Source organism: Phacochoerus africanus, chromosome 4 (genome assembly GCF_016906955.1).
Source record: "Phacochoerus africanus isolate WHEZ1 chromosome 4, ROS_Pafr_v1, whole genome shotgun sequence".
Lineage (NCBI taxonomy): Eukaryota > Metazoa > Chordata > Mammalia > Artiodactyla > Suidae > Phacochoerus > Phacochoerus africanus.
The window spans coordinates 67,729,867-67,801,955 of record NC_062547.1 but is presented as its reverse complement, the minus strand read 5'-3'; the positions used below and the strand labels follow the sequence as shown (position 1 = coordinate 67,801,955).

Genomic DNA, 72,089 nt, shown 5'->3' with positions numbered 1-72,089 from the left:
AAAAGTCAGACTTCAAAGAACACAGCAGCCAAGATGACCACTTGGATTTGGAGCCCATATTCATACTCACCTAGAAGCTTCAGCCGGAGGAATTTACTCTAAAGTGGTCCTGGATGAATAGTACTCGAGGCCCCAGGAAGAAGCAAGCACATCTTCTCTGGAAGATGCTTTCATCTGATTTTTGCCTCAATGTCCATAAGGGAGATTGTTCGGCAATTGTTTTGGTTTTTTTAACACCCTTTCCATGCTTGCCTGTCCATCATATTTCTCTCAACCTCCCAGTCTTATTAAACACCACATGAGAATTTCACTCTCAAAACTCCAATATGTTTGCCTTCTTCAGAGTCCTAAAAATGCTAGGATTCTTTTCTCAGGCATGCCTGTGCAAGTACTGCCTCCCTGCAGGCATCTTCCTCTGTGCTTGAGATCCCCTGATAGCTCCTGTCCTTATGTCTCAATAGAAACATCACTTCCTGGAGTTCCCATCGTGGCGCAGTGGTTAATGAATCCGACTAGGAACCATGAGGTTCCAGGTTCGGTCCCTGCACTTGCTCAGTGGGTTAATGATCCGGCGTTGCCATGAGCTGTGGTGTAGGTTGCAGACGCGGCTCGGATCCTGCGTTGCTGTGGCTCTGGCGTAGGCTGGGGGCTACAGCTCCGATTCGACCCCTAGCCTGGGAACCTCCATATGCCGTGGGAGCGGCCCAAAGAAATAGCAAAAAGACAAAAAAAAAAGAAAAAAGAAACATCACTTCCTTAGAAAAGCCTTCCCTGAACCCTCCCTGCACACCAAGTGCTGTCTCCCTGAGGTAGGAAGTAGCTGGGCCCCTGGGCTGAGAACAGCTGGAACTTACTCGGCTGAGTAAATGGGCCTTGTTTCTCTTTGATACCTCAAGGAGAAAGTTAATGGCAAGAGCTGAGCTCTGCTGGAATAAAAGATAAGATGACCACCTCAATCAATCCAGAGGTCAAGAAGACCTCAACAATTACACATGCGCAGAAAGACTCCTAGAGGTCAAAAAGGGTGGGGGAGGGCGCAAGGTCATAATAAGTCCCGATACTGTCTCATAACACTTTGCTCTGGAATCCACCTTGGCCAAAACATGTGCACACATATCAGCGCTGGGTCCAGTCCACTGTGAGAAATAAAACAAGATAACTGACCAAAGGAAAACAAAGACCGAGAAGAATTGTCCTGTATAAGTGATTTAAATCACCTCTCTGGAGTGCATTCAGGGAGACACCCATGCACTCACTCCCTTGGGTGTGTGTTACTGCTTTGTTTCTGCCTTAAATAAACCACTTCTCTGTGTGTTCTCCCACATATTGTACTGTATCTCTAACAATAAACTTTGTACCTGTTTTTATAGTCTTTGCCTCCATGAAACATTCTTGCTTTCAACATGGGGCAAGAATGAGGGAAATTCTTCTTTTAGCCTCTAGCTGGTCTAGTGACTAGAGTTCCTGATCTTCACCCAGGCTGCCCAGGTTCAATTCCTGAACAGGGAACAAAGGTCTTTTCCAAGCCATCATTCACTGCTGTCTCTTGGAGATCATCCCTAATCCATGCCTTTATAGCCCCCTATATTTTTCTTCATTGCACAAATCATTCTTACATGTTTGCATTTACTTATAGAATTAATTGATCTATCCCCCAACCACTAAATCATAACCACACGAGTGCAGATCACACATGATAAAATTTACTTATTTTCATATTCCCAGTGCTTTGTTCTCAAAGAAAATAGAAATTTGAAAGAAGGTTGAAACCAATAATAATCATATATAACAGAAACAAGAAAATCTACAAGTTAATTTCACATTGACTATAGATAAACCAACCTGGAAAAAGAGTAGGATGAAGTCACCTGTTTGATAAAATAACCATTGATTAATGTCCATCTGAAGAGCACAAAAAAAATATTTAATTTTAGAAGGTGACTAGGATGGACTATGCATTTGGAGTTAGTAGATGCAAACTGCTACTTTTAGAATGGATAAATGGGACTTCCCGTTGTGGCTCAGTGGTTAACAAACCTGACTGACATCCATGAGGACGTGAGTTTGATCCCTCACTCAGGGGGTTAAGGATCCGGCATTGCCCTGAGCTGTGGTGTATGTTGCAGATGTGGCTCAGATCTGTCATTGCTGTGGCTCTAGTGTAGGTCAGCAGCTACAGCTCTGATTCAACCCCTAGCCTGGGAACCTCCATATGCATATGCCGCAGGTGTGGCCCTAAAGAAACAAAAAGACACAAAAAATAAAAAAATAATAAAAAGAATGGATACACAATGAGGTCCTGCTCTATAGCACAGGAAATTACATGCAGTCTCTTGGGATAGACAATGATGGAAAATAATATAAGAAAAGGAATGTATATATATGTACTATGCTGTACAGCAGAAATTCACACATTGTAAATCAACTATAATTTAAAAAAACATATGCCATAAATTTTTAAAAGAGAGAAAACAAAGTATTTACATGAATAGGTCAATGCAGAAAATAATGGTAGTTTCACCATAAACAAAAATGCATTTAATAGAATGTTAACAGTCATTAATGAGAAGGGAATAGAATAAAATTTCAGTCACATTACACAGAAGGATACTGCCAAAATGTGGTACAGAACAGCTATGTTAAAAACCAAGATTTATCGTTAAACCTTAAACAAAACAAAACAAAAGGCAGAAAGGGGAAATTATGCCTTCTGTGATAACTATTTAACATTGTTTATAATAATTCAAAAAAAACACCATAAGACCAGAAAAGTAAATGAGATATGATATTGGGAGATCAAAACCAAAATTGGTCACTTACCAGCTACATATGATTGCCTGCTTGGAACATGAAAGAAGGTCAATTTAAATGTAATTGGGATTAATCAGTGTCATTAGCTTTCTTAGGTATATGCAAGCAATTTTTAGGAAAGATAAGAGGGAAAAAGTACATCCACAATTGCAATGATTACACAGACATCTCTGGCACAGAGGAGGTATTTACTATATGTGTTGAATCAAAGAGTGTGTACAACCTAATAGAAACCAAGGGGGTGGAGTGGAGAAGCAGGTACTTGGCTGAAGCAGATGTTGTCCCATTCACACCTGCATCAAAATCCCCTGAAGGGCTTGTTAAACCAGATTGCTAGGTCCCATCCCATGAGTTCCCGGCAGCATTAGTGGGCGGAGCCTGAGAATCTGCATTTCTAACAGGCTGTCAGAGATACTACTGCTGCTCCAGAAACTTCATTTGAGAACTACTACACCAGGAGAGAACAAGGGAGTGTTAACAGGTGGATAGAAAACACTTAAGATTACAATTGAGAGAGTGCCAATTCCTACTGATACAGAGAAAGTCACCAGATTCCAGAATGAGAAGCTGAAGATGACAGAAAACAGCTCTAATGGAATCTAAAAAGATATAAATAGCCAGGGAAATAAATTTCAGAAATTTAACAAAATTACCATGGATCATTATCAATTGTTACCTCTGTCCGGGAACCACCACTTTTTCAATCCTCTTTTTTATGTGTAGTACTCTCTAGGACAGTGTGACTCGCTCAGCTGGCATTGCTTCAAGAAATATTTGTGTAACCTCTCTCCTCTCTGACTCTTGGATGCTGAAGACAGATTTTCCCAGGGAATGACCAGGAGATGGAACCTGTCACAAAGCCATACCTGTGGGTGGCACCAGTGTGGACTCCTCCTGGTCAAGCATCACTAAACTATAGATGAGGATTCTGGGGAAGAATTTACAGTTTTTCAAGCCTCAGAGGGATGGCTTCTCATTGCTCCTCATTAAATAAATTGTTCCTCTGATGCTCTGCTCTTCAAATCATTAAGCTCCCTTCGGATAGAAAGCAAATGGAAGAAGGGAGCCGTATGTGCTAATTCTGTTTCCAGGAAGGGAGTTTGGGAGCCAGCTGGATCTCTCCCACCACAGCCCTCTTCCTTCTTGGAAGAGCTTTCGTCACCAATGATCTGGCTTTGAAGTAAAAAGGTTCCCCCTCAGGAATGTGTCTCTGATGCAAAGACCAATCTCCCACAGTGCTTAGGGTCTCAAAGTAACACAGAAGAAAACAGAGTCACATCTGTCTCAGTGAATCCTTTGTGACTGGATAGGCTACAGTGTTGAACTTGATGTGTAGATAGGGTCAGGTTTCAAGAGAGGGGAGTCAATCCTGTTAAACAACATTTACAAAGTCAAGTAATACAGTCTGAACACTGGCCCTTGGGTTTAGTGACATGGAAAACACTTTGGAAAGAACAATTTTGGTAGAGTGATGGAGGCACTCTATTTGTAGTGGGCTTTGGAGTGACATGAGAGTGAGGAAACTGACCTCATGAGTAAAGAACTTTCTGTCAAGAACTTTGGTTGTGAAGAGAAAGAGAGAGAGAGGGTAGTACCTTTGAGCCAGGAGAGAGACGGGTTCCAGGATAGGCATTTACAACTAGCCTCATATTTATACCTCTTGAGGCAGAAGATAGGTGGGATCCAGGATCGACATTTACAACCAACCATCTATCTATACTTCAGAATAGAAATAACAATAGGTACAAGGCACATAACTGGAATTTGTCTTCTGTGAGCTCATTAAATAATAGTAATGGCTAGAGCAGAGAGGGACTAACCCCTGCTTGGGCAAAAGATGAAGAAGTCACATACTTCCTAATTTCTCGGTCAAGGAGACCCTAACTCCACATGTCCAGAAAGACCCTTCTGGTTCAGAAAGAGAGGGGGTTCTGGGCCATAATAAGTCCTGATACCATCCCAAAACCCTTTGCTCTGGAATCCATCTTGGTCAAAAGATGCACACGAATATCAGGGAGGGTCCCAGGTCTGGTCAGGTGTGAGAAATAAAACAAGATAATTGGACAAAGGAAAAGCAAGTCTTGGAAGAACTGTCCTATATAAGTGATTTAAATCACCACTCTGGCTCATCCTCATTCAGGGGGACACCTCACCTGTTCTCCTCCCTTAGGTGTGTTATTACTGCTTTGCTTCTGCCTTAGATAAATACACTACTTCTCTATGTGCTCTCTCACATGTTGTACTATGTCTCAATAATAAACTGCACCTGCTTTTTTTTTTATCTTTTTTGCCTTTTCTAGGGCCGCTCCCTCGGCATGTGGAGGTTCACAGGCTAGGGGTCGAATCTTGGAGCTGTAGCCACCGGCCTACGCCACAGCCACAGCAACACCAGATCCAAGCCGCGTCTGTGACACACACCACAGCTCACAGCCACGCCGGATCCTTAACCCACTGAGAGGCCAGGGATCGAACCCTCAACCTCCTGGTTCCTAGTTGGATTCGTTAACCACTGCGCCACGACGAGAACTCCAAACTGCACCTGCTTTTACAGTCTTTGCCTCCATGAAATATTCTTGTTTTCAATGGGGCCAATAATAAGAGCAATTCTGCTTTTAGCCTCTAGCTGCTCTAGTGGCTAGAACTCCTGCTTTTCACCCAGGCTGCCCAAGTTCAATTCCTAAGCAGAGAATGAAGATCTTGCTCCATCCAAGTCATCATTCACTGCTGTCTCTCTGAAAGCACCATTAAGTTTTTTTTTTTTCACTTTGGACATGAGAAAATATTTAAATTGTGAAGGAATTGCCCCAGTTGGTTGTAGGAAATTAAATTGGTACTGTATGATTTACTATAAAAATTGGAGTTCTGCAATATGTTTTTAAATGAATAAATCAGTTATTATATAAATTATTTATTCTTAACTCTAAGTAAAATATATCCTCTTTAATTAGTTGAGTAGATTAGAACAAGAGCAGTAAAATCAAAGAAAGATGTGTTAACACTGTACATCAACTATACTCCAATATAAAATTTTAAAAAATTTAAAAAGTCCCCTGGGAAAAAAAAGGCAAGTTATTAACACAAGATCAGTAGGTAAAAGTAATTCCTATCACCGAGTACAACATCATTAAGTGAGCAGTTTTGTACCATATATATGTCACTTAGCAATGTATGTAAACTCAATGGTATAATCCAACAGCCTCTGGAACTATAAATACAACACTTAAAATATTATGTAGGGATTTCTTTATTCCTTTTAGTAAATAGTCTAAGCAACACCTCCATTATGGCAATATTCAAAAAATCTATACCATGAATTCATATTTTTAGGCTATGAGTTGAACACATTTCCTATTAAATTTGAAAAATTATTGCAACAAAGTGCAACAAAACATCCATTGGATAGGATTTTTTATACTGCCACCTTCCATTATAGCACAGGATCTATGTTAAATATCCAGTGATAAGCCATAATGGAGAAGAATGAGAAAAAGAATATATACATATAAATGAGTCACTTTGCTGCATAGCAGAAATTAACACAACATTGTAAATCAACTAAACTTTAATAAAAAGTAAAAAAAAAATGAAATTAAATAAAAGAGAGTACTTGTGCTTTTTTTTCTGGTTTATAGGGCTACACTCACAGCATATGGGAGTTTCCAGGCTAGGAGTCAAATCAGAGCTACAGATGCCTGCACACCACAGCCACAATGAAGACTCCAAGCCATGTGTGCAGCCTATACCACAGCTTGCAGCAATGTCAGATCCTTGACCCACTGAGCAAGTCCAGGGATCAAGCCTGCTTCCTCATGAATACTAGTTAGATTTGTTTCTGTTGTGGCATAGCGGGAACTCCCTACTTGTGTATTTTCAGGGTACGAATCAATTGTTTTCTGATATTATAAGGAAGATTTTTATTCTATAGGCAATTGTTCAGTGGCTTAACTGAAGATCTTTCATATCTAAAAAAAGGTCCTTTTCAGTTTTTTTCCTGATAATCTCTGAATGAAATTTCCATAACTGAAAAAAAATGATTTATCACTGAATGAAAGTGTTATTCATAATTTTATGGGCAAGAATCCAAGTCATTTTAGAGCTGACCAAAGTTACAAATGAAAATCTGTTTGTTTTTTTTTATAGGGCCACAGGTGTGGCATATGGAAGTTCCCAGGCTAAGGACTGGATTGGAGCTGCTGGCTTAAGCCACAGCAATGGTGGAGGCCAGGGATTGAAACTGAATCCTCATGGATACTAGTCAGGTTCATTTCACCTGAGCCACAACAGAAACTCCTGAAAGCTTGCTTTTAAAATGATGCTTTTAAAACTCCTCCTGGTGGTTGTACACTCATGTTAATAGCAACATTATTCACAAGACCCAAAAGGTGCAAGTAACTTGACTATCCGTCAATATATAAATGGATAAAAAGAATCTGTTATGTACATACAGTGGGATCATATTCAGTCTTAAAAAGTCAGTAATTTCGACATGGAGACTAAACAATATGCTACTAAAAAAGCCAATGGGTCAATGAGAAATTTAAAAATACTTCAAGAAAAATGGTAATGAAAACACAACCATTCAAAATCTATGGGATGACACAAAAGCAGTACTTAGAGGGAAGTTCATAGCAATACAGGCCTTCCTCAGAAAAAAAGAAAAATCTCAAATCAACAACTTAACCTACCACCTAAAAGAATTAGAAAAAGAAGAACAAACAATACCCAAAGTCAGAAGAAAGAAGGAAATCCTAAAGGTCAGAGAGGAACTCAATAAAATAGAGATTCAAAATAAAAAAAAAATAAAAATAAAAACTCCAATAAAACCAAGAGCTGGTTGTTTTAAAGCATAAAAAAAAGTTGACAAACCTCTGGCCAGACTCACCAAGAAAAGTACAGGAAAAAACCAAATAAACTAAATAAGAAATGAAAAAAGAAAAATCTAAATGGATACCACAGAAATAGAAAAAAAAAATAAGAGGCACTATGAAAAATTATGTGCCAACAAATCTGACAACCTAGGAGAAATGGACAATTTTCTAGAAACATACAGCCCACCAAAAAAGAATCAAGAAGAAATAGATAAATTGAACAGACCAATCCTTAGAAATGAAAGTGAATATGTAATAAAAACACTCCCAACAAACAAAAGTCCAGGACCAGATGGCTTCACAGGTAAATTCTACTAAACATACAAAGAAGAATTTATATCCATCCTCCTTAAACTTTTCCAAAATGTTGAAGAAGAAGGAACACTCCCAAAGACATTCTATGATGCTACCATCACCCTAATACCAAAACCAGACAAAGATACCACCAAAAAAGAAAATTACTGGGAGTTCCTGTCGTGACTCAGTGGCTAACGAATCCGACTGGAAATCATGAGGTTGCAGGTTCGATCCCTGTCCTTGCTCAGTGGGTTGAGGATCTGGCGTTGCTGTGAGCTGTGGCTGTGAGCCGTGGCGTAGGTCGCAGATGCGGCTCAGATCCCACGTTGCTGTGGCTCTGGTGTAGCTCCAATTCAGCTCCAATTCAACCCCTAGCCTGGGAACCTCCATATGCCAAGAAAAATGGCAAAAAAAAAAAAAGACCAGAAAAAAATTATGGGCCAATATCTTTGATGAATATAGATGCAAAAATTCTCAACAGAATTTTTTATCCAAATGAATCCGACAAAATATAAAAAGGATCTTACACTACGACCAAGTGGGAATCATCCCAGATTCACAAGAATGGTTCAACATATGTAAATAAATCAATGTCATATACCACATTAACAAAAGAAAAGTCAAAAACCACATGATCATCTCATCAGATGCAGAAAAAGCATTTGACAAAGTCCAACATCCATTCATGATAAAAACTTCTACTGAAGTGGGTATAGGGGGAACATAGCTTAATATAATCAAGCCACTTATAACAAACCCATAGCAAATATAACACTCAATGGAGAAAAGCTAAAAGCCTTCCAGCTAAAATATGGAACAAGACAAGGATGCCCACTCTCATCAATTTCTTCAACATAATATTTGAAGTCCTAGCCACAGCAATCTGACAAACAAACAAAAAAAAAAGTATCCAAATTGTAAAAGAGGTAAAATTGTCACTGTATGCAGATGACATGGTACTATATATAAAACCCTAAGGACTGCACACAAAAACTACAGGAAATGATCAATGAACCCAGCAACATAGCAGGATTCAAGACTAACATTCAGAAATCAGTTTCACTTCTGTATACCAACAATGAAATATTAGAAAAGGAATATAAAAATATAATACCTTTTAAAATTGTACCCCCAAAAATTAAACACTTAGGAATAAATCTGACCTATGAGCTGAAAGACTTATATGCTGAGAACTATAAAACATTAATCAAGGAAATTAAAGAGGATTCAAAGCAATGGAAAAATATTCCATGCTCCTGGATTGGAAGAATTAATATTGTTTAAATGGCCAATGCTACCCAAAGCAGTCTACAGACTCAATGCAATCCCTATCAAATTACCCATGGCATTTTTCACAGAACTAGAACAAACAATGCAAAAATTTATGTGGAACCATAAAAGACCCAGAATTGCCAAAGCAATCCTGAAGAACAAAAGCCAACCAGGAGGCATAATTCTCCCATACTTCAAACAATATTATAAAGCTACGGTAATCAGGAGTTCCCGTCGTGGCGCAGTGGTTGACGAATCCGACTAGGAACCATGAGGTTGCGGGTTCGGTCCCTGCCCTTGCTCAGTGGGTTAACGATCCGGTGTTGCCGTGAGCTGTGGTGTAGGTTGCAGACGCGGCTCGGATCCTGCATTGCTGTGGCTCTAGCGTAGGCCAGTGGCTACAGCTCCGATTGGGCCCCTAGCCTGGGAACCTCCATATGCCGCAGGAGCGGCCCAAGAAATAGCAAAAAGACAAATAAATAAATAAATAAATAAAGCTACGGTAATCAAGACAGTGTGGTACTGGCACTAAAACAGACAGACAGACCAATGGAACAGAATAGAGAATCCAGAAATAAACAAAGACACCTAGAGTCAATTAATCTTCAACAAAGTAGCCAAGAATATAAAATGGGAAAGACAGTCTTTTCAGCAAGTGGTTCTGGGAAAACTGGACAGTGGCATGTAAATCAATGAAACCAGAACACACCTTCACACTATGCACAAAATAAACTCAAAGTGGCTTAAAGACGTAAACGTAAGACAAGACACCATCAAACTCCTACAAGAGAACATAGGCAAAACATTCTCTGATATCAACCTTACAAAAGTTTTCTTAGTTCAATCTCCGAAGGCAACAGAAATAAAAGCAAAAATAAACCAATGGGACCTAATCAAACTGAAAAGCTTTTGCACAGCAAAGAAAACCATATAAAATACAAAAAGACAACTTACAGAATGAGAGAAAATAGTTCAAAATTACGCCACTGACAAGGGCTTAATCTCTAAAATATACAAACAACTTCTAAAACTCAACAGGAAAAAACAAAGAGCCCAACTGAAAAATGAGCAAAAGACCTGAATAGCCATTTTGCCAAAGATGATATACAGATGGTCAAAACAAGCACATGAAAAAATGCTCCACATCACTGATTATTAGAGAAATGCAAATCAAAAGTTCTATGAGGTACCAGCTCACAGCAGTCAGAATGGCCATCATTAATAAGTCCACAAATAACAAATGCTGGAGAGGGTGTGGAGAAGATAGAACCCTCCTATGCTGTTGGTGGGAATACAAATTAGTCCAACCACTATAGAAAACAGTATGGAGGGTACCTCAGAAAACTAAATACTAAATACCATATGGCCCAGCAATCCCACTCTTGGGCATATATCTGGACAAAAGTTTCCTTGAAAAAGATAACATGCACCCACACATTCATTGCAGCACTATTCACAATAGCCAAGACATGGGAACAACCTAAATGTCCATCGACAGATGGATGGATTAAGAAGATGTGGTATAGGAGTTCCTGTCGTGGTACAGTGGAAACGAATCCAACTAGGAACCATTAGGTTGTGGGTTTGATCCCTGGCCTTGCTCAGTGAGTTAAGGATCCAGTGTTGCCATGAGCTGTGGTGCAGGTTGCAAACGTGGCTCAGATCTGGTGTTGCTGTGGCTGTGGCATAGGCCAGCAGCTGTAGCTCTGATTTTACCCCTAGCCTGCGAACCTCCATATGCTGCAAGTGTGTCCCTAAAAAGAAAAAAAAAAAAGATGTGGTATATATACACAATGGAATACTACTCAGCCATAAAAAAGAACAAAATAATGCCATGTGCAGCAACATGGATGGAACTAGAGACTCTCATACTAAGTGAAGTAAGTCAAAAACAGAAAGACAAATACCATATGATATCACTTATATCTGGAATCTAATATACGGCACAAATGAACCTTTCCACAGAAAACAAACTCATGGACTTGGAGAACAAACTTTTGGTTGCCAAGGGGCAGTGGTAGGGAGTGGGATATACTAGGTGTTTGGGGTTAGTAGATGCAAACTATTGCATTTGGAGTGGATAAGCAAGAGATCCAGCTGTATAGCATAGAGAACTATATCTAGTCACTTGTGATGGAACATGATGGAGGATAAGGTGAGAAAAAGAATGTATAAATGCATGTGTGACTGGGTACTCTGTTGTACAGTAGAAATTGACAGAACACTGTAAATCAACTATAAAGAAAAAATTAAAATCTTTTTTTTAAAAAAAAGGTTTTTCCATACCCATAAAAAAAGGTTAAATTTTGACACTTGCTTCAACATGGATGAACTTTGAAGACATTATGTGAAGAATATTTTTTTTTGTCTTTTGCCATTTCTTGGGCCACTCCCGTGGCACATGGAGGTTCCCAGGCTAGGGGTCAAACCGGAGCTGTAGCCACCGGCCTACACCAGAGCCACAGCAATGAGGGATCCGAGCCACGTCTGCAACCTACACCACAGCTCATGGCAACGCCCAATCCTTAACCCACTGAGCAAGGCCAGGGACCGAACCCGCAACCTATGGTTCCTAGTCGGATTCGTTAACCACTGTGCCATGATGGGAACTCCATGAAGAATATTTTTTAAGGAATGTGTATTTTATATATATGTGCATATATATATATATGCATATATGTATATAAAACTGAATCATTTTGCTGTACAACAGAAATTGACACAACATTATAAGTAAACTATACTTCAATTAAAAAAAAACACTTCAGGGGTTCCCATTGTGGTGCACTGGAAACAAATCCAACTAGGAACCACGAGGTTGTGAGTTCGATCCCTGGCCTTGCTCAGTGGGTTAAGGATCCGGCGTGGCCGTGAGCTGTGGTCTAGGTCACAGATGTGTCTCGGATCTGGCCTTATTGTGGCTGTGGTGTTGGCCAGCAGCTGTAGCTCTGATTACACCCCTAGCCTGGGAACCTCCATATGCTGCAGGAGTGGCCCTGAAAAGACAAAAGCCAAAAAAAAAAAAAAAACACAACATTCAAACTAAATGAAACCATTGTACTAACTAGATGATCTGCAAGACACACTACAATACAACCCACTATAAAAGTGAAATGGAATCACAAGAAAATAAAATTTTATTTTGTGTGTGTGTGCGCACGCACCTGTGTCTGCGTCTGTGTGTGTGGAAGCACTGGACAATTTTTTTGCTGTGGTAAGTAAAATATACATAACACAAAACCTAACCATCTCACCCTATTTTCCATATTGGCTTCTGAAACACAGTCCTGTGACTCAAACACATCAGATCAGTTTCTGCCTCAGGGACTTTGCAGGTGTACTTTCCTCTCCCATGAGTGCCAGGGATGTTTTTTCCCCTAGCCTTCTTCCTGCTTGGCCTTTTCTCAACATATCCATCTTAGCTCCAACTGTCACCTTCTCTGAGAAGTCCCAAGGCTTGCTCCAGCACATAGTCCTATTTTATTTTAATTATACATGTCATTATCTATTTACCTGTTTATTTATCCTTTGTCTCCTGGCGTAACCTCACCCACAACTAGAAGGATAAGGGTGGGGTCCTCATCTGTCTTGTTTATCACTCTATTGAATGTGGAAGTTGCTTCAAAAAGGGTTTACAGGTTGAATGCTAAATGAATGATGGGGCATCAGCTAGGCTGACTGCAAAGCAGACTACAGGGCTCTGTGAAGGACCTGACACCCTGGTCATTCATTTACTCCTGACCTCAGATTCACTCTCTCAGACACATTAAGGTCAAGATATCTCATGCCTGTTTGGTCCTGGGCATGGTCAAGGTCATTGCCCTGTCACCCAGGGGACTCTTTGGAAAGCTTGCCCTTCTCTTCACACCTTTGATTATTTGTTCCAAAGTGTGGTCCATCAGTGTCCCCAGGGATCTTTGGCCAAAGATGTTTTTTTAATCTTTTTTTTTTTTGTCTTTTTGTCTTTTTGCCATTTCTTGGGCTGCTCCCACCGCATATGGAGGTTCCCAGGCTAGGGATCTAATTGGAGCTGTAGCCACCAGCCTACGCCAGAGCCACAGCAATGCCAGATCTGAGCCATGTCTGGGACACACACCACAGCTCACGGCAACGCTGAATCGTTTAACCCACTGAGAAAGGCCAGGGATCGAACCTGAAACCTCATGGTTCCTAGTAGGATTGGTTAACCACTGCGCCACAACAGGAACTCCTGTTTTTTTAATCTTTAGACTTGTAAAGAAACTGGAGAAGGGAGTTTCCATTGTAGCTCAGTGGGTTAAGGACCCAATGTAGTCTCCGTCAGGATGCAGGTTCAATCCCTGGCCTCGCTCAGTGGGTTAAGGATCCAGCAGTACTGCAAAATGCTGCAAAGTTTGCAGATGTAGCTCAGATCTGGTGTTGCTGTGGTTATGACGTAGGCCTGCAGCTCTGAATCAACCCTTGGCTGGAAACTTCCATATTCCACAGGTGCCAGCCATAAAAATAGAAGAGGAAAAAAAAAGGAACTGGTGATGGAGTGAGATGTTCCCTAAGGGAGGGTGGGTACCCTGGAGGCCACACCTAAGAGGAGAATTGCTTTAGGAAGGAAAAAGGCCCAATGAGGACAGAGGCATGGAGCTGGAGTATGTGGGGATCAGGGGAGGGCAGATCCTACATGTGGTCCCAACTCTGTTCCCAGTAGGTAAATGTGGCAGAGCAGGTCTCTTCCCTGACCCTCAAGGGGGGAATTCTCCAGAAATAGACAGTTAAAGCAACAGTTTATTTAATGAGAATCAAATGGATTCAGACCTCAATAACCCCATCTCATCCTTGGCCTCTGGTTCATCTATCCCAGGCCAGGAGGAAATGCCCTTTGGCCCTGAGTTCTGACCTTAGCTCTTTGTTTCTTCACCTCTGTCCTTATTTGTCTTTCATTAGGAGAAGTAAAGATCACAGAGCCCGGACTTTCAGAAATTCCACTGTGACCCCTAGCATTGCTCAGAAACTGCTGTGGCAAAGAGGTAAGAAGAAGCCAAAGCTTTTCCTTGAACGCTTTCCTGGCCCATAGGCGTGGATATAGGGGAAAGAAAAGCCCAGCAAATTCAAGTGGCTGTAAAAGCAGAAACTGATGCAACACTGTAAATCAACTATACTTGAATAAAAATAAAAAATTTTTTTTAAATCAAGGGGCTCTAGACACAGCTGTCCAAATGCTGCTACACCCTACATTCTCTTACTTCTAAGTCTACTTTCCTTTCACTGGACCTCCCATCATAACCCACTCTACACTCACTTGAATATCCTTCCCATTTTGTTTTCTTTTTTTTTTCCTTCTTTTTTTCTTTTTATAGCCATACCTGCAGCATATGGAAGTTCCCAAGCCAAGGGTCAAATCAGAGCTGTACCTGCAGGCCACAGCCACAGGAATGCTGGATCCAAGCCACACCTCAACCTATGCTGCAGCCTGCAACAACATGGGATCCTTAACCCACTGAGAAAGACCAGGGATCAAACCTGCATCCTCATGGAAATTATGTCAGGTTCTTAACCCACTGAGCCACAATGGGAACTCCCCTCCTCCCCATTTTTTTTCCCAAGAGGACATTTCTACACCTACAGAGCCTCTCCCCTATGCCTAACACTGAGCTAGGGTACTGCACATAAAGAGATAACACATTAGTTGCTCTCCTGGGAGCATGCCAAACCCAGAAATGAACAGAAGCATGTAATGTGTGATAGCTTGCCCCAAGTGTGTCCAGTTTCTACAAGGTCCAGAGTAGGTCCAAAGAGAGTGTGCTCATCACTGCCTGGAGATGCCAATGAAGATTTCCAGACAGAGGAGTTCCTATTGTGGCTCAGTGGAAATGAACCAGACTAGTATCCATGAGGATTCCAGTTTGATCCCTCACCCCACTCAGTGGGATAAGGATCTGGCTTTGCTGAAAGCTGTGGTGTAGGTTGCAGACACAGCTCAGATCCGGTGCTGCTGTGGCTGTGGGCCAGCAGCTGCAGCTCCATAGGCTGGCAGCTGCAGCTCGAATTTGACCCCTAGCCTGGGAACTTCCATATGCTGCACCTTAAGCCCAAAAAGGGGGGGGGGGAAGATTTCCAGACAGAGTATAGAAGGGTGGATGGAGCTTTTCCAGGTGAGAAAGGATTCCCAATGGCAGGGCTGGTACATGCGAAGGTCCAGACCTATGAAATTTCATAGAATGTTTCCAGAAGTGTAAAACGTTGAGTGTCTAATGTCAAAGCATTATTTTCCAATAGAACACCTCTCTCATATAATATAGAGTGAGCATGTGTCAAAGATTCATTTATTAATGAGGGAACCAGGAGAGTAAAGCTAGTTTGCAAAGCATTTGAGAAACAAATGTTTAGGCGCGGTGAAACTGTGGCGCGGTGGTTATGAACCCAACTAGTATCCATAAGGATGCAGGTTCAATCCCTGGCCTCGCACAGTGAGGGGGGATCTGGCATTGCCATGAGCTGCAGTGTAAGTTCCAGAGGCAGCTTGGATCCTGCGTTGTTGTGGCTGTGGCTGTGGCATAGGCTGGCAGCTATAGCTCTGGTTTGCCCCCTAGCCTGGGAACTTCCATATGCTGCAGGTACAGCTCTAAAAAGCAAAAAAAAAAAAAAAGAGAGAGAGAGAGAGAAAGATAAACAGGGATTTATATCATCAAGAAAGGAATGATGGGGTGTTCCCTTGTGATGCAGTAGTTTTAAGGATCCAGAGTTGTCACAGCAGTGGCTTGGATTTGATCCTTGGCCTGGGATTTCATATGCCACAGGTATGGCCAAAAAAAAGAAAATCCACTCCATAAACAGTATATTCTAACAGCAATATTCCAAACATTATACAGATGATCCCTGACTTAGGATATTTTGACTTAGATTTTTTGACTTTACAAGGGAGTGAAAGTGATATCCATTCAGTGGAAACTGTATATAAATTTTGACTCGATCTTTTCTCAGACTAGTGATATTCAGTAGGACTGTCTCTCATGATTCTGGGCAGCAGCAGCAGCAAGCTGAAGGTGCCCGTCAGCCAAGCAATCACGAGGGTAAATTATTGATACTCTAACAACCATTCTGTTCCCAGACAACCATTCTGTTTTTCACTTCTGGTGCAGTATTCCATAAAATGCATGAGATAGTCAACATTTTATTCTAAAATAGGCCTTGTGGCCAAACAAAAACAAAAACTTGTTACGTACCCCCCCAATCTATCAGCTTCTTCGTAGTATTTTTCATTTTTTGTCTTCATTCAGATTCCCTGTCATTCTCTTTGTTAGCAATTTGATTTTTGTAATGTATATTCTGTTCTGCGTAACTTTCAGAATAATGGAGTTTTGGTCTTCTATTTGTTTTATTAGATTTTTATTCCTTTATAACCTCATGCTATTGATTTACAATTATATTATTGCATATTTTCTATCTGGATTATTATTCACATTAACTTTTTATGCCTATTCCAAATAATGTTTTTAGAATGTCAAAAAACTAGTTTACTTGTTCGTAAATCTGTACAACCTAATGTGGAAATGCCATTATACCTTATTTTTCCGGTTAGGGAAAAGGCACTTAAAATTTTCCTTATACTCTTAATAACTATTTATTTCCTTGCTTATTATTAAAATTTTATGAGGTTTGGGACTTGTAAAAGCATATGAATTACTGACTAATGAAAAATATGACAACAGTATAACACAATACAAGGAATATTTTCAAAGTTTCACATGCTCAATTAAGCAGCACATTTTCCTGTGTTTGTATTTTATTAGTGCAATGTTAAATATTTGAATGTTATATTTAAAAAGTCTATAAGACACAATGTGGCAAAGAGACATTTAATCTTCTGACTCTAAAAAACACCTATAATAGTCCCTCCATACACACATGCACACGGATGTATATGTGTATATGTGTGTTTTATAAACTAAAATATGTATTGGACTGAAAACAATACTTATTAAGATAAAGGACAAATAAAAAGCTGATTTTAAAAACAATAGGCCTTGTGGGAACTATACTCAATTATCTTATAATAACCTGTAGTGGAAAAGAATCTGAAAAGGAATCTGAAAACTGAATCCTTCTGCTGTACACTTGAAGTTAATACAACACTCTAAGTTAAATACACTTTCAATTTTTTTTTTTTAGGGCCTCACCCGCAGCATATGGAAGTTCCCAGGCTAGAGGCTGAATTAGAGCTGCAGTCGCCAGCCTACACCACAGCCACAGCAATGCAGGATCCAAGCCTCATCTGCGATATACATCATAGTTCATAGCAACACCTAATCCCCGACCCACTGAGCAAGGCTAGGGATTGAATCCAAATCCTCATGGATACTAGTCAGATTTGTTTCCCCTGAACGACAAGAGGAACTCCCTATAGTTTCAATTTTAAAAATAGACTTTGTTTTATATTATTTTGCCCAATTGTAGGCTAATTGAACACTTGTAAGTGTAAGTGTTCTCATCACGTTTTAAGGTAGGCTATGCTAAGCTATGATGTTGGGTTGGTTAAGCATATTTAATGTATTTTCAACCTAATGATATTCTTGATTTACAATATGTTTATTGGGACATACCCCTTTATAAGTCAAGGAAGGTCTGTACTCTAACAGTAATATTCTATAAAAATTACACGGGCAGACCTCCAAGATATTGTGAGTTTGGTTCCAGACCACTGTAACAAAGCTAATATTCCAAGAGAGAAAAACACAATTATTTTGGTTTCTCAATGCATATAAAAGTTACATTTATACTATACTGTAGCCTATTAAGTGTGCAATATCATTACTAAGATAACAATGTGCATACCTTAACTAAAAAATACTTTATTGCTAAAAAATGCTAACCATCATTTGAGACTTCAGTAATAGTACTAACATCAAAGGTCACTAATCATAACAATATACCAATAATGAAAAAATTTGAAATATTGTTTAAAAAAAAAAAGTGTTCCCTCATGGCTCTGCGGCTTAAGGATCCAGCATTGTCACTGCTGTGGCTCTGGTTATAGCTGTGGCATGAGTTTGAGCCCTGATCTGGGAACTTCCACATGCTGCAGGTACAGCCAAAAAAAAAAGATTAAAAATAGTAAATAGCGTTAATTCTTCCTTTATTTTGGTTTTCATTGACTATACTTATGAAACTTGAGAATTTTTTTCATGTTTTTATCTACTTGTATTTAGCCTTTTTATTTTTTCTTCCAGTTTTAAAGAGCTTTCATATATTATACTTTCATATTTTCTTATAAATTCTTCCTCTCTCAGACTTTAATTTGCCTTTTAATGTCATTTGGTATTACTCTTAAACACATGATTTATTGAATGTATTTTAAACTACTAGTCTAATCCTCTGTGATTTCTTTCACATTTCTTCTGCTTAGGAAGCTTGCACGCTTCAAGAAATCATATAAATACCTTCTCTATATTCATTTCTACCTGTGTTTAGATCTTAATTTTGCCCACTCTCTTTTCTATTAGGTCTCTTTTGAGGTATTTTTTAAAACGTTTTCTAGTTTTCTAGACACCATTTATTACATCATTCCCCTTTTCTGAGTTAACTTATGATATGTCCATATTATGTACTAAATTCTCATTTTACCTAAAACCTGTTTCTTGACTATCCAGTCTGCTCCATTGATATTTCTGTATTTATGTCCATCACACTGTTTTAAAAACTGCCTGTCCTCATTCATCTTCTGCAAAATTTTTGGATATTCAACTAATATGCCTTATGTTTGACCAGTTAATACTTCTAATCATTTTCCTTGAGTGGATGGATCATAAAAGTCTTAATCAGGGCGTTCTCTTGTGGTTCAGCAAGTTAAGGATCTGGAGTTATCACTGCTGGGAATCTGGTCATTGTTGTAGTGTGGGTTTGATCCCTGGCCCAGGAACTTCCATACGCCATGGGTGCAGCCAAAAAAATAAATAATAATTTATGGAGTTCCTGTCTTGGCGCAGCAGAAACGAATCCGATTAGGAACCATGAGGTTGCGGGTTCGATCCATGGCCTCTCTCAGTGGGTTAAGAATCCAGCATTGCCTGAGCTGTGGTGTACGTTGCAGATGCGACTCAGATCTGGTGTTGCTGTGGCTCTGGCGTAGGCTGGCAGCAACAGCTCCAATTAGACCCCTAGCCTGGGAACCTCCATATGCCATGGGTGCAGCCCTAAAAAAGACAAAAGACAAAAAAAAAAGGAAAGAAAGAAAAAAAATTTAAAGAACTACAACACAATTATGCAGGTCACAATTACAATATGTTGGGGGCTCTGATCTCATCTTTGGAATTGGGGTGTATCATGTTACACTGATCATTACAACAGTGAGAGAGGGGTAAATAGACAGTAATGGAGAGGTTACTGTACAATAATGAATGAATTCTCTGCAAAGTCTTTGCACAATATCCTTCTCTGAGTCAAACTTGAGATAGAGAATGGTCTGTTTTGTGCTATTGTTTCAAGGCAAATGGCATGAGGGCAAGAAAACATCCTTAAATTCTGCAACTCCCAATGATCTCCCTCTTCTCTACATTTTCCTGAGACTTGAGACCACAACTACAAGACACAAAGGAAATGTTCACGAGGCTGGAACTTTCACAGGAATTATACAGCAAGAGACTAGCCATGAGTCAGAGAAGACGCAAGAGAACTTTGCCTGGTGTGGGTCATTCTTTGTTGATTATCATTGTGGAAGTATAGTTGATTTACAATGTTGTGTTAATTTCTGCTGTAGAGCAAAGTGGTTCAGTTATATACATATATACTATACACTTTTTAAGGTGTATATGCCAAGGGTCCCCCTTGGCAACCCCAAGTCTCTTCTCCTTGTCCATGAGTTTGCTCCCGTTTCATAGATAAGTTCACTTGTGCCACATTTTAGATTCCACAAGTAAGTTACTTTGCTTTCTGACTTACTTCACTTAGTATGATAATCCCTAGTTGCATCCATGTTGCTGCAAATGCCATTATTTCATGGGACATTCATTTTATTTTTATTTTAAATTTTATTGGCTTATAATTGACTTACAATGTTGTGGCAGTTTCATGTACAGCAAAGTGAATCAGTTATACATATACATAAACCCATTCCTTTTAAGATTCTTTTTCCATATAGGTCACTACAGAGTTTTGAGCAGATTTCCTTGTGCCGTGCAGTAGGTCCTTGTGTTCATCCATTCCATATAGAGTAGCATGTATAGGGACATTCTTTTGGCGGGGGGGAGGCTGCTTTTTACAGCTTCACCTTTGGCATATGTAAGTTCCCAGGCTAGGGGTGGAATCATAGCTGCAGCTGCCAGCCTACACCACAGCCACAGCAATGCCAGATCCAAGCCACATCTGTGACCTCTGCCACAGCTTGCAGCAACACCAGATCCTTAACCCACCAAGCAAGGCCAGCAGTCAAACCCGCACCCTCATGGATACTAGTAGGGTTCTTACCACTGAGTCACAATGGGAACTCCCATAGGGACTTTCATTTTAAAAGAGAAAATGAAAGTGTTCCTGGTAGTAGTGGTAGAAGCAAGGAAAGGAAGGCATTATTGAGACCTTGGTCAGTTAAAGAAAACAACTCCTATGGAAAACATTAAGACTTTATGAGTAAGTTTCAAATGTATGGCACATTCCTGTCATGTCATTGTGTGAACATTGTTCTTGCTTCTTTACAGACAATTTCCATGAATTATATGGAAATAGGGAACCAAACAGCTATGTCAAAATTCATCCTTCTGGGATTTTCAGAAGATATGGACCTGCAGCCCCTCCTCTTTGGGCTGTTCCTGTCCATGTACCTGGTCACTGTGTTTGGGAATCTTCTCATCATCCTGGCCATCACCTCTGACTCCCACCTCCACACCCCCATGTACTTCTTCCTCTCCAACCTGTCCTTCACCGACATCTGTTTCACCTCCACCACCCTCCCCAAGATGTTAGTGAACATCCAGATGCAGAACAAAGCCATCACGTATGAGGGCTGTCTTACCCAGATGTATTTTTTCATGATCTTCGCTGGGCTAGATGATTTGCTACTGACGGTGATGGCCTATGACCGGTTCGTGGCCATCTGTCACCCTCTGCACTACACAGTTATCATGAGCCCTCGCCTTTGTGGTCTCTTGCTTCTGCTCTCTTGGTTAATCTGCCTGACATATTCTTTGATTCAAAGTTTGATGGTTTTGAGGGTGTCCTTCTGCCAAGAGACAGAAATTCCCCACTTCTTCTGCGAGCATGCTCAGATTCTCAAGCTCGCCTGCTCTGACACCCTTGTCAATGACATCGTGCTGTATTTTGTAACTGGCCTGCTGGGTGTTATTCCCCTGATTGGGATCCTTTTTTCTTATTCTAGAATTATCTCCTCCATAATGGGCATTTTGTCAGCTGGCAGGAAATACAAAGTCTTTTCCACTTGTGGGTCTCACCTCTCAGTTGTCTCCTTGTTTTATGGTGCAGGCCTTGGGGTCTACCTCACTTCTGGAACAGCCCATCCCTCCAGGAAGGGTACAATAGCCTCAGTGATGTACACAGTGATTGCCCCCATGCTGAACCCTTTCATTTACAGTCTGAGGAACAGGGACATGAAGGGGGCCCTGAGGAGACTTTTCACTAGAGGAATATACTCTCAGTGAGATAACAAAAGTTAAGGGCAGGCAACAGAGACCCCAAGGGCTGATAACTGGTGTGCCTGAATATGTAATCTGAAAATATAGAAAAGAAATATGATAGAGAAGAAAACATTCCTGAATCAAAGACAATCTTGAAGCAGCACATTGATGCTCAGTCAAGGAAAAAGAATGGCCAACCAATGACTAAACTTCTCATGAAAATAAACTACTAGTTCTGGTTGTGACTCAGGGGAAGAGAATGGAATCCATGAGGATGTGGTTTGATCCCGGGCCTCACTTAGTGGGTTAAGGATCTGGTGTTGCCAGGAGCTGTGGTGTAGGTCGCATATGTGGCTTGGATCCTGCATTGCTGTAGCTGTGGCATAGGCCAGCAGCTGTAGCTCTGATTCAACTCCTACCCTGGGAACTTCCACATGCCACAGGTGTATCCCTTAAAAAAATAAAATTTAAAAAAAGTCCAGGCACTGCCAAATGTCCCTTAGGGACAAAGATCACTCCTGAACGTGAACCACTGATCTACCATGACTCAACCAATGAGAAGAAACAATCAATGAAAGGGAAAAAAAAAGTGAAGGTGAGAACCTGGTTTCCTAAGGTCCAAAACAGAATGGACCTAAGATACCAGCCTCTAGAAAGAGAGGTCATGCATGGAGGTGTTAGGTATGGAACAGAAGCATCAAGGGACATTTGTCAGATAAACAGATAACAAGTTTTAGTGACTTCAAAAGCACAAAAGGTCAAGAATCTTGTCTGTTCATTGGTTGTCTGGGGTACAACTATAAAGGGACATGAGGAAACTTTGGGGAGTTCACCACCTTGACTGTGATTATGGTTTCGTAAGTGTATATATAGATAAACTGTATATTGTAAGAATGTGCATTTTCTTATATGTCAATTATATCTATATAAAGCTACTCTCATTTGAAATTCCTGCAATATAAAGAGTTGACCCTGTGGTGACTGCAAAAAGAGGTACCATTTTATCCCTTTCCTGCAGCCACATCCTCTCTGTGGAACTGAGACCCCTTCCACCCTGGGCTCACTCATGTGACTGCACTGGGCAGTGTGGTGCAGACACACGACACATACTTGAAAAGCACCTTCAGAGTGGAATGTGTGCTCTTCTAGACCCCTCTGGCGTCATGTGTACATGTTCCACGTACACTGCTGGAAAATGAAATCAAACTGGCAGTTGACTGCAAACACATGAGCGAGCCCAGCTAAGCACAGCCCAAATTGTCAACCAAAAGAACTGTGAAGTATATAAATGGTAGTTGTTTTAAACTGCTGTGTGCTGGGTAATTTATTATGCAGAAACTATAAATAGGCCCCCTTCATTCCATTCTAAGGAGCATACACAGGCTACCTTTCTAAAAACTGCAAATCTCATCCTACGTCAATGGATTCCATCAACTTCAACTAACATTTAAACTGAGATTGACATCCTAATGTATAACATCTTATACAATGTCCCAAGTGACCCCTCTAGCTGTTTCACCTACTTCAAAGATTGTCCTCTTACATACCAGAGAATGAGATGTATTTTTTTCAGTGCCTTTGTGCTCAGGATTGACATGTTTATTCAAATCTGATCCTGAACACTATAAATAATACTATAAATAACACTTCTACACTTAGTTTGCATCACCTCTTCTATGTAGCCTGCCTTTAATTATAGTTCAACATCCCTCCCAGGAGTTTCATGAATGGATCAACAGTCCATGCTAACCATCTGATTGTTTATACTTGTCTCCTCTCTTAGATCTTTACTTCTTTAAGGACAGTCCAAGGCCCTTAATTGATATTCACTGGCTCCCTAGAGAGGAAAAAAATCCTGAGTGGATTGGAGTCACTCAAATGTTACACAAGATAGAACTGGTTCCTGCCGGGAGAGGACCCAAGATCTGAAAGCTATAGTGAGACAGTAAGACTTGGTAAGAGTATAATTAGAAGTCCCCTCCAGAGAGATTGTGTGTGGCATCACATCTGTCCCAAGAACTGGCAGAAGAGTGCAATGAGATGCAAGAGCTCTGGGCTACTTAGGTTGGAGATGGGAATTCAGTTTCCTTCTGCCCTCGTAATTGACAGGATGGAAGAACGGGGCTAAGGGACTAACCATGCGGGATTCCCAAGGCTCCTAATTAAAGAAACAGTCCTATTTTACTTAAAGCTGAGAGAAAGTGCTCTTCTCCCCTTGGGCCTGGCCTCTAGGGTACACTTTTTTCAAATCTAGGCAAGAGCCAGTCAGTAATTGCTATTTCTTCACTAATGAGCTTAGGAAAACTTTTGACCTGTACAATATTCAGCACCTTTACTTACAGATGTGCAATTGCTCCCAACAAGCACCCAAAGGCCTGCAGGGAGCACTGCAGGGATTTCAGGAAGGCGAATGAAAGATGGAAGCCCAGTGACCCCTGACATAACATACCATAAAACTAACTGACCCACCAGTTAAATGCAAGCATGAAAGGCACCGCAGTCAAGAGGAAGTGAAGTGAGGTTGGAGAGAGAGTAATTACGTGATAAACAGTCCTGCTTTCCAGCTAAGTTGACGTTACTTCACCTGCGTTTTCTCAGGTGACTACCTTACAGTAGTGTTTGGTAGACTACAGTTCATCTACACATTAAAGGATTCAGATCTGCCTTCTTCTTGGGTAGAGAAACTTTTCTTCTTATTTAAGTTACCACAAATATTAAGATAAAAGAACTATCGAAGGCCTGAGGCTGGAACTTGTCTTTAAGAATAGAGTTTCAAGGTATAACTGGTTAAGATTTTTAAAAATCAGGTTTTATTCTGAATTCAGAAAAGTAGCAGTGGGCTAAAGATAAATATAAAGGAACTCGTGTAGCTTAAACTGAAGGGAATAAAAGATTTTCTTGGGCTCCTGTGTAACAGGGAACTACAGTTAAAAGAATTGCTAGTTGGAGTTCCCATTGTGGCTCAGTGGTAACAAACCTGACTACTATCCATGAGGACGTAGGTTCAATACCTGGCCTCGCCCAGTGGGTTAAGCATTCGTTGTTGCTGCAAGCTGTGGTGTCGGTTGCAGACTCAGCTCAGATCTGGCATCGCTGTGGCTGTGATGTAGGCTGGCAGCTGCAACTCTGATTCAACCCCTGAGGCTGGGGTTCAGTCCAGTCTGGGAAATGAGATCCCATGTCAAGCCACTGCATGCCACAGCCAAAACAAACAAATAACAACAATAACAACAAAACTCCACTAGAATAGAAATGAATTCCAACAAAGGAAGGGCTTGGTAGACTGAACATGGCTGTTCAAAGATACAGAAATGAAACTTCCAAAACTGAGTTGCAAAGAAAAAAAAAAGAATGAAAAGACAAACATAATATCCAAGAACTGTGGGACAATTTACAAAGGGTGTATAACATACACATAATGGAGAAGAATGAGAGAAAGGAACACAATATTTGAAGTAATATGGATGAGAATTTTCCAAAATTAATTACAGATACCAAACAACCTCAGATCTAGGAAACTAAGAGATCATCAAACAAGCTGAATACAAAACAAAAATATAACAAACAAAAAACTCTATATCTAGGCATATTATATTCAAACTCCATTAATAAACAACATAAAATTCACCTAGATTTAACCAACAAAAACAAAAAGGGTTCTTATACCTGAATATTTAAAAAAATCTATTAATGCCTAAGTGAAAAGGAAAATACAAACTGAAATTAAAGACTTTTAAAGAAATAATGATAATCAAAGTACATATTAGAATCTATGGAATGCATTCAACAAAGCAGTGGTCAGTAGTTCCTGTCGTGGCTCAGAAGTAACAAACCCGACTAGTATCCATGAGGATGCAGGTTCGATCCCTGACCTCGCTCAGTGGGTTAAGGATCAAGTGCTGCCATGAGCTGTGGTATAGGTCGCAGATGTGGCTCAGATCCTGAGTTGCTGTGGCTGTGGTGATTTGACCCTTAGCCTGGGAACTTCCATATGCTGCACCTGCGGCCCTAAAAAAGAAGACAAAAAAAAAAAAAGGAAGCAGTGGTCAAAGGAAAATTCACTGCACAAAACACCTGCCAATAAAAGGAAATACTAAGAATAAGTTAATTACTAGTTAAGGGGAAAAAAACTGGAATAAAAATAAACCAAAGAAAACAAAGAAATTGTGGGGAACAAAGCAGAACTTAATGAGGAAAACAGAAAAATACTAAACCTAATTAGTCAAAATTCCATTTTTTGGGGGGAGGGGAAGACAAACAAATAAACCACTAGCTCATTTAACACAGGAAAAGAGAAAGCACATATACAAAAAATAAAAGGTGTTGACCATTGAGTCAGAAAATATTTTTTAAATCATATGACCATTTTACTGACCTCTATGTTAGATCAAATTAACATTTCCTAGAAAAACATAAGATTGCTAATGATGATTCCATTCAGGTTAGAAAGCTTAAAACAGGAGCTCCCTTGTTTTGCAGTGGGGTTAAGGATCCAGCATTGTCACTGCTGCAGTGCAGGTTCGATCCCTGGCCCACATGCTGCAGATGTGGCCAAAAGAAAGCAAGCTTAAAACAGACTAATTTCCACAAGAGAAATAAAGTTTCCAAGGAAATGTAACACTAAAAACCATTCAATCCAGATCGTTTCACAAGGAATTCTATCAAATCTTCCAAAACCACATAGTTCTAATGCTGTACAAATTATTCCAGAGCACTGAAAAAGGGGGAAAAAATTTCTAATTCCTCTTAAGAAGCAGCCATAATAAAGTACTAAGAAACCAGAGGCCAATTTTTCATGAATACCAATGCAAAATTCTAAACAAAATACTAGGAAACAGAATCCAATAACACATTAAGAAAATAACACCATGACCAATGAAATCCATTCTAGGAATGCAAAATTTGTTGAGTATTGAGAAATTTATCAATGTCATATACTATATTAATATATCAGAGGAAAAGAATCACCATCCTCCTCACTGATGTTCAGAAAAACTTTTGACAAAATTTAATACACATTTTTTTAAGAACACAGGATACCTTCTCAATATGACAAAATATATAGCAGACCCACGAACATGAGGTTGAACTGCATGGGTTCCTTACATATGGATTTTTTTTTTCAATAAATATATACTACAGTACCATCCAATCTACAACTGAATCCTTGAATGTGGAACTGCAGATATGGAGGGCCGACTATAAAGTTATACATGGATTTTCCACTGTGTGGAGGGTTGGTATGCCTAAACTCCATGTTGTTCAAGGGTCAACTGCATACCTTAGTTCTAAAAGGCATTTCTCTTAATCAATGGAAAAACAATAGGGGGCATTACCTCTAAAACAAGGCAAGAATGCCCTCTACCATTGTGCTAAAGGAACTAGCCAATGCAATTAGACAAACAAAAACAATTAGAGGCATAAGAGTTAATAAACAAGCAAAGGTACTCAATTTGTAGATGATATAGTACTATGCTTGGAAAATCCTGGAAAATAAATAATAAAATAGGAGTTCCCGTCGTGGCTCCGTGGCTCAGTGGTTAACGAATCCGACTAGGAACCATGAGGTTGCGGGTTCGGTACCTGCCCTTGCTCAGTGGGTTAACGATCCGGCACTGCTGTGAGCTGTGGTGTAGGTTGCAGACACGGCTCGAATCCCGCGTTGCTGTGGCTCTGGCATAGGCCGGTGGCTACAGCTCCGATTAGACCCCTAGCCTGGGAAACTCCATATGCCGCAGAAGCGGCCCAAAGAAATAGCAAAAAGACAAAATAAATAAATAAATAAATAAATAAATAAATAAATAATAAAATAAACTCATAAATAATTCAGTGAAGTAGAAAATTATAAAATTAAGATACAAAATTAGTAGCTTTCATTTACAGAAACTGTGAAAAGAAGACATAATGGCAGAGAAAATCTTATTTACAATGTAAGGTTAAATACTTAAGGAAAATCTAATGAGAATGGAAAAAGCTTACACAAAGAAAATCCTTAAAAATTTAGGTTGGAAACAACCTAAATGTCCATCAGCAGAGGAGTGGATAAAGATGTGGTATATATACACAATGGAATATTACTCAGCCATCAAAAGGAAAGAAATAATGGCATTTGCAGAAACGGATGGACCTGGAAACTATCATGCTAAGTGAAGTCAGTCAGACAATGAGACACCAACATCAAATGCTATCACTTACATGTGAAATCTAAAAAAAGGACACAATGAACTTTGCAGAACAGACACTGACTCACAGACTTTGAAAAACTCATGGTTTCCAAATGAGATAGGTTGGAGTACGGGGGATGCACTGAGGGTTTGGGATGGAAATGCTATAAAATTTGGTTGTGATGATTGTTGTTCAACTATAAATGTAATAAAATTCATTGAGTAATTTTTTTTTTGTCTTTTTGCCATTTCTTGGGCCACTCCCGCGGCATATGGAGGTTTCCAGGCTAGGGGTCGAATCAGAGCTGCAGCTGCCATCCTACACTAGAGCCACAGCAACGTGGGATCTGAGCCACGTCTGCAACCTACACCACAGCTCACGGCAACGCTGGATCCTTAACCCACTGAGCAAGGCCAGGGATCGAACCCGCAATCTCATGGTTCCTAGTCGGATTTGTTAACCACTGAGCCACGACGGGAACTCCTCATTGAGTAATTTTAAAAAAAAAAAAAAGCAGAAGGAAAAAAAAAATTCCTCACAAACACTAAGGTAGACTTGAACAAATGGGAAGACATCCTCTGTTCTTGGATAAGATGACTTAACAGCATAGAGATATTAATTCCCCCCAGGTTGATAAATTTAAGGCAATGCCAATAAAAACACCAATAAGCTAATTTTATGGAATTGAACAGAAAAGTACATATATAAAAGAACCTCACACACAAAAGAACATATAGGAAAACTATAGTAAGGAACCACAGTTCAAGAAAAACTATGAGGGGGAACCATTCAGACACTGAAACTTATTACAAGGCTTCTTATTTATAATTCAAACTCTGTTTGAACAAACAGACCATCAGAACAGAAAAAAGTCCAAAAGAGACTCAACACATAAGGAATTCAGTATATGACAAAGGTGACAAATCCCTGGGGTTAAGATATACTTTTAAAATAAATGATGCTGAGTTAATATGGAAAAAATAAAACTTAATCCTACCTCACACAATAACACAAAAAAATTAATTACAAAGTATAGATCTAAATATGTATAATAAAACTTGTAGGAAAAAAATATAGATTATCTTCTTGTCTTCAGGGCAGGTAAATGTTTCTTACACAGGAACGGAAGACTGATGCCCATAAAGATTAGATGACATTAAAATAAAGAACTCAAAGTTCCCCTCATGGCTCAGCAGTAACAAACCCAACTAGTATCCACAAAGACGCAGGTTCAATCCCTGGCCTCACTTGGTGGGTTAAGGATCCAGTGTTGCCCTGAGCTGTGTGTAGGTTGCAGACACAGCTCAGATCTGGAATTGCTGTGGCTATGGTGTAGGCCAGCAACTACAGCCCTGATTTGACCCCTAGCTGGGAACTTCCATGTGCCACAGGCACGGTCCTAAAAAGACAGACAGACAGACAGACAGACAGACAGACATAAATAAATAAATAAATAAATAAATAAATAAAACTAAGAATTCATTTCATCAGAAAACACCAATTAAAAATTTCCCTGGTTAGTAGAAAACTGACAGAACACTGTAAACCAGCTATGATGGAAAAAATAAAAATTAAAAAAAAAAACAAAAACTTCCCTGGTGGCCAGCAGGTTAAGGATCTGATGTAGTTACTGCTGTGGCTCGGGTCACTGCTGTGGTGTGGGTTTCATTCCTAGCAAGGAATTTCTGCATGTAGCAGGTGTTAGCCAAAAAAAAAAAAAAATGACACTGGAGTTCCTGCTAAGGAGCAACAGGATTAGTGGCATCTCTGCAGCACCAGGACACAGGTTCAATCCTTGGCCCAGCACAACTGTGGCTTGCTACTTCAGCTCGGATGTGATCCCTGGCCCAGGAACTCTAGATGCCACAGGGTGGCCAAAAAAGAAAAAAGGAAAAAAAAAAAAGATACCAATTCAAACAAGCCACAGTGTGGGAAAAATTACTTGCAAAATATATCCAGTCATAGGGTCTACATCTGGGATACATATAGATCAGCTAAAAAAAAAAAAAAAAGGGCAGGCAACTTTAGAATCATTGATCCAACTCTGTCCAGGGTATACACCCAAGAGAAATACATGCACTTATACCCTATCAGAAATATTAAAATATGCTCACAGCAGCATTATTTCCAATAGTCCCAAACTGAAGAGTTAAATGTCCATTAACGTAAACTGCTTAAATAAATTGTGGAATATTCAAACAATGGAACACAATAAAATATTACTATCTAGAGATACTCAAAAAACCATGGATCAGTTTCACAAAATATTGAACAAATTAAGATACTAAAGAGCATATACTGTACAGTTCCATTTGCATAGGATTCAAAAACAAAAAACCAAGCCATGTTGTCAGTCAAGACATTGTTCACTTGTGGGGAGTAAGGATAGATTTATTTGGATGAGGCAAGAAGGGTTATTAGGAATGCTAGTAAAACCCTTTTCTGGCCAGATTACATAGATACATTCATGTGATATTTTAACTGCACATGTATGAATTAAAGAAAGCACTTTTCTGCATTTCGGTAAGACCTGTTTTAAATGTTACCACACAGGAATCATCACACAAACACTGTAAAAACAACTGCGGCATTATATCATGCATAGAGCTTATAACCCAGCAATTTCACACTCCTGGAATAACTCGCCAATGCACGCAATTTCTTAAAGCAGCATTGTTCATAACTGGAAGGTATGTGGTATCGGTTGCAGACTCAGAAGGTATGCACGCAATTTCTTAAAGCAGCATTGTTCATAACTGGGAAAAATGGAAACAGCAACTAATTGTACATCAGCAGTAGTTAAAAGAATTAAGGGATAATAATACAAAGAATCATTATCTGCAAGTGGAAATTAAACCATGGTCATATTCAATATGGTTCCAAAATACCCCTATTACTAATAATTTGGACATCCTTATATTTAACTTGAATTCTGCAATGACCTTTTAATAGTTTTCAGTTTGTATTCTGTCCCTCTATTTAGCCAATCAACCAAGAAGCACCGTGATCCTTTAAAAAGAGCAATTAGAAATTAGAGGGAGTTGCCTGGTGGCTCAGTGAGTTAAGGATCCAGCATTGGATTGCCACTGCTGTGGTCCAGGTTCAATCTCTGGCCCAGGAACTTCGGCATCCCAAAGGGCACAGAAACACACCCACACAGAAATTAGGTAGTTGTCACTCTTTGTCCAAAACCCTCCGGCAACTTTCTACCATACTGAGAACAAAAGGCAAAGTCCTCCCAGTTAACCCACAAGATACCCCCAGGAACAGGACCCTGATCCAGCTCTGACCTCATCACCTTCTGCAACTCCCAAGCTTGTTCTGCTCCAGTCACACTCACTGGCCCCTTGTCCCAAGAAAAAATCTTTTTCATGGCCTTTCAACTCGGAGGATGTCCTTCCCCACATAGCGCACACTTGCAGTTAATTTACATCTCTGCTCAAATGGCCCCTTGAACAAAAGGCTTTCCCTGTTCATCACATAGCTTTGCTGAACTCCCACATCCCTCTTATCATCACCATGCTTAAATTTTCCAGCACTGAACTGACCACCATCTGATACACAGTATACTCACTTGTTTATCACAGGCCTCAACCCCAAGTAGAATGTAAGTACCATGAAAGCAAAATTCCTAATTCACTGCTATAGACTCAGGGCCTGACATAAAAGAGGTATGAACTCAAAACACATGCATTACTACTTGTTAATGGGCTAACCTCACACAAGTAATCTTAAGCTTTCTTGCTTCAGATTCTCCATATGCAGAAGGAGGATATTGGTGGTACCTACTTCTTGGGGCTTTTGTGAAAACTAATACACTTATTTCAACACAAGTCAAGAATTAATGTTTAAGTATATCAAAGACAACTTAAAAACTTTAGAATTAAAAAACCCATATCCAGGGAGTTCCTGTTGTAGCTCAGTACTAACAACCCTGACTCATATCCATGAGAACTCGGGTTCGATCCCTGGCCTTGCTCAGTGGGTTAAGGATCCAGCATTCCCGTACAGGTGCAGCTTGGATCTGGCGTTCCTATGGCTGTGGTATATAGGCTGGCTGCTACAGCTCCAATTCATCCCCTAGCCTGGGAACTTCCACATGCGGCAGGTGTGGCCCTAAAAAGATAAATACTAAATAAATAAATAACCCATATCCAACAATTAAAAAGTATAAGCAGATGACACCCATCTATGTGGCATCTCTCCAACCTCACTAATGACCAGATGTATGGGCTACAGATAGCATCCAACTGGGCACAGCAGAACCCTCCCACCATCAATAAGCCAATTATTAGACTAAACAATGAAGTATCCAAAAACAGCTTAGACCAATAATCAGTTTTATTTTTTCTCATGTAATAGGAAGTCTGTAAAGAACAAATCCAGGGCTAGTGCAGACACTCAAAGAAGCCAGGATCATCGTGATTTTTCTATAGTACTTCCCCTCCTCCCCTTAGCATGTGGCTTCCATTCTCATGGTCACAAGATAGATCTTTAACACTAGGTACTGAATATCTTTTCAAGGTGACAAACGGGGAAGTACAAGAAAAAAACATTATAGAGAGAATCCAGGTAAGAGTGACCCTGTAAGAGTTTTCTTACAGCACATATAGTGACATCTGTTTATCTGTCAATGGTCAGGCTGTGAGACATGGACTGTACTAGGTGCAGGAAAACCTGTAAGAGATTTTTTTTTTTAATAGAACACTTTACTAATATGACAAAACTTCAATTTTCTTGATATCAAAGAATGTGAGCTACTGAAGAAGCAACTCTAAGTATATGTTACCCTGGGCTGGAAACGAGGCCAAAAATGATTCCAAAGGATCCCCCGATGAGGACATCCTGTTCTGACCACAGTGCATCTGACTGGTAACAAACAGGTACTAAAAATGCCCACGTTACACAGCACCTAACACTCTTGTAAAAAAAAAAAAAAAAAAAATTTCCATTAGTCAAGTTGTCCAAAAGGAAATTAACACATATCCACATATCAAGAATCAAAGTATAGTAAATATGCTATTTACAAATCTTGCATGATGAGGCCTAAGGGTTATTTGGAAGAGTATAACCTTCAAAATAAACACTTAAAAATTAATGAGCTGGGGTCCATTTTTATGAAAGATTGACTGGTAAGTGCAATTCACATTGACTAAGAAATCCCACTGGGGAGTGAATTCCCATATGCACAAGTGAGAGGGCTGTGGCTGAAATTATCTCCACGTTGGGAATGGATGGCTGCAGTGTGAGTTCTCACGTGTTTCCTGAAAGAATTACGACGACTGCAATTTAAAAGTTTTAAATAGAAATTCCTTCTAGTGCGAGTACCCACATGTTTCATAAAAATTGAAGGATTCTTGGCTAATGTTTCTCAACCTCAGCAATACTATTTTAGGGAACATAATTTCTCTCTCTTGTGAGGAGACCCTGTGCATTGCAGGGTATTTAGCAGCATCCCTGATGTCTTCCAAAACACGCCACTGTCACATGCCCACAGTTTTGACAATCAAAAATGTCCCCCAGGGCACGAAGTTGTCCCCAATTGAAAGTCACTGCCATAGACCAAAGATAGGCAAATTTTTTTCTGTTAAGGGCCAGATGGTGTGTATGCCAGGCTTTTTGGGCCACACATGGTCTCTCTCATAATTTTCTTCTTTAAAAATGCAACCACTACTCTTAGCTTGCCAGATGTATAAAAAAAGACAGCTGACCATAATCTGCTGACCCATTACGGACTTTCCCACATTCCTTACTTTGCAGATTTTTCTCTTTAATGTGATTTCTCTTGTGAGGAATACAGTGAGAGCAGGAAAGTTTGTCCAATTGATGAATATACAGAGACCCTCCCTAGTGTGTTTAATCTTGTGCCTAGAAGGTATGAGGTGGTGCTAATGTCATTTTGACATTAAATAACAGACAAGGGCTTTTCTAAGTTCTCATGTTTGTTAAGAGCTCAACATTCACTGATGGCTAACAGATACACGTTTTCTCACCCACTGTGAGTTCTCATGAATCTCCAAAGTGATGTGGGGAAAAAAAAAAAAAAAAAAACCACCTAAGTCTTTCCATGGTTGTGACACAAAGAGGGTTTCTCCCAAGTTAACATGTATACTTTTGTGCCCAGTGAGATGAATTCATCAAGGCTTCCTGCCTTCCTTACATTTCCAAGTTTTCCTTCTAGCCTGCCCCCTCATGTGATTCTCCTGAAGATGATGAGTTACTGGAGTCTTTTCCATACTGGTGACACAAAAAGCTTCTCTCCTCGGTGAGTTTTCACATGACTCCTGAGGGAGGAATGATCACTGAAGGCTTTCCCACAGGCCAGGCATTCGTAGGGCTTCTCCCCAGTGTGTATTCTCCTGTGCACATTGAGGTTTGAGCCAATGCTGAAGGCTTTCCCACAGTGATCACACTCATAAGGCTTCTCTCCTGTGTGACTTCTCATGTGTGTCTTAAGGGTCGACTGGTTTCTGAAGGCTTTCCCACATTGTCTGCACTCAACACGTTTCTTTACAAGATGAATGCTCATGTGCCTCCTCCGGGATAAATAGTCACCAAAGACCTTCCCACAGGTGGCACATTCATAGCGTCTCTCTTGAGTGTGTATTTTCCTGTGTGCGGTGAGGTTGGAGCTTGCGCTGAAGGCTTTCCCACAGAGATCGCACCCATATGGTTTCTCTCCAGTGTGGGAGTTCATGTGTGTCTTAAGGATCGACTGGTTCCTGAACGCTTTCCCACACTGTTTACATTCAACAGGTTTCTTTACAATATGAATTCTCATGTGTTTTCTCCGTGACAGGAGGTCACCAAAGGATTTCCCACACTCTTTACATTCGTACGTTTTCTCCACCATGTGGTTCTTCTTGTGCAAGTTAAAGTTGGACTTCCATCGGAAGGCTTTTCCACACTGTGTGCATTCATAGGGTTTCTCTCCAGTGTGGTTCCTGACATGCTCTTTGAGATGTGAGGGGTGCTGGAAAGCCTTCCCACAGTCATGACATTCATAAGGTCTCTCTCCAGTGTGTGTTCGTCTGTGTGCAATAAGGTGGCAGCTCCTGCCATATGCTTTCCCACATTCATCACACTTGTAAGGTCTCTCCCCCGTGTGAACTCTCATGTGTATCTTCAGGGAGGAGAGGGTTCGGAATGCATTTCCACACTGACTGCAGTCAAAGGGCTTCTCTGTGAGGTGAGTTCTTGCATGACTCCTAAGGGCGGAGGGGTCATTGAAAGCTTTCCCACAGGCACTGCATTCGTAGGGTTTCTCCCCAGTGTGTATCCTCCTGTGCCGTGTGAGGGAAGCACTCGTGGTGAAGGCTTTTTGGCACTGGTGGCATTCATGCATCTTCCTCCCATTGTAAATGCTCACATGTTGGGTTACAGGTGATCGGTTTTTGAAGGTTACCCCACAGTCCCGGCGGTGGTAGGGCCTCTTGCCAGTGTGCCTTCCCGTTTGCTGAGTAAGATGAGCACCCAAGCTGAAGACTTCAAACAAGTTAGCATATTCCGTGGATTTCTCTCCATGCTGAGTTCTTTCCTGTTGATTACGAGGTGAGCGTTAACTGAGGTATTTCCCATATTCATGACATTCCTGGAATAACCCCACATAAACTGGCATAAACAGAAGCATAGCATTATGACTGTTCTGATGACATCAAAAAAGAAATCTGACGACTAATGAAGCCATAGTTCACAATGCAAAAAAAGCACTCTTCCTGCCCCAGGTTGGGCTCTATCAAATAAAACAGGTAAATGCTACGCCCTGAGGCTTCATGTGCGTAACTTTTACAAGGCTCTTTGCATATATTTTATTAACTGTTTAAAACTAAATTCAGCCCCAACCCTCAAAACCTAAGACATAGTTACAGAAATATTTACTCACTGGAGCTTTAAGTGAAGTTTGGAACCAGGTTTAGGGTTTTCTCCAAATTGGTAAGATTCAATGTCTCTGATACTGTTTCCTCTTGGGGACTGCTACATGCCTGGTTCTGAGTTTCTTCTGAATCTCAGGGTGCCTGCCCTGCCCCCCCAACCTCTCCCAATATGGAAGATCCAGAATAATTCCAAAGAGATCTTACCACTGTCACCCCATGAGATGGTCCCCTCCCAAAAATATCTTCCATAAGAATTGACCATTTGGTTTTAGATGGAGTCTCCCAATCTGAAACAAATTGGAAAAATATTAACTTGCTGGAGAAAGAGAATAGTGGGATGACATCAAAAAAGAAAAGAGGTGGCTCTCTTTGCAAATACTAACCCTAGAGAAGGAAAGGGAATGTGAAAGGGGAGGACACAAGTAAAAATGACCATGAGGGAGTTCCTGTTATGGCCTAATGGTAACAAACCCAACTAGTATCCATGAGGATGTGGGTTTGATCCTTGGCCCCACTCAGTGGGTTAAGAATCCATTGTTGCCATGAGCTTTGGTGTAGGTCTCAGACATGGCTCAGATCCCGTGTTGCTGTGGCTGTGGTGTAGGCCAGCAGCTGTAGCTCCAATTCAACCTCTAGCCTGGGAACTTCCATATGCCACAAGTGGGGCCTAAAAAAGGGGAAGAAAAAAAAGACTGAAAAATCTGGCAGTGACAGGGGTAGAAAATTAAGTTGACTCACTAAGAAGTAATTCTTCAAAGACACTGATAATGACATTAAGTGTGATCAGCACAGAAAAGAAAATCATGGACTGGCAGAATAGACTTGTGGTTGCTAAAGGGAAGGGGGAAGGAGTGGGATGAATGGGGTGCTTGGGGTTAATACATACAAACCATTGCCTTTGGAGTGGATTAGCAATGAGATCCTGCTGTGTAGCACTGGGAACTATGTCTAGTCACTTATGATGGAGCATGATAATGCATAACAATAGAATATGTACATGTATGTGTAACTGGGTCACCATGCTGTACAGTAGAAAAAAAATTGTATTGGGGAAATAACTCTTAAAAAAATAATGATAATAAATACAATTTCCAACTTAAAAAAAAAAAAAGAGTGTGATCAGGAATGTTGAGTATGAAAGAATGGGACCAAGAGCCCATGCGGACACGCCAAATTTAAAGAGGAAGGGGAGTTCCTGTCGTGGCGCAGTGGTTAAGGAATCCGACTAGGAACCATGAGGTTGCGGGTTCGGTCCCTGCCCTTGCTCAGTGGGTTAATGATCCGGCGTTGCCGTGAGCTGTGGTGTAGGTTGCAGACGCGGCTTGGATCCTGCGTTGCTGTGGCTCTGGCGTAGGCCGGTGGCTACAGCTCCAATTTGACCCCTGGCCTGGGAACCTCTATATGCCGCGGGAGCGGCCCAAGAAATAGCAAAAAATAAAAATAAAAAAAATAAATAAATAAAGAGGAAGGGACACTGAGACCAAAAGATGTGTGAGAAGATGCAGGGGCAGTGAAAGAGAAAGAGCATTTTCAAATTTCTCTGGGTGGCATTTCCTAATAGAGCTCTGTTATCCCATGGCTGGAGAGGGCAGATTCTCAGAAGCACTAGGTCTGCCAGGTGCTTACCGGAACAAGGGCCTCCTCGGTGAAGCCCCCTCTCCTCTGTCCTCAGCTCCTCTTCTTGCTCCAAGTGGGAGATAAGGCTGGGTTTGCCCACCTGACACCCTACTCACGGGGAAAGACACATGTTGAGGGAGGACCGTGCAGAGTACAACCCCTTCCATTATTCTGGGGTCTGGGTTTGGGTCTTCAGTTTCTGAAGATGGACAAGTCTGACTTAGGAGCAGCAAAAGGATGGTGCCAAATTTCTAAAGAACACAGTGAGAGGCTTTCATAAAACACAAAACCCACAAATACCCACACATTCTGCCCTTCAAAAGGATAAGGATTTCTTAGAAAGCTATCCCTAAGCTCAGCCCCACCTAACAACCTCCAAGGTCAATCCAATGAACATGTCTCACTACCCAGGTGGAGATACTGTCAGGGCAGGCACCACGTTGGCTTGTTCATAATTATGTTCCAAATCCCCACAGGGTTCCTGGGGCACAGCACAGCAAGTACTTCCAGGAGAAACATTATATTCATGAGTGGATACATGAAGAAATGATGCCAGCCTTACCCACTGAGGCAAGGTTGCTATAGTTCTCCAGCATCACATCTTTGTACAATTTTCTTTGAGAAGAATCCAGCAAGGGCCACTCCTTCTCAGTGAAGTCCACGGCAACATCCTGGAAAGTCACTGATTCCTGAAACACCACATATGTTTAGGGTCGGTGAAAGTCTAGCCGATCTGTGTTCAAAGATGCCTAAGGCTAAAGATTACGCATGAGAGACTCTAACCATAGGATTTTCAACATGAGGTTCTGGGGTCTAAGCAGTGACTCTGAAAGTCAGCCCTCAGATGTCTTCTTCTCCCTATGAGATGATCACATTCTCTCTCACTGCTTCCAATGCAACTCAGACACTCAGATGTGAGTGCAAACTTCCTTCCACTTCTAACCTAGCCTGAGAGCTTTGAGCTATATGATGAGAAACACCTGTTATCAAAGTCATTTCCCCTAACATCCCTGATACCAAGACAGCCTCACAAGCTTCTCTGGCTCTTCCTCTTGTACCCTGGTCAGGCATTGGTCAGCCTGGATGAAGATGTAGACGAATCCTAACATGTGGTGTTGGGGGCATGCTGGGGAAGTGCGTCTCCCACACTTGGGGGCCTTGAGATCTTGGTTTACCTGGGAACCAACAGTGGGTGGCGTATGAGGCTCCAGGCCATTGCATGCAAACGGGTCCACATCCTGGGTACAGGAATGGTCTTTCAAAGGAAAAGGAAGTTCTGATTCATGGATATAGGCAGGCTCTTGGGTGGACGCAGCTAGAAAAGAGAGGACCCATGAGAATTAAAGCCTGCCTAACACACTCATAATTCAGGAAATGGCCCCACACCAACATGTGCACTGCACATGCCCCAATCCCACTCTCTCTCTCTCACACACACACACACACACACACACACACACTGCTGTGTAACAAGCCAGAGTAGCCCTCCTCCACTTGAGGACAGGAAAAAGGGAAGTTGGCCTATAGAGCCATAAAGAAAATGATATATACCCTCCATGAATGGGTGAAGAAATAAAAGCTCTGAGACAGAGCTGTTACTTTGTTCAGACTTACCCAAATAATAAATGGGAAGTTGGATGTTACCAATGACCTGTATCTTGCTTTAGAGACTAACTACAGACACTCCCTGCCTCACCCAAACTCACACAAGACCCTGAATCAGACACCTGTGGAGCTCCCAGGACTTTACTCTTAACCCCTTTTCAGTTCATGCATCCTTTTCCACTTCGAACCTGGCAGCCCTCCCACTAGCTGTTCACATCCTTGCCCTCAGTGAAATGGCAGGGGCCACCTAAGCTTGATTTCTGAGAGCATTCATCACCTGAAGAACTTACCACACGTGGGAGACAGACCAAGAGCTGCCATCTGTGAGGATGGCAGTAAATCTGCCTGAGTAGCAGGGCACTGGCACCACGAAGCTACTTTCTTGCTCTCATGGGACTCCTGAAGCAGAGATCTGCAATAAAAAAAGAAAAAGACCATTAGGTGTAACCAAGGGCTCTGTATCTCTCCTGCTCACAGGACAGCTCTGCTGACTTCTGTTTTTCAGCATTTCCTCTTTTGAGCAGCAAGATGTCTCATCCTGGGTCTCAACTCTGCTTAGGGTGAAACCTTCAGACAATGTGGTGGAGGTCCCTGAACTACCTCAAGTAAGATTCAGATTCATTTAAGTAATTTGTCACCAACTAGAATCCTGTTAAAACGCTGTCACTCACTGAACACTTGGGCCCCAGACTTCTTCAACGTCAAGGTTCATCATGGTTTGGAATGGTTCTAGTATCCATGGGGATGGTCCACCTAGATCCACGTGTTCTGATCTCCAATGCCTTTCTGCCCCACACTCTATCCCAATATTCATACCTATCGGCCACAGCCCAGGCCTTGTCATCACTAGAATCAGCTTCACCTCACAATTATTCAGAAATATGCTCTCTGGACAAAACCTCCTATACAACATTCTTCTCACATGAACTCTCCCACTTAGAGGGGATTCCAGGCCACCCATGCTCCTACCACCCTGTTTCCTAATAGCAAAGTCCTCTTCTGACTGCCCCACCTATCCAGCTGAGAGATTCATCATGATCCATCACTTTCAAAAGTTGTTGTCAAAAATTCCTTTCATCCTCTGCCTGATATACCCCTCATGAGCAAAAGACCAGCCCTTCCAACCATCTCTTTCCTCCCCGAAGGTACTTGGAAACACCAGTCTGCACATATCCATTCACATGACACTAGCAGCTTTCAAAACTCAAAGTCACTAATCTTAAAGGAGCATCTACACTAAAAAAAGCATACACGGTAATCCAATCTTCCAATCTCCCCAAAACCCTGTAAAAATCTCACCAGTTTCTCTAAACCCAAAACTTTCAGCCTTGATCCTTACTTTCAGCAAATAATCTTGCATTTCATCTCACAGTAAATACAACTAAAAAAATATACCTTAGCAAAGAATTGGAAAATTAAACTTAAAAAACTTTCATTTATAATAGCATAAAATAGATAAAACACATACAAATAAAACAAATAAATGCTGTGTGAGATACCTTGACAATAAAAACTGTGAAACTCTGCTGGAAGAAACAAAAAACCTAAATAAGTGAGGAGCTATACCATTTTCATGGGCTGCAAGAGTCAATATTATTAAGGTATTCACACTCCCCAGATTCATCAGCAGATGCAATGCAGTCATTACCAAATTCTCAGCAGGTTATTTTCTAGACATTGACAAACCAAATCTAAAGTGTATACCAAAATGCAACAATCTAGAAGAGCCAGAACAACATTAGGAAAGAAAAACAAACTTGGAAGATTCATACTACTAACTCTACCACGGTAATGAAGAGTTGCTGGTCTAAGTACAGACAAAAAGTCAATGGAACAAAACAGAGGTAGAAACAGACCAACATGTACATAGTCAAATTTTTTTGTTTTCTTTTTAGGGCCATACCTGTTGCATATGAAGTTCCTGGGCTAGGGGTCAAGTTGGAGCTGCAGCTGCCAGCCTAAACCACACCCACAGCAATGCCAGATCCAAGCTGCATCTGCAACCTATGCCTCAGCTTACAGCAATGCTGGATCCTTAACCCACTGAGTGAAGCCAGGGATCAAACCCATATTCTCATGGATACTATGTCGGGTTCTTAACCCACTGAGCTACAATGGGAACTCCCACAGTCAAATAATTTTCAATAAGAGAACAAAGTAATTCATTAGGGAAAGTAGTCTTTAATTTAATAAACAGTGCTAAGGGGGCACTCTTCTAGTTGCTAAATGGGATGCTGCCCAATTCATAAATTGCCTAATAAAGCCAACTAGATCTTCAAATTAAAGAAAAAAAAAGTGAGGTGCTGAAAGAACTCAATGAAAAAAAAGGAAATTGGGCCTGTTGTAGCTCAGTGGGTTAAGGATCTGACATTGTCTCTGTGAGGGTGTGTGTTCAATCCCTGGCTCTGCTCAGTGGATTGAGTGTACAGTGTTAACTGCAAGCTGCAGTACAGGTCACAGATGCAGCTTGGCTCTGGAGTTGTCATGGCTATGGCATAGGTCTCAGGTATGGCTCCAATTCAACCCCTGGCCCTGGAACAACCATATGCCATAGATATGGCAGTAAAAAACGGGGGAAAAAAAGAAAGAAAAAAAGGAAACTGGACCACTATCATCACTGCATACACAAAATTTTGAATTTAAAAAACATTTTTAAAATAACTCAGATGTCAAAAATAAAACCCATAGAGAACATTTTAACAACAATGAGTCATAAAACAATATTTTAGACACAAATACAACTAAACATGGGAGTTCCCGTCATGGCGCAGCAGAAATGAATCCAACTAGGAACCATGAGGTTGCGGGTTCAATCCCTGGCCTCACTCAGGGGCTAAGGATCCAGCAGTGCCGTGAGATGTGGTGTAGGTCACATTCACGGCTTGGGTCTGCCATTGCCGTGGCTGTGGCATAGGCCGGCGGCTACAGCTCCGATTAGACCCCTAGCCTGGGAACCTCCATATGCCACTGGTGCAGCCCTAAAAAGACAATAAATAAATAAATAAATACAACTAAACATGAAAAAAGTCAATAAACTAGACTTTATCAAAATTAAAAACTTCTAGTCATCAAATAACATCATTAAAATAAATAGGCAAGCCACAGTTTGGGAAGAAGAATATCAATCCTATTCAATTTTTCCAAAAAAACCTAACACTTTTTTTAACACAATTTTTAAGGCCAGCATTATCCTTATACCAAAGCCAGGCATGAAGTGTAGTCTCAAATACCTCTGAACTCTTTCTGACGAGACCAAGCTACTTGTATACATGTTAACTGGGGCAGGCATGCACGCTGGGGGCCAGGGGTGGGGGTTAGATTCTATTTCACTGATAGGCTATCTTCTGATATCTAGGACAATACGTCACTCATCAGTTTTCTTTGTCAAAAAACATTGGCTATTTTTTTTTTTTTTTTTTTGCTTTTTAGGGCTACGCTCTCGGGGCATGTGGAGGTTCCCAGGCATCTAATCAGAGCTACAGCTGCCTACGCCACAGCCACAGCCACAGCCATACCAGATCCAAGCTATGTCTGCAACCTACACCACAGCTCACAGTAACGCTGGATCCTTAACCCACTGAGCGAGGCCAGGGATGGAACCCGCAACCTCATGGTTCCTAGTTGGATTCCTTTCCACTGAGCCACAACGGGACCTCCTGCATATTTTCTCTTACAAGTGAAATTTAGAATCAGCTATAGTACTTGTAAAACCCCTTTTCATTAATATTTTGACATTTTAATGTCTTCATTTTTTATATTCTAAATAGATACATCAATTTATTGAAATGACCTTATGTTAAAATGTTAGGGAGTTCCCGTTGTGGCTCAGCAGGTTGTCCATGAGGATGTGGATTTGATCCCTGGCCTCGCTCGGTGGGTTAAGGATCCGGCGTTGCCATGAGCTGTGGTATATGTCGCAGATGCAACTCGGATCACGTGCTGCTGTGGCACAGGCTGGCAGCTGGAGCTCCAATTTGACCCCTAGCTTGGGACCTTCCATATGCCACAGATGCAGCCCAAAAAAGCAAAAAACAAAGACAATGTTTAGAATATTTCCAATTTTTCACAAGTAGAAAAACAATACTTGGAAGAAATCTTTACAGGAAAAATCTCTAGTTTTTCCCAAGGTTTTCCTTACAATGAATTTCTAGATAGGGAAATGTTTAGTTAACATTTATGAACATTTTAAGCCTTTTAGTATGTGCTGCCAAACTGCTTTATTTGCAGAACTACACAACATATTTCTCATACATTAGAAAAAAAATCCTTGTTGCCAAGTTGATGAATTCGGTCCTCTTCAAATTAAAAACTACGTAGGGAATGCCAAACACAGTTAAGAAATAAAACATAATTTTATAGCTTGTTAATTGCAAAATAAGGGGCAAGCTGTTTCTAAATGTTACAAAGAACCACTCATCTTTTTTCTAGAAATACAGACAAATTAGATGTAATAAAATGCAAGTAAATTTGAAAAATTTAATATTCTTTGGAACTTATAAAACTGTAGGTGAAGTAATGATAATAGTAGTAACTGCATTTCCCTTTGCCAAGTTTATGAAGAGTCAACAGCACTGCCACTAGTGGGAACCCAGGTCCCACTTTATGTTAAGAGGGATCCAGTGTTAGGCTTTCCTGAACCTCACATAAAAACAAAAGATAGGACTTATAGCATCATCGAAGATATGCAAACAGGCTTAAGTAACTGCCAGAAAATTACATAGCAGAAGGCAGGGGTGAGACTGGGCTCTGATCTCTTTAACAGCAAAGCCCAAGTTCATTTCCTCGGGAGATGGGATAAGTACCACCTGAGTGAGAACAGTAGTGTAAAACAGTTCTGTGATGCAGTAGTTTCTCAACAAATGTTGGCTCTCTTCTCTTTTCTCTAAGACAGTGAGGAAATCCACAAATGATAATGTCACATTTCTAGATATCATGGTACCGGTCTCCAAATGAGGTCAGGTGCTGCCCCCCTTTGGTTATAAAGAAGTATTGCAACCCTTCTCAGGGGGTACTTTGGAGTTAATCCCTGCCCCTCTCAGGTATGGGTGATTCTCATTTACAAAGCTCTTTCTCAGTCACTATGCCTTTGGGTTCCAACATCATATTACTACTGAGGAGAGGCTAGAAAAGTTAAGAGGCTCAGAGTCACTGAAATACAAGGTCTCTACCCTCACCTCCCACTTATTCCTCTGAATTCTCAATTTAAAATTTCTGTTCAAGTTTGTCCCCCAACTTTTCTTGGCAACACCCTTACAGGTAACACATTTATAGTGCTCAAGTTTGTCCCCCAACTTTTCTTGGCAACACCCTTACAGGTAACGCATTTATAGTACAAGGTATCTCCTGAGTCTTTACAGGGATTTTCATCTAACCCTCATGACTCCTCCAGAAGGTAAGCAGTATCCTGAGCAAAGTGAGGTAGGTACAGAAGGGTTGAGTCATGTGGCCAAGATCACAGATAGGCTAGTGAACTTGACTCCAGAGCCACATGTGCCACCTCTCAAGGTGACCTCTGTATGTGAACTCCTTGATACCAAATCATGAAACAGCTCTTCCCTGACTCTTACCTTGCCTGACTGGCTCACAATACACAACAAGGCCCACTACCAACCTCCCCTCTCTCTCCCTCTTCCCCGGGAACCTCTGCTCTTGGCCACTGTGCATCACATCCCAGGTTGTCCTCCTCCAACTGTGGTTGCTCTTTTTAAGACTCTGGCTCATGGTCCTTCCTTCTTTGCCTGACCCCTAAGGGTCAGGGTTCTCCTGGGCTCTCCTCTCCCCTATCCCATGCTCTGAAATTCTTCTACCCTTTGGGTACAGACATCTGGATCTGGCAGATTACACATCCATGAAGGCTGTCGTATGCCTGTTCCTTGAGACTTCAGATGACCCCACCTTGCTGCAAGCCCAGAGTTCTTGCCCAGTGGGGCATCATTCAAGAGTGAATTAATTCACTAACCCTGTTTTCTCACCTGGAAACTGGAGATCATAACACTGGATTATGGGAGTATATATGCTCAATAAATGTTCACTTTAAAACACCATTATTTTTAATCATAAAACAAAACTGCCACTGACAATTTCACAAATTACTCAACTGTCAATTTACAGTCAGTGCCACTGTCTATGCCTTGGCACTTGTCCCATGCAGCATGAGTCAGAGGAATGGACAGACAAGTGCTTCTTAACATCCACTACAATATCTAATAAGGTCTTAAGGTACTAACACCTCACACTGAACTCCTGCCAGCCTCCCCAGCTCAAGGGCTCCTCCAGCCTTCCAGGAGCTTGAGGCAAAAAGCCTTTTTCCATACTTTAGAGATAAATCACTAGCAAATCCTGCAGGCTCAACCTTGAAAACATTAAAAATCTGGCCACTCCTCACCACCTACTCTAGTACTGCCTTGGTGCAAGGCACCATGTCTCTCCTAAATCACTCCAGTAACTTCCTCAACATTTCCCTGCTTCTGTCCTTTAGTTTATACAGCAGATATAAATTTTGCCAGGAAGTTTGCAAAACTTTCTAATGATGTCCCATCCCACTCAGCCAAAGGCCTACACTCCTGTGGCCTCATCCCAACTCCCTCCTCTGCTGCACACTAACCCCACCACACTAGACTCCTTGCTGGGCCTTATGCCTGTCCAAGGTATGTTCCCCTCTTGGGATCTTTGCACTTGCTATTCTCTGCTTGGAAATGTTGTTCATATTCAAGTGTACCTGCTCCTACTCCTCCTCAGATCAACTTTGAGTGTCTCCATATGGCACTGACTGGCTTCTCTATTTAAAATGCAAACCTTGGGTTCCCATCATGGCTCAGTGGAAATGAATCTGACTAGCATCATGAGGACACAGGTTTGATCCCTGACCTAGCTTAGTGGGTTAAGGATCCAGTGTTGCCACGGCAGACGAGGCTCAGACCTGGCATTGCTGTGGCTATGGCATAGGCTAGCAGCTATAGCTCCAATTCTACCCACAGCCTGGGAACATCCACAGGCCTCGGGTGCAGCCCTAAATACAAAAATTTTTAAATAAATAAATAAATAAAATGCAAACCTCTGCCTCTGTCTATCCCTAAATCCACTTCTTTTATTTTTCTCCAAGGCACTAATCTCCACTTAATAAACAGTATAAATCAGGCTAGGTTATACTTTTCTCCTTTTATTTTTCTCCAAGGCACTAATCTCCACTTAATATACAGTATAAATCAGGCTAGGTTTATTTTACCCCAGATTTTTAAAGAGAACTCCAAAAATCCATGCTTTAAAGAAATAAACACTAGGCTGACATGGGACTTCTCACCAGAAACAATGGAAGCCAAAAGATGGTGAAACATCTTCATGACTCTGGAACAAGACACAAAATCTTCTAACACCCAAAATGCCCATCAAGACGGAAAAATTATGGTATATTTAGGTTTGTCACTCACAAAAAAGAGAAATTCTAAAAGATTCAATTACCAATGCAGGTTTAATAGCTAGCTCAGAAACTTCCACATGCTGCAGCCAAAAAAAAAAAAAAAGAACTTGCACCAAAGAGTCCAAAAAATCAAAGTAAGCATACAAAGGTAGGTATAATGAAACTAAAAATAACTGTATACAACAATAACTTCTTCTGAGGTTTAGATAGGATTAAAATCCATGATCACAGTAATTGCCATTGTGGCACAGTGGAAACGAATCCAACTAGTATCCATGAGGATGCAGTTTCGACCCCCGGCCTCGCTCAGTGGGTGGGGGATCTGGGGATCTGACGTTGCTGTGAGCTGTGGAGCAGGTCGCAGATGCAGCTCAGATCCTGAGTCGATGTGGCTGCAGCCCTGGCTGTGGCCAGCAGCTATAGCTCTGATTCAGTCCCTGGCCTGGGAACTTCCATATGCCACAGGTGTAGCCCTAAAAAGCAAAAAAATAAAAATAAAAATAAAAAGCATGATCACAAAGCCGTGTAAATCAGAAGAGTGATAACATGTATCAGAAATCTAAATTTAATGAACAGGCACAGAGAAGAATTCTCCAGGACAACCACTAAAATAATAGAATTACAAATAAATAATACGTATAATAAATTCAATGTGTATATAAATATGCAGACAAATTTAAAACGTGGAGAGAAAAAAGTGGAATGAAGAAATACTTAAATCAGACCCTCTGCACCCTCTGCGACCCTCTGCACTGCTGCGAACATGGCGCTGTGAGTGGCTCAGGCCTTGTGGATTGTGGTCTGCAGCCTACGCACCCATCTATAGGTGTGACGTGCCCGGCCCCCTGGGGCCTTGGGAACTGCGGGCGGGTGCCATCCAGTTGTTGCGCACCGGCCCTGGCTCTGCTCTTGGTACGAAAATTCACAGACAAACCTGAACGGATAACAACAGATAACGGCATTGAAAGAGTGGGAATCAGCGATTTTGCACAGGAAGCTTTGGGCGATGTTGTTTACTGTAGCCTGCCTGAAGTTGGGACAAAATTGAACAAACAAGAGGAGTTTGGTGCTTTGGAAAGTGTGAAAGCCGCTAGCGAACTCTATTCTCCTCTATCAAAAGTGACTGAAATCAATGAAGCTCTAGCAGAAAATCCAGGACTTGTCAACAAATCTTGTATGAAGACAGCTGGCTGATGAAGATGACAGTTACCCATCAGAACTAGATGAACTAATGAGTGAAGAAGCATATGAGAAATACATAAAATCTATTGAGGAGTGAAAGTGGAACCCCTAAATAAACTAGTTTGAAACAACTTAGCATAGTCGTCTTAAAATTAGTGGTGGATAGATTTTTAAAAACCAACTTTTAGCAAAAGAAACTACTTGCAACGTTACCAGAAAAAAAATACCCCTTAACTTCCTAATGACTTCAGATAAACACTATGCATTTTTTGCACAGCACCCTAAGGCTTTTAGGCTAGGCTCCAGTTATAATATTTGGAATTCTTGAAATTATCTGTGGTAAACTACTTATAAAATTACATAATTCAAGGATAACATTGTTACTGTAAGCCTTATATAATATTGTAACTTGCTTACAGCCATCCTTGGATTTGGGTCAAAGTACTAAATGAACTTCCCATTGGAGACTGGCCGTGGAGAAAAATTTTTGTTAGTTGTATGCTGTCAGATGAAGAACATTACTATCTTAATTTTGCAATATACTGTTTTTTGCTGGTGCTATTTTTAAACAGTGAAGCAACAGCCTTGCAGAAAAATAAGGAACAGTTTAATAATAAAAAATATACAACTTAATTAAAAAATACTTAAATCAAAAAAAGCTAGAGGAAAGAAAAAATAGAAAACTAAGTTAACAACCAAATGTTTTTAATACATAGATTTAATTAACCAAATGCTTCCACTAAAATACAGATATTCTCAAGATGGAGTAAAAACAATGTAATTATATGCTGTTTACAAGAGATATCTAAAGCATCTAAGACATAAGGATTTAGCAAGAATGGAAATAAAGATATTCAGGAGTTCCCATCGTGGCAGAGCGGAAATAAATCCAACTAGGAACCATGAGGTTGCGGGTTCGATCCCTGGCCTCACTCAATGGGTTAATAAGGATCCAGCACTGCCATGAGCTGTGGTATAGGTCACACACGTGGTTCGGATCTGGCATGCTGTGGCTGTGACCTAGGCTGGCAGCTGTAGCTCTGATTCAGCCCTAGCCTGGGAACCTCCACATGCCACAGGTGCAGCCCTAAAAAGAATAAAAATAAAAAAAGATATTCAACATAAATACCTTTTTGAAAAAATATGGTTTAAATGTATTAATAGCAGACAGAATGAATTAAGGCAAAAAAGGCTAAGAGAGAAAAGTGAAGAACTACATAATGAAAAGAGGTGTAATCCAAGAAAAAGCTGTATATATGTTAAAATATAGCCTCTAGAACTCTAAGGAAATTGGATGAAGCCACTACCAGAGCTCTAATACTGTTCAAGCAGACAATTCAATAACCATATGCAGATAGCACAAGATGAAATAGTATTTCCTAATCCAACCACACATGGGGCACAATGCGTATCTGAGAAAATAGCCTTGATTTCTGACTAACAGGACAAGGAAGTTAGCAAACAACAGCCAAAAGATAACCAGAAGAACATCACAGAAATAAAAAAGTCCTAAATAATTTACATGTCAAAGAAATCATAATCAGTGCAGACATCCAACGTAAGTTGTAAAGAAGCGTGCCAAAAAAATAAAAGGAAGAAAATTATAAAAAACATAAAGTTATGAGATAGAAAATATACTTATTATAAAGTGGTTCAACCAAGCCAAAAGTTCTCTGAGAAAAATAAAACTGATGAAATTCTGGGAGGATTTATTTAAAAAAAGAAAAAACATAGAAATAAATACAAGAAAGAAAAACTAGGAGAGTTCTCTTGTGGCAAAGCAGAAATGAATCCAACTAGTATCCATTAGGATGAGGGTTCGATCCCTGGCCTCCCTCAGTGGGTCTGGGATCCACCATTGCCATGCGCTGTGTTGTAGGTCACAGACTCAGCTCGAATCTGGCATTGCTGTGGCTGTGGTGTAGCTCCAGCCCTAGCCTGGGAACTTCCATGTGCTGCGGGTATGGCACTAAAGAGCAAAAAAATACATATATACATATATGTATATTAATAATAAGATGGGAGTTCCTGTTGTGGTTCAGTGGTAACAAACCTAACTAGCACCATGAGGACACAGGTTCGCTCCCTGGCCTTGCTCAGTGGGTTAAGGATCCAGCATTGCTATGAGCTCTGGTATAGGTTGCAGATGTGGCTGGGATTCCACATTGCTGTAGCTGTGGTATAGGCCAGCAGCTAAAGCTCTGATTCGACCTCTAGCCTGCGAACTTCCATATGCCACCAGTACAGCCCTATATATATATATAAAATACTTGTATAAAATATACATGAGTACATTAATAACTTTGACTATACAATTTAGCCTTAAATGGAATGAATAAATTCCTATAAAGAAATTCTACTTGCCATAATGAAATACAGAACTTGGATGCCTTATAACTCTTAAGGGAACTGAAACAACAGCTTTAAAAATTTCCATAAAGAAAACTCCAGACCGCAGTGGTTTTTCCTGGTACAACTCCCTTTTAAGGAACACCTTATTCTACTATCAGGCAAAATGTCCCAGGGTTTAGAAAAAAGAGGGAACAGTCCCACCCCATTTTATGAGACTGGCATAAACCTAAAACAGAAAAGGAAACAAGCCAATTTCACTCAAATGTAGATGCAAATCATCAAACAAAAATACTAGCAAATGGAAACAAAAAATGGTAGAATAGTACATTTCCAATACAAATCTAATGTAACATTAGAAAATCGATTGGCCTAGTTCACCACCTTATCAGGTAAATAAGAAAATCATTTTTTCACTCATTCATTCAGTGTACAATCAGAACTGGTACCTATCACAGACCAGGCAGTGACAGGTGATTGGAATACATCAACATATCAAAGTAGATGCTGGAAAAACAAAAGCACTTGTTAAAACCTATAGCTGTTCATGACAAAAACTCTGAAATTAGGAAAAAGGAGCCTCCTTTACCTAATAAACACTATCCCCCAGGAGTTCCCATTGTGCCTCAGCAGGTTAAGAACTCGACTAGTATCCATGAGGATGTGGGTTTGATCCCTGGCCCTGCTCAGTGGGCTAAGTAGCCAGCATTGCCACAAACTTCAGTACAGGTCATGGATGAGGCTAGGATCTGGCATTGCTGGGGCTGTGGTGTAGGCTGGCAGCTGCAGCTCTGATTCAAACCCTAGCCTGGGAACCTCCATTCATCACAGGTGAAGCCCTAAAAAAAAAAAAAAAAAAACCTATCCCCCCAAAAAGCCTCCAGCAAACATTCAAGTTAATTCCCATTGAGTTTTTCAGAAAGAAAGCAGGACTGCCTATGCAAACTCCATTCAATGCTACTGGAAGTCCTCAGCCTGGGCAGCAACGAAAGTAAACAATAAAAAAAAAAAGTCAGGGAGTTCCCTTCGTGGCTCAGTAGTTAACAAATCCAACTGGGAGTCATGAGGTTGTAGGTTCAATCCCTGGCCTTGCTCAGTGGGTTAAGGATCTGGCATTGCCGTGAGCTGTGGTGTAGGTTGCGGACGTGGCTCAGATCCTGCATTGCTGTGGCTGTGGTGTAGGCCGGCAGCTACAGCTCCAATTGGACCCCTAGCCTGGGAACCTCCATATGCTGTGGGAGTGGCCCTAGAAATGACAAAAAGACCAAAAAAAAAAAAAGAAGTCAGGGCCAAGTGTGTGAGCTCTCCATCCGGTGCCCATGAGCCAGTGAGACTAGACTCAGCATAGCGGACAAGAAACAAATAGGAGAGGAATAATTTATTGGTCACTAATTCAGAGCCAACAATGGCATCCTGTGAAAGATCATCCCAAATTAGTAACATGTGGACAGGATGGCAAGGGAACATGGGAAATTGAACATAATTGACAGAGACAAGATTCCGTAGTAGAAGGACTCAAGATCACTTCCTCTCACAAAAACACCAAAACTACAACTAACCATTGAACAACCATCAACAAAAGAGACTGGAGCTACCAAAAAAAAAAAATCTTATATCCCAAGACAAAAAAGAAGTCACATCAAGATGGTAAGGGGGGTGCTTTCATGATATAAGCAATCCCATAACTGCCTAGTGGGTGACCCACAGACTAGAAAATAACTACATTGCAGAGGCTTTCCCACAGGAGTAAGAGTTTGGAGCTCCACATCAGGTTTCCACGCCTGGAGATCTGGCACTGGGAGGAGGAGCATCTGGAGCATTTGACATTGAAGACCAGTGAGGCTTAAGTCCCACAGGACTCAGGAAGACAGAGACTTCACTCTAGGAGGGCACACAGGATTTCATGTGCACTGGATCACAAGGCAAAGCAAGGACTCTATAAGAATCTTGATCGAGCCCACCAGGAGGTCTTGGAGAGTCTCCTAGGAGAGCAGGGGTAGCCATGGCTCACTGTGGGGGCAGGACATTGGAGGTGGGGGAATAATCATTAATCCCCTGAGGCTGCCATTTTGGAAAAATTTGGCCACACCCATCAGGGCTGAGAAGCCCCAGGCTAGAGAACAAACAGGGTGGGAACACAGCTCCACACATCAGCAAATAGGCTGCCCACAATCATACCCAGAGACAAAGCCCCACCCACCAGAGGGTAAGAATCAGCTACACCTATCAGTGGGCAGGCACCAGTCCCTCCCATCAGGAAGCTTATAACATGCCCCTGCATCAATCAACTTCACCCACAAAGAGGCAGACACCAGGAGAGAGGCTGCAACCCTCTAGCCTGCAGAAAGGAGACCACACAAAAAGTTCTACAAAATGAAAAGTCAGAGAAACATGAGTCAGATGAAGGAAAGACAAAACCCCAGAAGAACAGCTAAGTGAAGGGGAGATAGGAAACTTGTCTGAAAAACACTTTAGAGTAATGCTAGTAAGGATGATCCAAGATTTCAGAAAAAAAAAATAGAGGCAGATCAATGAATGAGAAGAAACTTTTTTTTTTGTCTTGTTTGCCTTTTCTAGGGCCACTCCCGTGGCACATGGAGGTTCCCAGGCTAGGGGTCCAATCGGAGCTGTAGCTGCCGGCCTACACCACAGCCACAGCAACATAGGATCCAAGCTGCATCTGCAACTTACACCACAGCTCACAGCAACGCCGGATCCTTAACCCACTGAGCAAGGCCAGGGATCGAACCCACAACCTAATGGTTCCTAGTCGGATTCGTTAACCACTGAGCCACAATGGGAACTCCCTAGAAGAAACATTTAACAAAGGAATAGAAGATTTAAAGATTCAACAAGCAGAGATGGTCAACACGATAACTGAAATAAAAAATTCACTAGAAGGAAACAATAGCATAATATAGGAAGCAGAAGAACAAAAAAGTGAGATGGAAGACAGACTGGTGGAAATCACTGATGTGCAACAGAATAAAGAAAAAATGATGAAAAGAATTGAGGACAGTCTAAAAGAACTCTGGGACAACTTTAAACACACCAATGTTTGCATTATAGGAATGCCAGAAGGAGAAAGAGAGATAAAGGGCCAGAGAAAATATTTGAGGACATAATAGCTGAAAAATTCCCTAACATGGGAAAGGAATCACTCACTCAAATCCAGGAAGCACAACAAATACCATATAGAATAAACCCAAGGAGATACACACTAAGACGCATATTAATCAAACTGACCAACATTAAAGTCAAAGAGCAAATATTGAAAGTATCTAGGGACAAGCAACAAATAACATAAAGGGAACCCCAACAAGCTTACCAGCTGATTTTTCAGCAGAATCTCTGCAGGTCAAAAGGGAGTGGCATGATATACTTAAAGTGATGAAAGGAAAAAACCTGCAAACAAGATTACTCTACCCATCAAGGCTTTCTTTCAGATTTGAAGGAGAAATCAAAACCTTTATAGATAAGCAAAAGCTAAGAGAATTCAGCACCACCAAACCAGCTTTACAACAAATACTAAAGGAAATTCTCTAGGCAGAAAGAAAAGGCCACAACTAGAAAGAAGAAAATTACAATTGAGGAGGCTCACCAGTAAAGGCAAACATTAGTAAGGTAGGAAATCGTCCACACACAAATATGCCACCAAAAGCAGCAATTGTGAGAAGAGGAGGATACAAATGCAGGATCCTGGAAGTGCATTTGCAATTAAGAGACCAGCAACTTAAAGCAATCGTGTGTGTATATATAGATTCCCATATCAAAACCTCATGGTGACCACTAACCAAAAATCTACAACAGATGCAATTCAAACACTAAAGATAGTCATCAAACCACAAGAGAAGAGAAAAAAAGGGAAGAAAAAAGGCCAAGAGATAAAGGGCCAGAGAAAATAAACAAAAACAAATCCAATTAGCAAACAAAAACAATTAACAAAAGGGCAATAAGAACATACATATCAATAATTACCTTAAATGTAAATGGACTAAATGCTCCAGCCAAAAGACATAGACTGGCTGAATGGATACAAAAAAAGACCCACATATATACTGTACAAAGAAGTTGTGGTGTGTGTACACACACACACACACACACACACACACACACACACACACACACACACACAATGGAATATTACTCAGCCATAAAAAGGAATAAAATCATGCCATTTGCTGTAACATGAATGGGACCTAGAGATACTACCTGATGTTAGAAAAACAAACATCACATGATATCACTTAAAAGTGGAATCTAAAAAAAAAAGATACAAATGAACTTATTGCAGAACAGAAACAGACTCACAGACTTTGTAAAAAAAAACTTATAGTTACCAAAGGAGACAGGTGGGGTGGGGGAGGGGTGAATGGGGGATTTGAGATTGGCACATGCACACTGTATATTGAATGACTGGCGAATGGGGACCTGCTGTACAGCACAGGGAACTCTACCCAATCAATATTCTTTGATAATCTATATGGGAAAAAATCTGAAAAAGAATGGATGTGTGTATATATGTAACAATCACTTTGTTGAATAGCAGAAATTATCACAACTTGTAAATCAACTATACTTCAATAAAATTTTTTAAATGGGGGAAAAAAGTCTATGATGCAAAAAGAAAGCATAAACATATACTTTCCTAGGAATAAATCTATCCAAAAGCAAACCTTTAAGTCCTATTTGTTGATATTCATAAAACTTTATAGAAAGACATTATAGAAGATGTAACTAATTAATTGTAAAATTCAATGGCATAATATCAGTATTCTCAAAATTCACATATATATTCAACACAACTTGAAAACAAACCCCAAAATGTGGAACTTCGTAAACTGACTAAAATTTAAGTCATGATGTACCTGGAAAAGAATGGGTAGGCAGGTGCATGCGATCAGTTCCAAGCAAGGTATTTGGAAATCTCTAAAATGTGTACTTCACCAATACGGAAAGAGGGTGACTCTAAAAATACCTGAGTGTGAGTCCACTTACAAGTAATTACCAAAATTAAGAAATATATCTATATATATAGATATATATATATATCTATATATATATATATATTTTTTTTTTTTTTTTTTTGCTGTTTTTGGCTGCACCCAAAGCATATGTAAGTTCCCAGGCTAGGGGTGGAATCCGAGTTCCAGTTGCTGGCTTACACCACAACCACATCAACTCAGAATTCGAGCTGCATCTGCAACCTACACCACAGCTCAGAGCGATGCTGGTTCCCCGACCCAAACGAGGCCAGGGATCGAAATGCATCCTCATGGATACTAGCTGTGTTCGCTTCCACTGAGCCACGATGGGAACTCCCAAGAAATACATCTTTGAGAAAACATCAACAGTAAGATCGACAAAGAAAATCCTGGGGAAAGAGTAGGATAGAGTTTAGGCGAATACAGGTTTCTGAAGTTTCATAATCTTATTTTTCTTGGCCTGGTTTGTGGATTCGCTTTTTTTTTTCTTTTTATTTCGTATGTCCTCATACTTTGCGGGGCCATATATGTTCAGTATTCCAATAAAAGAATAAATATTGAAGGGAAAAGAATAGGAAGCACCAAATAAGACGCTAGAAACCAATGCAAAATATTAGTAACCATGATAAATATTAATGGACTGTCAAATTAAACAACAATGTTTCAGTGAGTTTCTAAATCTAGTTACAGGCTATGTACATGAAAGTCACCTCAAGCAAATAAAATATATGGAAATTTTAAGCGTAAAAAGCATTCAAGACAAATGCTAACAAAACCAGTGTGCTCCTATTAATATTAGACAAAACCGAACACAAGCAAAAGGTAAGTAGTTTATTCCTGCAGGTTTCCAATTCCTAACCCCACTCCCGCCCTCCAATAAAGTCCTGAACTCACTTCGCCGGGCTTTTTCCTGTCTCCATCCCAATCTGTCAGGTTTTTTGGACCATACCGCCAGTGCTTCCCCCTCACCGCTAAATACAGGGGACCTAAACTTAGTCACCAGCGTTTCACATCGCTTATTACAGGCTCTAAAACACACTCCGCCCAGCTGCCTGGCTTCCCAGTCCCAGGTCCCCGTCCCCACTAACTCCTCCCGGTTTGTGGGCCTCTCGTGTCCTCAGGAAGGCCGGGAGTTAAGGGTTAAATGAGGAAAGAGAGGCTTACACAACTAAGGGCAGAATCAGGGGGAGCGGAGGTCATGGAAGCTACCGCTGAAGGGAGGAGAAGTTCATACGATGGTCTGATCTGCCGCGGAGACCTACAGCTGTGAACAAGCCGCTGCGGACCACTCCTCTGCCCATGTGTACAGGGGGAATCGCCTCCGGAGAGTAATGGCTTCCGCTCCACTTCCGCCTTCTAAGTGTCGCGGGACTTCATAACAGGACCGCTAACCTGGAAGCACAGGGTGGAAAGGATTCTGGGAAATGTAGTTCTCGAATTTAGGCAGCCTTTGGGGTATTGTATACGCGGAATCTACTGATCTTGCTGGGTTCCTCCAACTTCTTTTTTTGTTTGTTTGTTTGTTTGTTTGTTTTCTTTCTTTTTAGGGCCACACCCTCAACATATGGAAGTTCTCAGGCTAGGGGTGGAATCAGAGCTACAGCTGACTGCCTGCTCCAGAACCACATCTGTGCCACTGGTCACAACAAGGCTGGATTCCCCCACCCGCTGAGCAAGGCCAGGGATGGAACCCGCATCCTCATGGATACTAATCGGATTCGTTTATCCTTCACCCCACCTTCTAATTGTTCAAATGCCTTGGGTCTCAGTTCTCAGGCGTCTTTGCAATTTATAATCTTTGAGGTAGCAGTGAATCTTACCACTTTTAAGTGCTATTTAATAGTCAAGATGGAAGTTTCCATCCACAGCTCCACACCTCTACTCTAAATTCCATTTGGAATGAGATATTCTCTCCACTTGGATATTTTATAGATACATTAAAATGCCACAAATTAGAAGTTCCTGTTATGGCTCAGCGGTTAACAAACCCAAGTAGCATCCATGAGTATGCAGTTTCCATCCCTGGCCTTGCTCAGTAGATTAAGAAAGGAGCATTGCCATGACCTGTGGTGTAGGTCATACACAAGGTTCAGATCCCGAGTTGCTGTGGCTGTGGTATAGGCCGGTGGCTACAGCTCTGATTGGACCCCTAGCCTGGGAAACTCCATATCTTGTGGGTTCCGCCCTAAAAAGACCAAAAAAAAAAAAAAGCCACAAATTAAACTCCTGGCTCCACCTTCTCAACTTCAAATAACAGCAACCCCATCTTTCCACATTTCCATTGTAAACCTTGGCAACATCCTGGACTCTTCTTTGATTCAATAGGAAATACTCAGTTCTACCTTGGTCATTAGCCAAGAATCTGATTGTTTTGCCAGAAATATTTTTTTCTTGTTTCTGAGTCCAGAAAGTTCACTGTTGGACCTGTTGGATTGTAAATTGAGCAGGACCCGGTGGGACCCTCCTGGGCAAAAAGCCTTTCCAGGTCCCTCATTTTCTTATTTGCAGGATAAAAGATTCAGCCTCCTATTACCCGCCCTGAGTTCCAAAGGGTAGATTCAAATAGGTACTAATCAGGGAAATAATGAATGCAGGAAAAAAGCAAGAATAATCAAGAAACTATAGTGCAGTGATTAAAGCAAGATACTGGTTCCTCCTTGAGGAATATACATAATAATATATCTGAGTTCTTTTGCAGAAACTAAGGCCCTCACCCATTTGGAGAATGGAAACTTTGGACTGAGCACAAGATGCCTAGGACATTGCCCTGTAATCTCACCACAAAGCAGGGTAAAAGTCACATACCCTGCAGCCCTCACCCCAGATTTTGCCTATAAAAATTTCTCCCTAAAAACCATAAGCAGTTTGGGGTTGGGGGGGAGGTTTGAGCATGAGCCACCCATTCTCCTTTTTGGTCCTGCAATATACATTTCTTGACTCCAAACTCAGACTTTTGGTTTGTTTGGCCTCACTGTACATCTAGCACAAGGACACATATTTGCCAAAAACAGCCTTTTAGCAGCTCTGAGGGGGTTGCTCCAAAGAGAATATGAAGCAGAAACACCTCTGACTCAAACCCAACCTAAACCAAGATTGGGACTGGAGCCCATGCGGTTTTTTTTTGGGGGGGGGGGTTGATTTTGTTTTTGTTTTTGTTTTGCTTTTTAGGGCCGCGCCCATGGCATATGGATGATCCCAGGCTGGGGGTTGAACTGGAGCTGCAACTGCCGGCCTGCATCATAGCCACAGCAATGCAGGATCTAAACCATGTCTGTGACCTCCACCACAGCTCATGGCAATGCTAGACCATTAACCCACTGGGTGAGGACAGGGATCAAACTCACATCCTCATGGGTACTAGTCGGGTTCATTACCAATGAGCCGCTCTGGGAACTCCAAGGGTCTCCTACTTTCGAATGTCCTCTTTCCCTTAAATTCTGGTCCTTAGTCCTAAAGATCATTATTTTGCAGAACATGAATGCAGGACTCATTTTACCTTTCACTTAATGACCTGAGGCATATCTTGTGCTTTTATCTATGGTTTTATAGTTAAGCAAACCTGCTTCATTCCACAAGGTTCTGATGGCTTTCTTGAGTGACTGTTAACTTACAGTGGTCTCCCAAATTTCCCTAGGTTTCCCTTTCTATCTATGGTTCCCTACTGGGACTTCTACAACTACCTGTGTAACCTATCCTTATCAAATAATTGCAGTCAATCACTCATCTTGATAAAAGATTACTGCTAGTCACAAGAAACAGATGTCTCAGTTAATAATTTTAGTGCTTTTCCCATCGTGGTGCAGCGGAAACGAATCCAACTAGGAACCATGAGGTTGAGGGTTCTATCCCTAGCCTCACTCGGTGGGTTAATAATCCGGCGTTGCGGTGAGCTCTGGCATAGGCCAACAGCTACAGCTCTGACTGGACCCCTAGCCTGGGAACCTCCTTATGCCATGGGTGTGGCTCTAAAAAGACAATAATAATAATAATTTTAGTGCTTTTCTATGTATGAAAAGATACAAGAATCTGGGTCCATTAAATTTCTTCTTGAAATATTCTAACTATCTGAAAGGCCTCTTTTTCCAAAGCATGGAGTGCCTCATCCTGGTTTTCCTCCAGTATTCTTTTCAGAATGTACTACTGGCCATCAGCAACTGCAGTGGCTGATGACTTAATCCCTGTGGCACCGGATAGTGAGCAACATTCTTAATAAAAAAAAAGTTGGGGAGTTCCCGTCTCGGCGCAGTGGTTGACGAATCCGACTAGAAACCATGAGGTTTCGGGTTCGTCCCTGCCTTGCTCAGTGGGCTAAGGATCTGGTCTTGCAGTGAGCTGTGGTGTAGGTTGCAGACGCGGCTCGGGTCCCGCATTGCTGTGGCTCTGGCGTAGGCTGGCAGCTACAGCTCCGATTCAACCCCTAGCCTGGGAACCTCCATATGCCACAGGAGCGGCCCAAGAAATAGCAAAAAGACAAAAAAAAAAAAAAGTTGGGGGGGGTATTTCCTGTTGTGGCTCAGTGGGTTAAAAACCCAACATAGTATCCATGAGGATGTTGGTTCCATCCCTGGCCTCACTCAGTGGGTTAAGAATCCAGCCCTGGAACTTCTATATGCCATGGGTGTGGCTATACATGCATATATATCCAGGAGTTCCCTTGTGGACCAGTGGGTTAATGATTGTTACTGCAGTGGCTGGGGTTGCTACTATGGCACTGGTTCAACCCCTAGTCCAGGAACCTCCTCATGCTGCTGCTACAGCAGAACCATAAACAAACAAACAAACATTCAGAATCAAAAAGAAAAAAAATTCTAGTTGTTAAGGGTTCAGCATTGTCACTACTGTGGCTCAGGTTCCATCCCTGGCCCAGGAACTTCTGCATGCCATGAGCAAGGCAGAAGGAAAGAAAAAAAGAAAGACAGAAAAGACAGAAAGACAGACAGACAAGAAGAAGAAAGAAAGGAAGGAAGGAAGGAAGGAAGGAAGGAAGAAAGAAAGGAAGGAAGGAAGGGGGAGGGAGGAAGGAAGGAAGGAAGAAAGAAAGAAAGAGGGAGGGAAGGAAAGGAAGGAAGGGAGAAAGGAAGGAAGGAAGGAAGGAAGAAAGAAAGAAAAGGAAAGAAAGACGAAAAAAAGAAGAAAGAAAGAAAGAAAGAAGAAAGAACGAAAAATAGAACTAAAGAAACGAAGAAAGAAAAAGAAGAAAAGAAAGAAAGAAATAAAAAAACGAAATAAATAAATAAATTAAATATTCAATGACGGACCTAACGGACTTCGTGCTTCCTTTTGCTTCCTGCATTTCTTTCCTTCGCTCCCTTGCCCCGCATTCCCCCCCTCCACTTACTTCCCTCCCACTTTTTCCCTTTTCTTTCATAGAGTAATGGGTGAGTGATGGCTAAAAGTGAGATCTTAATTCTCTGCTCAGGAATTGAATCTGGGCAGCCTGGATGAAAACCAGGTAATCCTAGCCACTAGACAAGCTAGAGGCTGAAAGCAGAATTGCCCTGATTCTTGCCCCCTGTTGAAAGCAAGAATGTTTCATGGAGATAAAGACTGTAAAAATAGGTATAAATTTTATTGTTAGAAACACAGTACAAAATATGGGAGAGCACACAGAGAATTAGTCTGTTTATCTAAGGCAGAAGTAAAGCAGTAACACATACCCAAAGGAGTGAGCGTGCAGGTGTCCCCCGGAATGAGGGCTTAAACCACATATACGGGGTGGTTCTTCCAGGTCTTCCTCTTTGTCTTCCTTTAGGCAATTACCTTGTTTTATCTTTTAGCCTGACCAGACCCAGGACCCTCCCCTGATCTGTGTGTGCATATTTTGGCCAGGATGGATTCCAAAGCAAAGCATGGTGGGAAGGTGATCCAGACTTATTATGGCCTGGCACTACCTCCCTTTCTGACCCAGAGGGGTCTTCCTGCACATATGCAGTTGGGGTCTCCCTGATCCTGAGGATGGGGAGTACATGGCCTTTTTGTTCTTCTGTCCAAGCAGGGCTCAGCAACTCTTTTGATCCTGTCATTACTTTTGTGTGTGTGTGTGTTTTTAGGGCCACACCTGGGGCTAGGGGTTGAATCGGAGCTGTAGCTGCTGCCTACACCACAGTCACAGCAACACCAGATCTGAGCAGCATCTGCAACCTACACCACATAGCTCATGGCAACAGATCCTTAACCCACTGAGCAAGGCCAGGGATCAAACCTGCAACCTCTCGGATACTAGTCAGATATGTTTCCACTGAGCCACGACAGGAACTCCGATCCTGTCCTTACAACTGTTTAACATGTTCACAGAAGACAAGTACCAGTTACTTGCCTTGTGCCTGTTGTTATTTCCATCTTGAAGTATAAATAAGTGGCTGGTTGTAAATGTTTATCCCGGAGCCCACCTATCTCCTGCCTCAAGAAGTGTAAATAAGAGGCTAGTTGCAAATGTCTATCCTGGAGCCCATCTACCTCCTGACTCACATGGAGCATTTATTTAATTTATAAATGCCTATAAGCTGTATATAAAAGGTTCTGAACTGCACTGCACTCTGGTGCTGTGACTTCCTCATTACCTCAGTCTGTGTCTGTAGAAATTCTTTCATTTTTCATGAAGACTATCACTCCATCTCCAGGGTCCACACATTGGTAAATTTCATGAGCGTCATTCATGTAAAAATTCAGATCCTGCCTGTTCCACATAGGTAGACATGAGGATAGCACATCGATTTTATTAAAAAACAATTTTTTTAATTGAAGCATAGTTGGTTTACAATGTTGTGTTTGTTTCAGGTGTACATTAAAGTGATTCAGTTATACGTACATATATATCTTTTTCTTCAAATTCTTCTCCCTTATAGGTTATTACAAAATATTGAGTATGGTTCCCCATACTTAGCAACAAGTCCTTGTTGGCTATCTATTTTATATGTAGTATGTATATATTAACCCCAAACTCCTAATGTACCCCCACATACACACTTCCCCTTTGGTAACCATAGTTTGTTTTCTATGTCTGGGGTCCATTTATGTTTTGAATATAAGTTTATTTGTATCTTTTTTTTAGATTCCACATGATATCATATGATATTTGTCTTTGTCTGCCTTACTTTGATTAATATAATAATCACTGGGGTCCGTCCATGTTGCTGCAAATGGCATTATTTCATTCTTTTTATGGCTGAGTTGTATTCCATTGTATATAGGTACCACATCTTCTTCATCCACTCCTCTGTCGATGGACATTTAGGTTGCTTCCATGTCTTGGCTATTGTGAATAGCACTGCAGTGAACATTGGGGTTCATGTATCTTTTCGAATTATGGTTTTCTCTGGATATATACCCAGGAGTGGGATTGTTGGATCATATGGTAGTTCTATATTTAGTTTTTCAAGGAGCCAAAGTGGTGGGGGTGGGGGAATAACTATCCAGGTTTTCCAGTAACACAAGTAAATTCAATACTGTTACTCAATATTGTCACAAGTATATATCAATATATGAACCATGCACACAAATGCCTGGTTTATTCTAAGATGCCTTACTGGTCTTCAATTAAACCAGTTTTTCCCTGGTGGTACAGCAGGTTAAGGATCTAGCCTTGTCACTGAAGTGGCTCAAGTCACTGTTCTGGCACAAGTTCGACTCCTAGCCCAGGAAATTCCACATGCAGAGGCCGAGGCCAGAAACAAAAACAAAAAAAAGCACAACCAGTTTTTCCCCCTAGCAGTGGTTCTCAATAACTTGGCAGTTGCTTGGAGATATTTGGTGTCACTCCTGGGTTTGGGTGAGATGTTACTGGCATCTAGGGGTAGAATCTGGGAATGCAGCTAAATATCTCAAAAAACATAGGATAGCCTTCCAAAACAAGACTTATCAGGCTGCAAAGATGAACAGTGAAGAGGTTGGAAGCAGGGGTGGTGGTGGTCTCGGGGGTGGGTGGGGGTGTGTGTGTGTAAATGGTAAAATCATTCAATACCTCCCTTTGAGAACCAGGGCTTTAGAGGTTGGGGGAAAAGTCTGAAAACCTGGAGTTCCCTTTGTGGCTCAGGCGGTTAAGAGCACAACATAGTTTCCATGAGAATGAGAGTTCCACCCCTGGCCTCACTCAGTGGGTTAAGAATCTGGAATTGCTGCAAGCTTCCACAAGGGTCACAGATGGGGCTTGGCTATGGCGTAGCTGTGGCTGTGATGGGCAGCAGCAGCTCCAATTTGACCCCTAGATTGGGAACTTCCATATGCCGTGGGTGTGGCCATAAAAAGGAAAAAAAAAAAATCAGAGGTTCCCTTGACCCGCTCCTTAGTTTGAGCAGTTTACTAGAGTAGCTCACAGAACTCAGGAAAATAAGTTACTTTCTAGACTACTGTTTCATTACAGAGGATATTAAACGATATGAATGAACAACCAGATGAATTGATACCCATGGGCAGGGTCCACAAGGGCCTTGAGCACCAGAGCTTCTGTCTCAGTGGAGTTTGGGGTGCTCCACCCTCCCAGCAGAGATGCATTCCTGTTTACCAGTCTGGGAGCTCTCTGAACCCCATCCTTTTAGGGTTTTATGTTGGCTTCATTACATAGAGGAAGTGGATTAAATCATTGGTCATTGGTGATTGGTTCAACCTCCAACACCACTGGGAAGGTGGGTGGTTGAGGCTGAAAATTCCAACCCTCTAATCAAAGCTCAGTCTTTTGGAGTTCCTGCTGTGGATCAGTGGTAACAAATCGGACTACTAGCCATGAGGATGCAGCTTCGATCCCTGGCCCTGCTTAGTGGGTTAAGGATCCAGCATTGCTGTGAGCTGCAGTGTAGGTTGCAGACATATCTCTAATCCCGCATTGCTGAAGCAGACGATTTGACCCCTAGCCTGGGAAGTTCCATATGCCCTCAGGTGAGGCTCTAAAAAAAAAAAAAAAAGCTCAAGTCTTCCTGGCAAACAGCCCAGAAGCTCTCTGAGAGTCGCTTAACCAAGAGTTATCTCATTACATACCAAAGACACTCTTATCACTCAGGAGATTCCAAGGGTTTTAGGAGTCTGTGCTAGAATCCAAGAACAAAGACCAACTATTTTTTATGATATCCTAGAGATCAAAAACCAGCCCCCTCATACCAGCATTCCCTCACCTCCCTTCTCAGGAAGTACACAGAACTTACCTTAGAAAATAGGTATTTCTGATTTAAAAGACTCTTTCCTCCCTAAAGCTGATTCAGCTGGCACAGAAATTTACTTTCAAACCTAGGATGGTATTGATTGAATGATCTGTATACAGGACTTCTGCTGCTGGTAATTCTAAGTTGGGAAATTTGGACCAACTCTCCAGCTGGAGGCAAATGAAAATCTGTACATAGTGTACATCTTTTTCTAAAGTATCTAAAAACACTGAAGATCTAAGTACTAGTAAGAAATCACTGCAGTGGAATCTTAAAAAATCCCAACCCAGGAATTCCTGTCGTGGCTCAGTAGTAATGAACCAGCATCCATAAGCAAGCAGGTTTGATCCCTGGCCTCACTCAGTGGGTTAAGAATCCGGCATTGCCATGAGATGTGGGTTAAGAATCCAACTGCAGTGACACAGGTAATCTCAGAAGCACGGGTTTGATCCCAGGCCAGGTGCAGTAGGTTAAAGGACCTGGCGTTGCCACAATTCGGAATCAATTCCCAGCCCAGAAACTTCCATGTGCCATTAAAAAAAAAAAAAAAAAAAATCCCATTAAAACAGAGAAGAAAATAGTGGTTACCAGGGGCTCCGGGGGGAGGAGGTAGGAAAGGGGAGATGTTAGTTGAAGGAAGCAAATGTCCAGTCATAAGATGAATGAATTCTGGGGATCTAATTCACAGCATGGTGACTATAATTAATAATACTATATTTTTGAAATTTGCTAAGGGAATAAATCATAAATGTTCTCACTACCAAAAAGAAATTATAATTATGTAATGTGATGGAGGTGGTAGCTAATGCTATGGTGATAAGCATTTTGCTAATCAGTTCATTGTGTAACCAGTCAGGACCCTGTGAGGCCTCCCCAGAGTGGACCCCTACTCCTATTCTCTACCTGCCTTTTTATCAACAGAAAAACTTCAAAGAATCAATTAAATCAGCGAAGTGAGAAAATAAATACAAAGAAAAAGGAAAATAGTAAAGAAAGACAGAACAATGATAGTTTAGCCATCCAACAAAGTCAAGGACCTTTAGTTAGTTCTTCAAAGGCTATAGATAATATTCTGGGCCATGACCTTGGAGCTGTTTTGCAGGTGCTGAAGCCCCCACTGGTGGAAGACGTCAACTGTTTGCTGCCCACAAGCACGTAGACCCCAGACCATTTGGAACCAGAAGGGTTTTTTGGGGGTTTTTTGTTTGTTTGTTTGTTTTTGTCTTTCTAGGGCTGCACCCAAGGCATATGGAGGTTCCCAGGCTAGGGGTCTAATCAGAGCTGTAGCTGCCGGCCTACGGCCAGAGCCACAGCAATGCGGGCCACGTCTGCCACCTACACCACAGCTCACGGCAACGCCGGATCCTTAACCCACTGAGCATGGCCAGGGATCAAACCTGCAACCTCATGGTTCCTAGTTGGATTTGTTAACCACTAAGCCACGACGGGAACTCCTGGAACCAGAAGGTTGATGACACTAACTCCGAGTTACCTTACCACACATCATTCAGGAAAATGTCCATGAGCAGATCATGCCCTGCTCCTCCAACACTATAGGATTCCTGGGAGTTCCTGTCATACTCAGTAGTTAATGAACCCAACAAGGAACCATGAGGTTGAGGGTTCGATCCCTGGCCTCGATCAGTGGGTTCAGGATCTGGTGTTGTGAGCTGTGGTGTAGGTTGCAGACGCGGTTGGGATCCCACGTTGCTGTGGCTCTGGCGTAGGCCAGTGGCTACAGCTCCAATTAGACCCCTAGCCTGGGAATCTCCATGTGCCATGAGTGCAGCCCTAGAAAATGGTAAAAAGACAAAAAAAAAAAAAAAGAAAAGGAATCACTGCATGGAGACTAGGACAGTGTTCCAGAGGCGGGAGCCAGACACCAGAGGTGGGGTTACCCTTGAAGTGGTCTACAAGAGGCAGGTAGGGACCAATGTGAGCTTTAGGGGTCTGCAGGCTCAGGAGTGAAGTGAGGGTCTCCCCTCTTTGGGCTGGCACCCCAAAGGAGTATCTCTGAGGAACAGAGGAGAACTGAAAGCAAACCGGTAGGTACTGCTGCCAGGTTTCCTCTCACCTAGGAGACACCAGAAAAAGACTTGTGTAACTAGAGTGCATTACTGTTAAAGTAAATTTAATGGGCAAAACACAGCTAGAGAAAACAAGGTGATTTCATAAATATAAAAGATTGGATGTGACAGGAAGACATAACAAGGTTGAATTTGTACTCAACAGTCTATTGATTAACAAAATGAAATAGTCAAATTCAAGGAGTTCCCACTGTGGTTCAGTAGGTTAAGAACCCGACATAGTCTCCGTGAGGATGCAGGTTTGATCCATGGCCTTGTTCAGTGGGTTAAGGATCTGGTGTTGCCACAAACTGTGACCTAGTTTGGCCTAGGCCTGCAGCTACAGCTCCAATTCAACCCCTAGCCTGGGCACCTTCATATGCCACAGGTGCAGCCCTAAAAACAAAAACAAACAAACAAACAAACAAAAGAAATAGTCAAATTCAGTATCACATTGGGTGATTTTTTTTTTCCCCTGAGCCTGTGGCACATGGAAGTTCCCAAGATAAGGATCAAACCCACCCCACAGCAGAGACTCAGGCCACTGCAGTGACATCACTGGATCCTTAACCCGCTGCACCGCATGGGAATTCCCACACTGTGTGGTTTGAGCATGTATTACTCCATGATCGATAGGTACAACAAGGAAACAAAAATATAATCAGTAAAAATAAGAATTTCAATATGATTAACCAACTTGACCTATTGGGCATCTATAGAAAATGCACTCAATTATTGTAGAGTCCATAGGATCTTTCAGCACAAACAGATCATCTACTAAGTTTGACCACGAATGCTGCTCAAGGCAACTCTCAATAAATTTCAAAGAACTAAAGTTAGGCCGAGTATGTTCTCCGGCCACAAGGTAGTAATACTAGAAACCAGCAACAAAAAGAATGAAAAGAGGTCCTCCATACTTTTGGCCACAAAGACATGCACTTCTATATAACTCGTTGATTAAATAAAAGCTTGGATCTGATGTGGCTGTGGCTGTGGTGCAGGCTGGCTGCTGTAGCTCCAATTTTACCCCTAACCTCCATATTCTGCAGGTGCCACCCTAAAAAGACAAAAAAAAAAAAAAAAAGGAGAGGATGAAATGAGAATTGGCTCATTAGTGTACTGATGTGAAAGCAAATGAGTGTTCACTACAAGCCTACAGACACATGAACTAAAAAACCCAGTGATTACTATTTTTTATTTACTCTTTTATTTTTTTGGCCTTATCTGTGGCATGCAAAAGTCCCCAAGGCCAGGGATTGAGATTATTTTTTTCCCCAGTTTTACTGTGATACAATTGATTTTAATACCTGACAATTATTATTTAATTTTACTAGAGCTGAATATAGACAGATTTCTTCACACATATATGAAATTACCTCATATATTCCCAAATTCAAGATATATTCCCAATATCTCTATGAAGTATGTAATATTTTGCATAATATGTTGAACTGAACTCAGTTAAATTAGTTGATAAATGACAAGTAGTAAAACACGGGGTAGAAGGATTTAATATAAAGATATTTGACTCAAAAACCCATTGCTAGGAGTTCCCGGGTGGTTTGGGGGGTTGAGGATCCAGCATCGTCACTGCACGGGTTTGATCCCTGGCCCAGGAACTTCCTTCTGCTGTGGGTACCGCCAAAAAAGAAAAAAAAAAAAAAAAAAAGAGACTAATCTATGATTAGTCACTTTGCTAGGATAATTGAATTAGAGAAGAGTCAGGAATTCTGGCATAGCCAGTATTTCATTCCCTTTGACTCGTCTAGCAGCCCATGATCCAAGATGACAGAATCATGAAAAGGAAGATGTTCCAGAGAGGAGTTTCCTCAAGGCTCCCTTTATGTCTCTGTTCCTCAGGCTGTAGATGAAGGGGTTCATCATGGGAGTGACCACGGTGTACATCACTGAGGCCACTGCCCTCCTCCTGGAGGAGAGAGCGGCTGCGGAACTAAGGTAGACGCCAACGCAAGTCCCATAGAATAAGAACACAACAGACAGGTGAGACCCACAGGTGGAAAAAGCTTTGTACTTTGCACCAACTGCTGGGCTTCTCAGGATGGAGGACACAATCCGAGTGTAAGAAAAAACTATCCCTGAGAGGGGACCAATACCTAACAGGCTCGTCACCAGATACACCAGGATGTCATTGATAAGCGTATCGGAACAGGCGAGTTTGAGGAGCTGAGCGAGCTCGCAGAAGAAATGGGGGATCTTCAAGTCTGTGCAGAAGGACAGACGCAACACCATCAGACTCTGGAGCAGGGCATTCATAACGCTAATGAACAAGGAGAGGAGAACCAGCAGACCACAGAGGCACGGGTTCATGATGACTGTGTAACACAGAGGGTGGCAGATGGCCACATAGCGGTCGTAAGCCATGATGGTCAGGAGTAAATTGTCCATGCATATGAACACCATGAAAAAGGACACTTGAGTGAGGCAGCCTGCATAGGTGATGGCTTTGTTCCCTGTCTGGATATTCACCAGCATCTGAGGGACTATAGTGGAGGTGAAAGAGATGTCGGTGAATGACAGGTTGGAGAGGAAGAAGTACATGGGGGTGTGGAGGTGGGAGTCGGAGACAACAGCAAAGATGATAAGCAGGTTACCAAGCACCGTCACCAAGTACATGGATAGGAACAGCCCAAAGAGGAGGGGCTGCAGTTCAGGATCCTCTGAGAGGCCCAGGAGGAGGAATTCTGAGACACTTGTATGGTTTTCTGATTCCATGTCATTGATGTGTCTACTGGAAAACAGAGACACGAATTACCATGAAACAGACACACAGACATCACTTGTTTGAGAGAAGCCTTTCATCTATGCCTTAAGTTCCAATAATACTTAAAACAGTTCTTCCTTTTGGTTCCTCTATTCAATTCTTCCTTCACTAAGTAATTTGTTGTTGTTGTTGTTGTTGTTGTTTTAGGGACACGCCCGTGGCATATGGAAGTTTCCAGGCTAAGGGTTGAATTGGAACCTACACCACAGCTACAGCAATGCTGGATCCTTAACTTGCTGAGTAAGGCCAGGGATTGAATCCACGTTCTCATGAATACTAGTTGGGTTTGCTACTGCTGAGCCATGACAGAAACTCCTCACTAAGTAATTTTTGAATACCTTTTAAGCACCATGCATTCTTTGCTAATACAAAAATTAAAAAATGAAAACAGGAGTTTCCATTGTGGCTCAGAGGATTAAGAACCTGACATAGTCTGTGAGGATGCAGGTTTTATCCCTGGCCTCCATCAGTGGGTTAAGGATCCAGTGTTGCCGTGAGCGGGCTGCGGTGTAGGTTGCAGATGTGGCTCAGATCTGGTGTTGCTGTGGCTGTGGTATAGACCTGCAGCTTTGGCTCCTATTCAACCCCTAGCCTGGGAACTTCCATTTGCCACAGGTGTGGCCATAAAAAGAAAAGAAAAAAAAAAGAAAACAAGTGCTATTTTATTATTTTAGGAACTACGTGCCTGCGTGCCATTTAAAAATCTATGATTATATTCTCATCTTTTGTTCATACAACATCAGACCTAGTTGGATGACTTCATTGTCTCAGAGAATTTAAGCTCTATAGTTAAGTCAGTACTGAGTCTGCTCAGAATTATAAATCTCAAGTATTGCTGGAAATTACAAACTCACATTTCTACTGCCTCAATGTGAGAAACAACATCATTAATCCATTCTTTTTTGATTTTGGGGTTTTTTTTGGGGGGGGGGTTGGGTGTTTTTTTTGTTTGTTTGCCATTTTCTTGGGCCACTCTCACAGCATATGGAGGTTCCCAGGCTAGGAGTCAAATCGGAGCTGTAGCCACCGGCCTATGCCACAGCCACAGCAATGCAGGATCCGGGCCGCGTCTGCGACTGACACCACAGCACACGGCAACACCAGATCCTTAACCCACTGAGCAAGGCCAGGGATCGAACCCACAACCTCATTGTTCCTAGTCGGATTCGTTAACCACTGCGCCACGACGGGAACTCCTGGGGTTTTTTTTTTTTTTTTTCATTAATCCATTCTTTAAAGTATTCTGTATGTTACAGTTGGCTCAAACCACTATATGAGGACCTGTCTATATCAAAAGAATTATTTTGCTGTGATTTGTCATTTGTCATCAAAGTACGGTGAAAGACATTTATAAGAAAATCTTGAATGAATCTTTATTGCGTCTTTTGCAGAAGTGTCATACTCATAGGGGATATTCCTATCTGGCCCGTAAAATAAGAATAGCTGGAGTTCCCGTTGTGGTGCAGCAGGTTAAGAACCCGACTAGTATCCATGAGGATGTGAGTTTGATCCTCAGTCTTGCTCAGTGGGTTAAGAATCTGGTGTTGCCATTACAGCGTAGGTTGCAGCTGTAGCTTGGATCTGTTATTGCTGTGGCTGTGATGTAGGCTGGCAGCTGCAGCTCCAATTCAACCCCTAGCCTGGGAACTTCCATATGCAGCAGGTGGGGCCCTAAATTAAAAAAAAAAATGGCCAGTAGTTCCCGTTATGGCTCAGTAGGTAACGAATCTGACTGGGAACCATGAGTTTGCGGGTTCGATCCCTGGCCTCACTCAGTGGGTTAAGGATCTGGCATTGCCATGAGCTGTGGTGTGGGTTGCAGACATGGCTCTGATCTGGCATTTCTGTGGCTGTGGCATAGGCCATCAGCTACAGCTCCAGTTCAACCCCTAGCCTGGGAACCTCCATGTGCTCAGGGTGCGGCCCTAAAAAAAAGACAAAAAAAAAAAGGAATGTATATTTATGTAATATCTATGTATGACTGGGTCACTTGCCTGTACAACATAAATTGGTACAACACTGTTAAATGACTATACTTTAATAATAATTTTAAAAAACAAGGATTATCTTGAAAATTCCATGAGCATTCTTTATCACATGGAGGAGTAAATTGACTGGGAAGACTGACCCGCTTCCCCTAAATCTCAGGGTCTCCTTTAAAAGGTTGAATCCAAAACCAGCAATGTGAATATTTAGCAACATTGGACCCTTCCTTTTTTTCCTGGGAAATCAAGGAAAACCTTGTTTAAATGTAATAAATTCATTTAGTAATTTAAAAAGAAAAAAGGAATACCTTGTAGCAGCCTGGAATTCTCAGAAAATTTTAGGAAGTATTGATTCCTTTGAGTAGAGACTTGGTTTCTGCCATTCTATGGTGAGAGAAAGGGATCAGTGAAACCAGAAGCGACTACAAGTCTAGTGCCAGGGGACTTGGAAATATGCCTGAAGAAAAACACCAAGGTCCTACTGTATAGCACAGGGAACTGTATTCAATATCTTATGAATAACCACAATAGAAAAAAATATTTTAAAAATGGGAGTTCCCATTGTGGCTCAATGGTAAGTTGACTGGGATCCATGAGGACATGGGTTAAGATCCCTGGCCTCACTCAGTGGGTTAAGGATCCAGCCTTGCAGTGAGCTGTGGTGTAGGTCATAGATGCGGCTTGGATCTGGACATTGGTACAGCTCCAATTAGACCCCTAGCCTGGGAACTTCCAGGGCACATGCAGCCCTAAAAAAAAAAAAAAAAAAAAAGTTTTGTACATGTATAACTGAATCACTTTGCTGTACTCTAGAAATTAATACATTGAAAATCAACTATATTTCCAGGTTCCCAGGCTAGGGATCAAATTGGAGCTGTAGCCACCAGCCTGCACCACAGCCACACAGCAACGTGGGATCCGAGACGTGTCTGCGACCTACACCACAGCTTACGGCAACACCAGATCCTTAACCCACTGAGCAAGGCCAGGGATCGAACCCACAACTTCATGGTTCCTAGTCAGATTCGTTAACCACTGCACCACGATGGGAACTCCTTAATGGTTTCTTAAAACCCAGGTTTCTGGAGTT

At 41.4% G+C, this 72,089-nt stretch overlaps 3 protein-coding genes and 1 pseudogene across 6 annotated transcripts; 2 read left to right on the top strand and 2 right to left on the bottom strand.

Annotated features, from left to right (window-relative positions):
* The first annotated feature begins 20,926 nt into the window (after positions 1–20,926).
* LOC125124653 (olfactory receptor 7D4-like) lies at positions 20,927–21,865 on the top strand. Its single transcript, XM_047774697.1, has one exon. The coding sequence runs from the start codon at positions 20,927–20,929 to the stop codon at positions 21,863–21,865; it is 939 nt and encodes a 312-aa protein (XP_047630653.1).
* Positions 21,866–32,329: 10,464 nt separating this feature from the next.
* ZNF317 (zinc finger protein 317) lies at positions 32,330–56,379 on the bottom strand. Of its 4 annotated transcripts, XR_007134456.1 has the most exons (8): positions 56,200–56,379; positions 39,393–39,514; positions 38,673–38,812; positions 38,060–38,186; positions 37,507–37,605; positions 36,085–36,167; positions 34,167–35,543; positions 32,330–32,926 (listed from the first exon to the last, which is right to left on the bottom strand). XR_007134456.1 is itself a non-coding variant. In XM_047776966.1 (7 exons), exons 2-7 carry the CDS (start codon positions 39,421–39,423, stop codon positions 34,224–34,226), a joined length of 1,800 nt encoding a protein of 599 aa, XP_047632922.1. In that variant the 5' UTR covers positions 39,424–39,514; positions 56,200–56,379; the 3' UTR covers positions 32,935–34,223. The 4 variants fall into 4 exon arrangements, 3 of the variants coding, with proteins under 3 accessions (XP_047632922.1, XP_047632923.1, XP_047632924.1); XM_047776966.1 differs by lacking the exon at positions 32,330–32,926 and having other exon boundaries at positions 32,935–35,543; XM_047776967.1 differs by lacking the exon at positions 32,330–32,926 and having other exon boundaries at positions 32,935–35,543; positions 56,298–56,379.
* Positions 47,283–47,836, top strand: LOC125125662 (glycine cleavage system H protein, mitochondrial-like; annotated as a pseudogene).
* Positions 56,380–68,026: 11,647 nt separating the features above from the next.
* On the bottom strand, positions 68,027–68,965 carry LOC125124268 (olfactory receptor 7A10-like). Its single transcript, XM_047774414.1, has one exon. It carries the CDS (start codon positions 68,963–68,965, stop codon positions 68,027–68,029), a length of 939 nt encoding a protein of 312 aa, XP_047630370.1.
* Between the last annotated feature and the right edge of the window lie 3,124 nt (positions 68,966–72,089).

Coding starts and splice junctions, on each gene's coding strand:
- LOC125124653 (XM_047774697.1), top strand. CDS start 20,927: ATGGAAATAGGGAACCAAACAGCTATGTCAAAATTCATCCTTCTGGGA.
- ZNF317 (XM_047776966.1), bottom strand. CDS start 39,423: ATGGCAGCTCTTGGTCTGTCTCCCACGTGTG. Junction 38,813..39,392: donor TGGTCTGTCTCCCACGTGTG/GTAAGTTCTTCA, acceptor TCTCTTTTCTAG/CTGCGTCCACCCAAGAGCCT. Junction 35,544..36,084: donor CATCTCATGGGGTGACAGTG/GTAAGATCTCTT, acceptor CGTAATCAACAG/GAAAGAACTCAGCATGGAGA.
- LOC125124268 (XM_047774414.1), bottom strand. CDS start 68,965: ATGGAATCAGAAAACCATACAAGTGTCTCAGAATTCCTCCTCCTGGGC.